This window comes from Stegodyphus dumicola, chromosome 7 (genome assembly GCF_044657685.1).
Source record: "Stegodyphus dumicola isolate Sdum_Otavi_A_Nest chromosome 7, ASM4465768v1".
Lineage (NCBI taxonomy): Eukaryota > Metazoa > Arthropoda > Arachnida > Araneae > Eresidae > Stegodyphus > Stegodyphus dumicola.
This window is the reverse complement of record NC_140774.1, coordinates 172,978,760-173,050,848: the sequence shown is the minus strand read 5'-3', so window position 1 is coordinate 173,050,848 and position 72,089 is coordinate 172,978,760. Positions and strand designations below refer to the sequence as shown.

The 72,089-nt window shown below is 33.2% G+C and overlaps 1 protein-coding gene across 1 annotated transcript; it reads left to right on the top strand.

The window, feature by feature from the left end:
- Positions 1-24,786: 24,786 nt before the first annotated feature.
- LOC118186373 (homeobox protein MSX-2-like) lies at positions 24,787-56,524 on the top strand. Its single transcript, XM_035356453.2, has 2 exons — positions 24,787-25,696; positions 55,468-56,524. The coding sequence occupies exons 1-2, from the start codon at positions 25,153-25,155 to the stop codon at positions 55,932-55,934; spliced, it is 1,011 nt and encodes a 336-aa protein (XP_035212344.1). The 5' UTR covers positions 24,787-25,152; the 3' UTR covers positions 55,935-56,524.
- The last annotated feature ends 15,565 nt before the right edge of the window (positions 56,525-72,089 follow it).

Below are 72,089 nucleotides of genomic sequence, written 5' to 3'. Positions count from 1 at the left end.
TAAAAAAGGAATGCGAAGACGTTGACTGAATTTAATGTATGCTTCACTTTCATAACACTTTCTGAAGTTAAGTAAGAAAAGCCATAATTTTTTCTGAAGTTAAGTAAGGTATAAATGCCGTAACTGGTTTAAGCCTAGGTTCATTGCTAGGTAACCGAACCTTGCTACGTCACAAAAGCTGGTTTAGGGGTTTTGGCATAAAATTCCAAGTTTCCAACTTTATGCCGACGTGGTGTAAGAGTCGACCAATCAGAGCAAACGTGCGAAACCTATTCAGCGGGAAAGTTGTGGATACATCCACGCATGCGCAAATTTAGCTTCCTTAATTGACTAAGGCTTAGACCCTGTCTCGCAGGTGTAAACGGAACTCCCGCATTTAATACCTAATGACTAAGTCTCTATGACATTTATACCACCATCTGAACGGAGCCTTACAGCAAATACACAAATTACTTTACCTTAATTTTCGAAAAGCCAGATGGATGATTTAAAGAACCTTTCTTCTATCTTTACTATAAAAGAAATTACAAATTAGAAAACGGGTATTTAAACAGCAAGATTCATTAAATATCAATTTAAGTATTATATGCTGTCATAATTACCATAAAAAAGACGAAAATGGGAAACGAAAACTATCAACAGCTACAAAAATAAAAGCCACGTAAGAACTTTTATGGACACTCCGCATGTGTGAGTATAAAATAAAAATTTCATTTTAATTTGAAAGTCTCTCTTTTTAGTTGCAGTTGTTTCTATTGCATATCAAGCTCGATTTTATTCCAGCTAGAATTTAAGGCGCCATTCAGCTTCTATTTAAAAATATCTAACTGCAGCATACTTACTAGATAGACTAACATAATAGATAAGAGAGTAACATAATTATTGTATTTTAATAATTATATTGATACAGTTAACCAATAATATAATTCGATAATAACATTCTAGTGAGAAAAATTTAAAATTGTGAATTCACTTGTTAGTTTGCGAGCTGAAACCTCTTTCACTTAACGCTTACTTTCATCGAGAAACATTAAGTCTTCAAGTTTTAACATGTATCTTAACGGACTTACCGTGCATCATTATGTTAAGCGCCATAATGTTAATTGCTAAAAAGAAATATTTACGCCATACTCTATAATCTGCTGTATAGAACTGAAGTAAGATAAAATGGCAAAATAAAATTTATCAAGGAATAAAATTTAAGAAATAATTTTTAATTTATTTAACGAAGCTAAAAATTTATGTATTAGGAACATATTACACGTATATTACTATTTTAACTATTGCCAGTGTACTTTTTTTCACAATTATTTTTGCTGTCCTTGTTGGAATGGCATATATCAAATGATTATTGTAATCTACATTAAATTGTATTTAATCCTTTACAAATGCTTTCATAAGAAACTGATATCTGCTTAGCATGCGTAAGAAAATTGAACTGTAATACAATTAATTTGTGGTGGATATATAGTTTATCTTTGCAATTATTCTATATTGTTATTGGATATGTAATTGACTTTCGGGTTTCGTTTCTGTTTTCAAGTGTATTCTTCTTGTTTTGAATTATATAGCCAAACAATCTTAATTTAAAAATTAAGCTCCTTAAAAATATCAATGTCCACCAGCAGCTGAGAAGTAAAGTCACTGAACACTAATAATTCGAACATGTGTTCAATTCTTTGTGAATGGGCTAGCTACATGGGGCATTTTCGTGGTTTCTCCCATGTGTAACGTTTATGTGATCCAATCTCCCTTAAATGTCCTTCACGAAGGCATCCCTTTCTTTAGGTAGATAGCCCTCGAGTGCTTTGCCATAATTATGTAAACCATTCAACCAGAACGTTTCCCTGTAAAAATTTCACCTGTAACGGGTCAAAACCACCACATTTTTCAAGGGTTAGTTATTTATACAAAACCTCATATATATTAATTCTATTCCTACGCTGAAATATAACCAAATTTTCATATTATAAAAGCACATTTAAAGAAATATCTTGGCAAATACTGTTCTTGTTACTTCTTCATAAATTTAGCCCTATCTTTCTAAAATTAAGATTTTTCAAACTATGATATATGTACTATTAATTGTACATTACATTATTTTTGGTGGTACAATTTTTACACAAAATATTTATAAATGAATGTAAAATAGCATCTCTTTTTAGTACATATATTGGTGCATGATAGTACACATATTTTTAATTCTTATTTACGCAGCATAAAATTTAAAAAGCTTCTGCTTTCGATAATATTAATTCGAGTTGACGTTTCTCACCTCCTGGCGCATGCTTGGCGAGAGATCATCGTTCCATAATCGTTGCAACCCTGTTGCTGACACGACTCGCTCATTGTAAAACGGTGTGAACATCATCAAAAAACGTTGCCGTCGATCTGAAATGCCTTGTCAAACCATCCACTAAATCAGGACCATTGAGAGGGGATCTATTGACTCTCGCTTCGAAGGTTTCCGGAACTCCTCGATGCGTGCACTAAATTATGAACTCCAGCATAAACGAAAGGACCTCTCGTTTCATAATTGACGATGGCGGAGTGGGGCTCCTCGAGTAATAGCATCTGAGCAGCTGTTAGAGCGTTGTTCGAATAAGCGTAGTTATGCTATGTACGCCATGTACCGCAATTGTGCTACTGTGGACATGTGAGTTATTTTCATTTTTCCCTCTTGCTTGGAGTGGTCGAGGATTATAAGGGACATTTATAATGCACGTTAACTGCCTTTCTTTTCCTCAGGTAGGAGAAAGAAATGCGTATAGTGAAAGTCGAAGTATAGTTTTTTAACATTAAAGAAGCTGTGGAAAATAAGCATGTAAGAATTCTATCAATACAGAACTATATAATGAAGGAAATACCTTCCTTCCTTAAGATAATGTTAATTTGAAGTAGGTGAAGTTTTGGTGACAGGAATATTAGTGTATGTATCATTATAAATTTATTTTTTTGAAGATCAGCAAGTTTATTCCTAATATTTGTCTTAATCTATCGACAGCATATGTTCTTTCTTATTCCGGCTGTATCAATAAAAAGGAACAACTGGTTTCTTAAAATTTTATAGTCACCAAGTACTGTACTAGGTAATGGATTTTCCTTTACAGGAGCAAAATAGTATATGAGAGAGAGTAAAAGTCAACTTTGTTCTTTCATCGATTATATAAGAGCATAAAAATGTTTTAAATAAAAGTGTTTTAGCTGGCAGTGAAAGAAAATATCACTTGCTATTATGGATTATTTCACTTTTTAAATATGGTAAAGTACATGAATAATCAAAAGGCGAAATTAAGAGCGCTTGTTTCGTCTATCATGAACTTTAAACGTCTGCAGTGATAGGAGGATGACCTTACTCGGTTTCCACCCAATTTTGATAGATGCATTTAGGCGAATGCATCTCTTCTTCTTCTAACAAACTCTAAAGTACACTTCTGGACAAGGAGTTTCTGACCCACAGACACTATAATCCCCACTTACATGTGTTATAATTTTTCGGCATGGAAAAACTCTCATATGATCTCCATTCTCTTCTCATTATAAAATGACTATAAAATTACAAATATAAATAAATCTGCTAGTTAGATTTCATTATTTGATGAATTTTTTTTTAAAATTTGATATCGCCAAAGCATGAATATTTTCGTCATTTAAAACGCTTCTGCGAATGGACGCATATGACTACGACCAACGATTGCAAAAATGAAGGCCGCGTAAGGATCAAAGTCGCTAAGAGGCTGAGTATGTTTATATATATATATATATATATATATAATTGAAAAAGAAAATGTAAAGCTAGCTGGTAATTAGACGTAAGACCTATTTGGTCTCAAAAACTTTTGCGCATAATGCTGCAAAAAGAACGGTCAGATTAATTAATTTTTTTTTCGTACATTAGCAAGTCTTCCAGCACTAATTTTGGCAGTTTTTTCGAGTGTTTACAGTTTTTTCCAGTTTTCTAGACAAATTTCTTCTTATTTATGTAATACTGCGTTAAAATATTTCGTGGAGCTACAGCTCCTGGAAACTTTTTAGCAAGTTCGCTGCAATGTTTCTACCTACTATATATATATATATATATATATTATTGCAATCGGCAGTACGAAGCATATATATGTGATAAAAATCAAACTTAGAAGTAATAACGAGCAGAATTTTGATGGCGTAGAAGTTTTGATCCAAACATGTTGCGGCCACAAACAAGTCGGACAAGGAGCAGACAGACTGCACAAACAAGGAGCAGACAGACTGCAGACTAGCTAGACCAAAGCGTAGAAAGCAAATGCGTTATGCTCAGGGTAAATCTTAATTCAGACTGAGTGAGTTTCGGTTCTCAATGCATTTTGATTGGATAGTTAATATTGCTATAAAATTACTATTGCCTGCTTGAGTTTTAGTACCATTTAAATCACCAGAATTATGTAAGAGTCATATGACATGGATTAATCTAGAAATGACGCGGTGCAGAGAGAGAGGTTACTATTTTTAGAATTGAGAAGGGAAATTTACATTGCTAATTTAATCTTTTACATATTCTTTATTTTTCTTACATATATATGCTTGGTACTGCCGATTGCAATAAAAAAAGAGCTGCAAATCTAGATGTTATAGCAGTCTCATTTACAAAAATAATCGTTTTTCAGTTTTGCGATACAGATACGTACGAAAGGAAATCCCTTCTGAATACATTTTAAATCCCTTTTTTAAAAATCTGTTTTTGGAAAAAAGTCCATTATTCTGTCCATAAGTACAGACCTCATGGGGCAATTCACACTTTTTAAATCTTAACTCTTTCTTTAGTTCTCAGAGAGGGAAAAAAATGCAGCTATTATTGTCAACGTTTAACGATTATCTGCAGAAAAATAAACCGTACGTCCCACATTAATTTCCGAGCTGTTTAAAGAACTTGTGCTATAAGCAAAACGCAATAAATATCAACTATATAATCATTTCAACTTTTGTTAGTATTATTATTATTTAAAGTAAAACGAGACATATTAGAGGGAGTTTATAATGATCGCTGTTCCCACATCCAGAAGTAAAATTAAAATGAGCTGCACATCTCACTTATAAGAAAAAAATCTGATGTATGCACCACATGACTTCCTTGTATTGGAATATTAAATTGGAATATTAAATTATACGCATTTTTTCTTGCATTTCATTTAAACTTATTGGATTGAATTAAATCTACTTCGCCGACAGCGCATAAACCACAATAGAATAAATGCATTCTTTAAAATTCACTTAAAATTTTAAATTATTTGTTTACCATGGCGACACTCTGGCGCTAGATTCACTCAACAGTATTAATAATTATATAACAGTTAATTTATATAATAATTATATAACGGAAACTAAGTTAACTGTTATATAATCCAATAATTATATAACAGTTAACTTATATATTTCGTTCATATTATAACTCATAATGCACAAAATTTATATCATTTAAAGAATAGAATTATCTAATCGTTGCCACATGTTCTATTCAAATACTATAATAAAGCTAGAACGATGTATAAAAGAAATTAAGCAAACAAAACAAAAAAGAAACAGTTTTTCACAGACGATTGAGTATTTCTCATTTAATTAATTCAGTTCTCACTTCGCGAGAAGGCAAAAATACATAAAAACTCAAAATATCTATATTAAAAATTACGAAATAAATCTCAAACACTTATTTCCACGAATAAATTCCAGAAAGAATTAAGCATGATTTAATTGGCAATAATAAATGAATGCGTTATCTTTGTTGTTGCGAAGCTAAGTTTCTCTAGATTGGCAACAAATCCACTAGTCTCCTGTTTCAAATGTAAACATCAATGGCCGCCATAAAAAAAGGGATTAGCGGCACTTAGACAACTTTAAAATTTTAAAACAGCTTTAAAATTGTTGATAATTCTAAAAATGTTGCATACAGATTTACTAAAGGCATAAAAACCTTAACCGGAAGATAAAAACAACATAATACAATCATTTTTAAAGCAAAAAATGTACAATTTACAAACATATAAGAGTAAAGAAACTGAGATTACTGAGCCAGGTAACAGAGTGGATATATATATAAATATATTTATATACGTTTGGTGCGGCCGATTGCAACCGAAATACGAGGTGCACATCTACATGTTATAGCAGTCCTATATACAAAATTTCAACGTTCTGAGGCTACTCGTTTTTGAGTTATGCGAGACACGTACGTACGTTAGTACAGACGCCACGAAAAATTCTCTTCTGAATTAATTTTAAAGCAGTTTTATAATTTTTTTGAAGGAAAAGAGTATTTTATTCTGTCCTTACTTACAGATATCACGCAAGAACATCGTTAAATTGCATTCGATAGCGGTCAAAATGGATATTTTCGTTGAAATATGCTGCCTGAAACTTTTCGCGATTACAATACTTCCTTTTTACTTCGTACAAGGAAGTAAAAATAGTCGAACTTGACATTAACAAAAACGTATGAAATTAAGTTCAAAATCAATCCTCTGGGAGTGAAATACGCTTGACGTTCATCCACATTCTATTGTAATAAATATGATTAGTTTTATAAAAGAAATTGAAGAAATCTGTACGTTAATGTGGATAAAGGGTAGGAATTTAACTCATTGCGAAATCAAATAAATTAAGAAGAATTCCTTTTTTGATTGATGTACTAATTTTTTAACTTTAAATATTTTATATCGTTTAGTAGCAAAATATTCTGTTATATGTCATATAAAGGGGGCAAAAGGGAATCATGAGACAAAATATAGTTCTGAGGCTTTAAACGGAATTCAGTTAGCTCATAATATGACCATTTTTTTTTAACAATTTTTGCATGAAAGCTTTTTATTCTCGAATTAAAAGGATAATCAAAAGCGAAAAAATTTAAGAAGATTTAAATTATAAGGTTTTAAGATTTTTCCAATTTAATTAATAAATGTTAGATTAATTAAAATTTAAATTAAAAAATTCAATCGTTAATTAAAAAGTGAACCTGCTAATTGTTACTCAGAAAATGTATGCGTTATGTAAGCAAAGGAAAAAATAAATTGGTCAGGATGAGGAGAAAGGATTTTTATCATACACTTTTGACTACAAGCAGTCGACAGCTTACAGGGATTTCTTTTTCCCTCTCAATACGGAAGAAGGAAAATAACGCTCCCTTCGCAATTCTCAGTTGTATCACCTGGCGCCGACAATAACATAGCGTTACAAGCTGGAACTGATCGGGACTCTATGATGTTATTGTGGTCGGAGACATTTTCAGTCCTTTGATATCTGGGGCAAAGGATATCACCACACAAAAAGACATCTAAGCAACGATAGACTTCCTTGAATGGGAAATCATTGAGTCCCCAATTACTTTCGGTTGTAACTTTGAGAAGGAGGGAGGGAACGGCCACTCTACTCCCGCCCTCCTATTGCACTATCGTGAGAGAAGTTTTTATAACGATCGAACAAAAGTGTTTGGAGGATGTATAAATTCGTATGTAGCATAAAAATGCAATTCGGAAGTACGCAATTAATAAATATCTCAGAAGTATGGGCTACGTTACCTAACTTCCTCTGCCAGCAGCTGCTATCGGGAAGGTTAGTAGTAATTAAAAGCGTTTATTCTACTCATGCAAGATAAAAGAGAGATTGCTAAACCATTTGTTTCAAACTGTTAATTAATAAATGAACACTGTTAGTATGTTTTAACTTTGGAGTTGTTTTTAGCGAGCTTATTTCGATTTATGACTTGTTGTGTTGCCGGTGATAATGATATAAAAACTTTATTTTATCTTTAAAATTATAACAGTGCGTTGCTGAATAGAATGATAAAGTGACACATTAATACTTTTTGTTAAATCATATTTGTATTTTTAAATAATGTTATTTTTAGGCAGGAGACGGGAAAAATGTACAGTTCCCTCGCCAGGACTCGAACCCTGCACCTGTCGAATACGCGCCGAGTATGCTTCCAACTATACCACAAAGGCATGGGAAGAGGAAGGGGAAATTACTTTATATATTACCTCATTTAAAGGGCGACTGGAGATTAGGGGACACAGTTGCCAAAACCTGGTGGTTATGAATTATCGTCCGTCTCCTTTTTTAGTTTGGGCACCCCTTGTGCAGTCTTTTACAGTTTGTTGTAGCGAGGTTTGGTTTGGTTTATGTAGTTACGGCAAAGCCTGGAGGACTATTTGCTTAAGGTTTGAGCCACTGAGTGGCTTCCGTCCCGGGTATAACGGGTATACCCATACGGAATCGATGCGAACCCCGCGGATATTTATTGTACTGTATAAAAGATGTACATGGACACGGTTACAGGGCCCTTGATGACTTGGTTACATTCTACTGTCAACAGAGGATAAGGGATTATTAACATAAGAGACACATTGATTATACAATGATTTGAAGCTATTTTCGCGGGATTCGAACCTCGGACCAAACTACCAGTGCTCAGCGACTTTACCTCTCGGCCGCTGCTGAGATTTTTTGCTAGCAAGGAAATAGAAGAAGTCCGCAATGTCCTTGCCGAGATTTGAACTTTGGACCTCGAAATGTGCATCGAGTACGCTTCCAATTACATCACGAAGGCATGCATGTCTGGAGAAAATACCTTATGTTTGGCATTTTTAACTACAACTTCTTATATGAACTTCAGCGAATTTTTTTTTGGGGGGGGGCAGCGTATAAATTTGTAGCGTTTTCTTATAGGTTGTCAATATTGTGTTGGCAAGAATCCGTCGTCCATTATTCCATTGTTATCTCTTATTTTGAAGTTTTGTGGTTGTGAAGACATAGTGTATGCTCATTCTGAGCACATTTTGTCTTAGCTTGCAGGCAAAATAAGGCAGGGAGTCAAGTTTAACATTGCCGGTATATTGCCTGTTTGAATTTAATCCAGGATCAAGCGCAGCAGGAACAGGGCAAACAATTTGTGCTGTGCACCATGTACCATTGATGAACAATTGTAAGAAAAAGGTTCTATTTTTGGAAGACGATTTGACTCATTTTCATTAAAAATGTCTCAGAATAAAAAGAAGAGACAACAAGGGAATTGCGCAATAACGAATCTGACCATTCAACCAACGTGCACCACTTGCAATTGATGGGTAAGATGTAACCCTTAACTAAACGTTACGAAATTATGGCACTGACTCAATATTTGTGCTGTTAATACAATTAACTACAGTTGTTCACCCGTGGACCTTTGATGATCTCGTTGATGCGGTCCATCTAGAGTAGTGGTTATCAGCCGGGGGGGGGGGAGGAATTTTCTCCTAGAGAAACTTTATAGTTCCAGAGAAGAAGAATTTCAGACGTCCTGATAATCTTCTAGAGTGGCTTATCATTGGAATGAATGCTTCAGGTTAGCCGATAAGCCGTATGACGTTTTGCCACATGGGTTGCTCCAACTATACCATTCGAAAGTTCCAACTTCCATGGACATGCGGAGGAACCACACGTGGTGGATCGGCTCAGAAAAGACCAGACAGACCACCAGCAGAGAATGTCGAAGACTCGTTCGCCGGGTACATGTGGATCCAAAGACAGCACAAATTACTCACGTTATACTTAATCTGTATATATATCGTGCTCCGGTGGGGAGGTACTTTGACCAACGGTGCATTTCCAAACCTCCCTATTAAACGGCATGGATCCCAAAAGAAGGTGTTCAGCCCTGGATGATCATACCCTATCATAGTTGAATGGTTCTAGTACTGGTTCGTAGCACTCTGCAGCTCATTGGTACAGGCATGAGATTGTATGACTACATATTATTCCATTCATTGTAGAGAAGCAGATATCTTTGTTCCAGCTGATACTAATTTCTGGCTGCATTCTGTAAATGGTTCTCTAGGACTCCTTTCGGGAAATGCAAAAATTTCCATGGCCAACTCCTGGACCTTATCAAGCATTTCTGGGGGTACACGAAACGTGACTTGCTCTCGTACCGTAGTATCAGTTGTAGCGCGCGTGATGCAAAGTCCTTTTTATGAAGTCATCTGTCTGCTTGGAGACTATGTTTTGAGATCATGTTTATCTTAAGAGTCAATTAAATCTCACTTGCATCCAATGCCTCTTTCCTTATGCCCTTATTTCATTGAACTGGGAATGTAACATAAGATATCTGTGTACACTATTATATATTATGTATACGAATAACGTGTATGTACATAGCGTATGCATATATATGTGCATGTATATAGTATATAACACATAACGTTATGTGTTATGTGTAACATATATAGTAATACATAATGTAATTAAAGATGTAAATGCTGTTGAAGTTGTTAGAAATATTCATTCTGTCCAATATTTCTTCAGCATACATTTCGCCGATATTTTTTCCTGACATCCATACGTACGTACGTATGTACGTGTCTCTGTATGTATGTATGTACGTATGTATGCATGTATAAAATCAAAAACGATTAGCTGTGGAAGGTTAAAATTTTGTATGTTGGACTGGACTGCTATAACATCTAGTTGTGCACCTCCCTTTTTTATTGCAATTGGTAATACCAAAAATATATATGACGTATGCACCAGGCGTATATACAGGGGTTGGACAAAAATATGGAAACACCTTTAAAAAAACATGTTTCTTTGCTTAATATGGTGTAGGAAACCTGTTGGCATTCAAAACAGCTTGCAGTTTTCTCGGAATGGATAAATACAGTTCCTGTACGTTTGCCAAGGGAATATTATACTATTCTTCCTGCAAAACGGTGGCAAGTTCAGATAACGATGTTGGCGGTGGATAACGAGAACGCACTTTCCGTTCCAATGTAGACCACAAAGGTTCGATAATATTCAGGTCTGGTGACTGTGGTGGCCAGGGGAGATGGGACGACTCATCCTCCTGCTCAGAAAAGCAGTTCTGGACAATGTGAGCTGTGTGAACAGGGGCTTTGTCGTCTTGAAAGACACCATCGCCATCGGGGAACAAAGTTTGTACCATGGGATGAACTTGATCGGCCAAAATGTTCACATAAGTCTTGGCAGTCATGTGCCCTGACACAGTTATCATGGGGCTAGCAGAGAACCACGATATGGCTGCCCAAACCATAACAGAACCCCCGCCATGTTTCACTCTTGGTAACAAGCAGTCTGTATTATAGGCTTGAGATGGCGTTCTCCAGACGTAAACTCGGCCAGAAGTGGGAAACAATGTGAAAGAAGACTCGTCAGACCATATTACTCTCTTCCACTGCTCTATAGTCCAGGCTTCATGACTTAAACACCACCTTTTCCTGTTACGGGCATTAGCATCAGTGATGAGTGGCTTCTCAATTGCAGCACGGCCAGCAATTCCCTGTTTATGAAGCTCCCTTCTAATTGTTTTGGTACTCGCAGGGTTCGGTAACACAACATTCATTTCAGCAGTAACTTTTGCAGCTGTGGTCTTCTTATTTTTCGTCACAATTGCCCTTAATGATCGTCTGTCACGATCACTCAGGACACACTTTCGTCCGCGCTGTGATTTAGCATATGATGTTTTTCCGCTTTTCAAATATGCGGAATAAATCTTCGATACAGTACCTCTTGAAACACTAAACATCTCGGCTACCTTGCTTACGGAAGCACCTACCATACGTGCTCCAACAATTTGCCCACGTTCGAAGTCTGTTAACTCTGACATAATGCAATGACAACTTCACATAACAGTACTCCGACAACAGCTGAACTGTTTAGCACATTTACGAAGTTGTATAGGTGGCGTCAGTAGTCAAAAACGCCAGCGCCACCTACATATTTCATTACAATCAATCTTTCTTTTCAAACATGCATTTCACAAGGTGTTTCCATATTTTTGTCCATCCACTGTATATATATATATATGTGCTACATACACATACACACACCCTTATTTGGCTTAATATTCCTTACCTGACCTCTATTTTCACGATTGTTGGTGGTAGTCATAGTCTTTTAATTACAGAAATCTTTTATGTGACGAAATTATTCATGTTTTGGCAATGTCTTTTTTTAAAAAAATCAATCAAATAATGAAATCTTACTTTTAATGCAGTCTTCCAGTTCCTATACTTATACTTAAATGTGATTTCACATCAGTTACTTTTTGCCCTGGTTTTTGATATCAACACTACATAGTATAAAACAAAGTCGCTTTCTCTGTCCCTATATTCCTATGTATGCTTAAATCTCTAAAACTACGCAACGGATTTTGATGCGGTTTTTTTTAATAGATAGAGTGATTGAAGAGGAAGGTTTATATGTATAATAACATCCATTAAATAGTGGAGAAATACTGTTATTTTTGAGGTTTCTAATGTGATGTCGTAAATAATTACATTTTTTCCGCTTACATTGCAAACGCAGGCTGAACCCTACGAGATTTATCAAAATAATGTACTAAGTATTGTACACATTGAAAAGGTCTACAAATTTAAAAATTGCAGGACGTAGCGTTTGCGGCGGTACCGGCCGGCCGGGGCGGTGGGAGCGGGCCTATAAATAGCGCGTCGGAGGCCGCGGTTCAGTGTCAAACCTTCAACGTTGCAGGCTTAGATTTGAGTTTTTCACATGACCAACTGTATGTCGCTTTTTCAAGGGTAACCTCTAGAGAAAACATGTTTGTATTGTCCAATGACGAGAAAGCTGTGAACGTTGTATATAAAGACATTCGGTAATATATTAATTGTTGTAAAAATAAAATAAATAGGTAAAAATGTAAAAAGCAAATAAGAAAAAATGTAGTGTATGAATTTAGATATTCCAAAGATAGCAGGAAATCTTCATGGTATAGGGAAAGGGGAATTGTTTTACTCCGAATTTAACGCGTGCGAGCCACGGGCAGTAATGAGTAAATCAAAACTACTGGATCGATTTTAATCATTTTTTCAGTGAGTGACATAGGCTATATATTTTATACCCGTGCGAAGCCGGAGCGGGTCGCTAGTAAATAATAAATCGTAGAAGATCTAATACCATATTTCTCCATTATAATACTTCTCTTCCCTTTTCTTCTGAATGACCGGTTTTAAAGGTTCGTTGTTGGATTTGTAATCTTTTTGAAGCTTTGTAAATTAGCTCAATGATAATAATCATTGTTAGCTTTTGAAATTCGTAGTGAATAGCAGTGATTTAGACTCTATGAGATCTATGACTCATAAATCAAAATGTCAATATTAATGATAAATAAATGTGATAATTTGAAAAACAAATAGATCATGGAAGGAAATTTGTATTCGTTAAAATATATGGTACCAAGACAAGGAAATTCAATGGCAAGATTTTATGAAAATTTAATATAAACTTAATTAAGTTATAAGTGATAAGTGACGGAGGGCGTGGGCACCATCCCTCTACCATGATGGTCAATTGGTATAGCGCCACGTCCTCCCTTATCTAGAGTCCGGCTTGAGGGGCCACACGCGAGCCCCGCACAGGACGCCCTGTCCCAACGCCCGGACCGTACCGTCAGCAGTCATGCCGACCAAATGTCAACGTCCAAATTGTTCGGGCCCGGCGTATATTGAACTCCAAAATTAAGTTATAAGGTATTTTTCTCTAGTTTCTGCATGCCTTCGTGGTGTAACGGTAGAACATTCGGCACGTATTCGAGAGATCCAGGTTTGAGTCGCGGTGAGGGCATTGCTAATTTGTCGTGCTTCCTACTTAACAAATCTTAATGACTTTACAAAGTCGTCTAAAATCTTTAATTGATTAAAGGCTAAAATTAAATCATTCGAAGCTATTTCAAAGGCTAAAAGATTGTTTTCAGAGAACTTGCAACGAAGAGATTACTTCATGCTTCTTAAAATACTTGAGCTGTCAGCGACTGTACAATTTGTAGTCCTCACATGAAGTAGTAACAGGGAGGATAACCAGAAGTTTTTAGATTTTTCCCTTCTGAAGATATTCATTATATCTCGAAATTAATGAATTAGTTTAAAACGTCGTTAGATTAATTTGGGTCAGCTGAAGAGAATAACTATTAACTTCGCAAAATAAATATCATTTAAAGGAGCGATCCAAATATACGATTTTTTATGTTAAATGAATATTTTTAGCAATTTATGACAGCTTAAAGTCATTTTCGCGAAATATAACCTTCCAGTGAAATTTTTTGGACATAACAGACATTATGTCTTTCTTTTTACTTCCTTGTACGAAGTATAGGAAGTATTGTAATCACGAAAAATTTCGGGTACCATATTTCAACGAAAATATCCATTTTGACAGCTATCGAATGAAATTTAACGATGCTTTTGCGTGGCATCTGTACGTAAGGACAGAAAAATTGATTTAAAATGGATTCAAAAGAGATTTTTACGTGACGTCTGCTCGTGCGTACTCAAACGTGCAGTTTTGAGTTATGAGTCGTGCAGTTTTGTTATGAGTCGTGCAGTTTCGTTACGAGTCGTGCAGTTTTGAGTTATGAGTCGTGCGTTTTAAGTTATGCCACACACTCACGTGCGTGGTATAACTCAAAGACGAGTAGTCTCAGAACGTTGCAATTTTGTATACAGGACTGCTATAACATGCAGTTGTGCACCTCCCTTTTTGATTGCAATCAGCTACACCGAAAGTATATATATATATATACTCACTCTGTTACTCGGCTCAGTGAGCTCAGTTTTTTTATTCTTAAATGTTGGCAAATTGTGTATTTTTTGCTTTAAAAAAATGATTGAATTATGTTGTTCTTATTTTTCGGTTGAGGTTTCTATGCCTTTAGTTAATCTGTATGCAATATTTGTAGAATTATCAACAATTTAAAAGTTGTTTAAGTGTGCTAAGCCTATTTTTTTTTTTTTTTTTTTTTTTTTTTTTTTTTTTTTTTTACCATAGCAGCTTTTTAAGTTTACATTTGAAACTTTGAAACTTAGAAGAATAGTGAATTAGTTCTTTCTGAACCTTCAATGTCTTTTTGCCGACTGGGTCCAAAAGGAAACTTTTAGTTTTATGCACCGAAAAATCTGCCTTCTTGCCTGTGGGCTGAATTGCTTGTTTTTGCATAGAGTCTGTAATTTTAATTGTTTTTAAAATTATTTTTGTTCTATATCTTTCAATTTTTAATGAAATTATTTTGAGTTTTTACGTATTTCTGTCTTTCCGCGAAGTGAGAACTGAATTAATGAATTCAATGAGGAATATATATGTGATGGAAATTCGATGAAATAAGTTTAAATGAAATGCAGGAATAAATGCGTATTGTTTAATATTCCGCATAAGGAAGTCATTGTGGTGTACACATCAATTTTTTTTTAAGAAATGTTTTACGACGCTGCTAGAAGAAATATGCCTATGTAAAAACCTTCACAACAAATAGGGTTCTGGCATAATGATGCTGGCACATTTATGAAACTGAGTTTTTTTTTTTTTTTTTTTACTTAAATCGGAAAGCCTAAAGGTTCCCACTGTTCTGCAAATTCGGTTTTAATTTGTTTTCCTGATGAGCATTAGACACAATAAATTACAGCCTTTTTTTTTTTTTTTCGGAAATCAGATCACTTGCATAATGCTGGCAGCTATACAAACACCTGGGCTTCCACAACCGCATTTGGCCCAGCTATGTCAGAGCATTAAAGACACTGTATTTAATTTTTTTGATGCGTCAGAAATCCGAATTACACCTTTGAGACTGCTGTCGTTCTGTTGTCTTGTACATCTATCCCTGATCTACAGTGATTTAACAAGTTCATCTCCTGCCGTGATTCTTCTGTCTTCCATTAGAGAAAATTAAGTTCCTTTCACTTCAGTTAACATCTGTTTGAAATAAGCATGCAGTTTATTTGCCTACATGCCTTTGGCTTGTGATTTATTTGCCACCCACCTGTGATATCCAAAACTTGGCTTCCGTTTGCAGTCCACGCGAAGTAATTTGACACTAAACTAGTAATGGATTTTCTAATTTAAGGCAATCTTCTTCAAATTAAGAGACCTCGTCATTTGTTAATAGCCTTAATATTGTACTTTGTTTCCGTTTAAAATACAACTTAATCGTTGTCTTCACGAGCAGCATCAGCAAGACAACTTTGTTTGCATTTTGGTTAGGGTTATGTTTTAGGTTTTACAATTGGCTGTTACTTTTGTCGTATCACCTTTTTGCTTCAGTATAAATTTTTTAGTTATTTAGTTCCAGTTTGGCTTTTAGTATGCTTAGTTCAATTTATTTAGTATACCAGTGATATGAAACCAGTTTTTCAAGTTCTTATGATGATCATAAGAATAATAATTTATTTAATTTTATTTTTAAATTTTTTTTTTAAATGTTCATTTATATGTCAAATTTACTGCATGATAGGTCTAGAAAACTTCATACCTTTCTCTTAATTTTCTAGTTTTTAGCTTTACTCAAACTGAAATATTTTAGCAAAATTGAATGTGATTTCCTTCTAAATTAAACTACATATATATGTTTATATCTTACTTTTTTTCGAATGTCCACAGTCTCGTGCTCTGAAGGGGGGGAAATTCGATTAATGTTGCCACAGCTCACTTTCAAATCATTGAGTTTGTTAATTATGAATTCATTAAAATTCAACAAAATATGAATGAGATACCTTCCGCAAGGGAAGAAGAGGAAGAAGGACCTTGCTTGTTTGCATTAGCTGTACAAAAGTCACGTAAACTCTGAGGTCATCTGCATTGTTTGTTTATAAAAGGTTTACATAAGTCACATGATCAGTGAGGTCATCGGAATGTATCTCATTAAGTAATAATACAAACTTGAAATTCAAAATTTGGTCTTCCAGGCTCACATGTTCGCGGGGAGAACAACGGCTAAAATTTAATGGCTTTAGAGACCGTCGTTTTTCACAGTGCATGGAGCATACATTACATCCATGCGTTTTCTTCATTATATAATTTCCTTAAAAATAATGTAAGAAAAGTTTATGAACTACACAAAAAGGACCTGCGAGGTCAAGAATTTTGCGCATTCAGCTGCAAAATTTGAATATTTGAATATTTATAAATTTGTGGTAATATTTGGTGGCAGTAATTTGAAAAATGATATAACGTTTATAGTGAACCAAAGCAAAATCAAATTTCGAGAATAAATAAGCAAAATCAAATTCCCTTTTGGACTAAAAACATCTGAGCGGAATCGACAGGGCTTCTTTTAAGGCCTATTAAATTATACACATTTGTTTGTTGCACTTCATTTAAACTTTTTCCTTGAATTTCATTAGAGATATAATTCTCATTTAATCAGTTCAGTTCTTATTTCTCGGCAAGGGTATCACACCATTTTAATGAATTTGTTTTGAGTACGTAACACTCAAAACAATTTCATTAAAAATTGTAAAATACAGAAACGCATAAAACACCAGATACAATTAAAAACACATAAAAAGCAGTTATTACAATTAAAATTAGAGTTTCTAAGCAAAAACAAGCAATTCGTCCAGCGGGCTAGAAAACAGATTTTTCGGTGCACAAAATTGAAATTTAACTTTTGGTCCCACTAGGCAAAAAGACATTGAAGGTGCAGAAACTGACTTATTCTACTGACTCATATATGGAAAGAAATGCGGTTCATTAGGCTTAACTAGCCACTTTTAAATAGTTGGTAACTCTACAACTATTGCTTGTAAATTAATTAAATAAATTAAAACCTTAACAGGAAGATAAAAAACACATAATTCAAACACTTTTAAAACCAAAAATGCGTAATTTACCAATTTACCAACATATAAGAATAAAAAACTAAGCTCATCGAGTCGGGTAACAGACGGGGAATATGTATGTGCATATATATATATATATAATGTTGTATGATATTAAATTCATTTAGTGCGATATATATATATATATAATCAATTGTAAGGAAAAAGGGAAGTGCACGGCTGCATACAGAATTTCAACGTTTCTACGGCTACTCATTCTTGAGTTATGCGAGATACATACATCTAAAACATCATATACAGTTAAAAACAGTTAATTTTTTTTTTTTTTTTTTTTTTTTTTTTTTTTTTTACAATTTAAATTAAAGTTTCGATGCAAGAAGAACAAGTTGGTAAGTTAATTGACTTAATTCACTATTCTACTGAGTGTTTCAAAAGTAAACAAGTGGCGGCCTCGTTAGGCTGTTGCCACTTAAACTTTTAAATTGTTAATAATTCTGAACTACTGCACTCAGATTAACTAAAGGCATAAAAACCTTAACGGAAACATAAGAACAACATAATTCAATCACTTTTAAAGCAAAAAAATGCACAATTGGCCAACATATAAGAATGAAAATCCTGAGCTCACCAAGCCGAGCATATATACATATAAACAGGAGGGATGAATTTTTTGGTTTTTTTGGTTTTTCATATTTCAATTTACATTACTTATTATTAATTTTTCACTGCTACTAGTTATGGTTAATTTTAATTTTAATTTTAATTTTAAAGGTTACACTATTTTTCGGACAATCAAATTCGCGTACAAAACATTTTGTCAACTTTTTAAATTTTAGAAATTTAATATTTATCCTACACTTTTTTGTCAGATAGGATAATCAGGATTTGGTTGGTTGGTATTGTGTCCTTTGAGAAGTCATATGGATCCATATATGGAAATCACAGCTTTTGCCAGTTCCACAATCTTTTCACTGTATAGCTCTCCCTAGAAAGAGAAAAAATAATAATAATAATAATAATAATAATAATAAAAACAAATAAATATTATTATAATCTTCGTTAAATTTATATAAACGCTAAAATTAAATAAATAATCTCAGTTAATTTCATATTCACAAGCTTTTCCAAGCAGTAGCTTATCGCTTTCTAGACAGTTTTTTTTTTTAAATAATTATGCAATTTTTTTCTATATATGTTAAGACTTTCAAAGCCAATGGAAATTTAAGTACTATATGATCAATTCCTCTTTGAAATTTAATTCCTTTTTGAAGGAACGGTAAGAAAAAATGAAATAAAAATTTACTGAATTAATCTTTAATTTGTCTTTTATTGATCGAAAAGATATTTGCTTTAGTTATTAAATAATGTTTTGAGTAGCGGAAAATTTCAAAACTGTTTAAGAGGTTTTATGTTACATAATTTCGAAAAGAGAGGCAACTTTTATGGAATGATTATATGATATATCGAAATTTTTATACTATTTTGTCACAACAGGATATTATTCAAGTTTTATATTTGTATTTAAGTGGAGCATTTATTAAGCCACGTTCAATGAATTCTTTGAAAGCGCTTTGTTTCCAATAGAAATGCTATATCTTTTAAAGGCAAAACTTTTAGTTCTTTTGAATTTCTTCGTATGTAGCACTCAAATAGTATATTCTGCCATCATTCGCACCTGACTGGGAATCTCATTCTTAAAGAAATTAACCACCCTTTTTAGAAAGACATGATAGTCCTCATTATAGCCATCCCATTCTTCAACAGCCAGGGGGCGAAACAAAGATTGAGCGTTGAGGCGAAACAGCAAGGAAAGATATCGGGGGTTCACTTTACCAAAAGCGAGAGGGGGTCAGAAATACTCCTTCATTGTCGCTTTCGTGATAAACGATACCACTGTCAGCTCCTTGCAATCTGAACATCGGAATCAGCATGCGTTTTAGTGTCCGACAATGAGCCATTTCTGCACCAGGAGTCCTAAGTGGGCCCTCAAGGGATCGCTCCGGGCATGGGAAACACCTCTACCGGACCCTCCCCTACATCTTTTTATTGCTTTTAGAACTGTAATGAAGGAAAATGCTATCTCTTTCGAGCTACTGTTGCTTCCTAAATGACCTCTGTCAACTATGTCATACTTTAAGCGTGCCTTCTCAAATGAGGTTCCCCATCTATATCAAGACATAAAGAAGTTAGTTAGGATCTCAAAGAAAGACAAGAAACGTTTCTCTTGTGGTGGAAGGCTGGACTTGAAAAGAATGTAAATCCCTTTGACAGTTAACTGGCGCCATAAAATGGGCATCAGCAATAATTAAATCGTTACATACTAGTTAACGAGCGTTTTGTTGTGCATATTGCCTTTTATCAGATGTGGAATCTCGCCTGAAGGCAAATTCATGAAAACTTCTCTCGTAGTTACGCCCCACTTTAGCGTATTTTTAGAGATTGATGGAATTTAATGTGAAGCTAACCATAAAAGCACATTTTTATCTTATTTATAGGCGTAGTTTGAAATGACGATATTTTTTTTTAGCCCAAAGGGCGTTAGCCCGGAAGGGTTATTACTTTCGTTTTGGAATTTTGCGTCGAAAATCTTAATACCCGTTTCACTTTTCAGATTGTTGCCACCAAATATTATCGCCCTGCGTTATATTAAAAAAAATTAAATAATGAAGAATCTGCACAAATGTATGTATGTTTCTAGCATTGTGATAAAACAACGGTACCTAGAGCCATCAAATTTTGAATAACGTAATCTTCCACCGAATATAGGTATCTGGAAGCCTAATTTGGAATTTGGAACTTATTTTATAACCGATTTCATATAACACTTTAAACGAATTTTTTATTAACAAATTCAACCGATTTCAAAGCGAGAAATGGCAACACTGTATTAAAAAGAAATATCTCCAACGCGCGAGACTGTGTATCGGAAATTATAAAGATATGCTCATTTTAAAACTATTTTGGGATATTACTTTTGAATTGAATTTTATAGTTTAAGTGCGAAGAACATGATATTTAATAAACAAAGGTAGCATACAAAACGTTAAAAAAAGTCCCCTTGGACGTAATGTAAAATCTGAAGGCTTTCAGATTTTTGTATTTTTTCCCCTTTTTTAATTACCGTTATTTAAAGTTGTCTGATTTTATCACAGATAACTTACTAAAGTGAAAATAATCTTCACAGAGGATAAGCATGTTACAAAATCTTCCTTTTTATGTTCAGTTTTGAAAAAAAATTCACAAATTATCATTGCATTAATTCATGACATTATGTTTTTTAAAGAATAAAGGGAATTCCAGATCCAGATGCATTTGGGGAAAATTCTTTGTCATTACTAACATATAAACTTCTCTTTAAAAATATTCATTTTTTAATATAATAACGATTAAAAGCCAAGGTCCGGTCAAAGTAATCTGGGACTTTGAGCTTTGTCTTCTTTCATGGAACTCCCAATGACTACTTCCCAAGTTTTTAGGAAGGAAAACAGCATAATGAGGAACCATATGTTGAATTTAGAGTTCTAGCTTTAGCTCTAGCCATCAATAATAATCAGGCCATGACTAAGATTAGGTGAAAGTTAAATTTATGGTGGATCAGCGTACATATTAATTAAAAAAATTTAGTACTACTAAAAAATAATAAAAAGGAATTACCGAGGGCCGTTTTCGCAAAATAAAATCTGCATGTAAAAAGCTATGAAAAATTATTAAACATGATTACAATTTTGAACTGTTTATTTACTAAGCCAAAGAGTAATGGTGAGATAGCGAGTTTCGAGAACAGACTATATATACCCCCTGTTTTGAAGCAACGATTTTCGATATGCTGAATGCAGTAATATTTCAGTAAATGTAATCACACTGACCCATATACTAATGTATATGCAGCTATTTTATCCCATTCCTCTTGAACAGCTTTCCAAAGTGCAAAGAAGGTTGTAGGTCGACGTCTGCACAACACTGCGACCACCCATATTTCTTTGCTCCTGATGAAGAAGGACCTATACCTTTTTGCCCTCGAAATTCATTCTTGACTAAATCTACGCCAAATACAAGATTGTTGCTTTGCATTTTATGTACCTAAATGTTCAGCATTAAAAGAAAGGAAAATCTTAAAATATATATATTTTTAAATAGCTTCATCTTTGTGTTTTCAAAAGTGTAACTCTAATGTTGACCATTTAAGTTTTGAACATGAAACCATACCATGCAGTAATCTAATAACATAAATATTTCTCAGGGAAAAAAAAAAAAAATCAGGCTTAGGAAAATACATAAACGCGATTATTCTAAATTCCATCACTACTTATTCAAATTTTTATTTTAAAATTTGCAAATTATAATAAATCTCTCAGGCGATGATTTAAATTATTTCATATATCTATATATATCTATCAAATATAGATATAAGAGTTTATGAAATAATTATATAATGATAGTAAAGATATATTAAATATAAGCAAAAGTTAATTGACTGTTCAATTTGTTAACAATACTTGCATATGAATATCTTGTAGAGACGTTAGGTATATCGAACCACGGAAATCTCGAATATGCGCCGAGTGTGCTGACCACTACACCACGAAGGCATGCTAAGAAGGTGGGAGAAATATCTTATACCCTACATTTCTTTAAAATTACTGAATAACCTTTAGTCGAGGATGAAAATGAATAAAATCAATCTTACTTCAAAATCATAAGACATTTTTTTCATCGTAAAACATTAAAAAAAACATTTATGCAGAAAGCCAAATAGCTCTTATACGAATATTTTGTCTTCAATTTTCATAACGTTTCTGATTTAAATCAAGTGGAATTCGAAATACCCGTTTCGCGGTTTACAAAAAATTTTAATTTAATTTCATCTAAAAAATGAGCATCTGTTTCAGGAAAAAACACTTTACTAACGGTATTTTGCAACTGATTTAGTTTTTGAAAATGGTATTTACTCTTCCCAAATGAAGTATGCAATTTTCAGGAGATAGCGGGAGCAGTTTCTGAATCAAAAAGGAAGGAAACGAATGTCCTTATTTAATATTTATAGTTATATAATATGCCTCGAAGGAAAAGACTTAAAAAAAGAATATGAAAGCGTTCAGATTTCATATTATGCCCAAGGAAAATGTTTACTAATGTTTTGTGTGTTCCCTTTATTTATTAAATATCATGTTCTTCGCACTCAAAACACATTAAATTCAATTCAACAGCAATATAAAAAAATATTTGAAAGCAGCATATCTTCAGAATTTCCGACAGACAGTTTCGCACTTTTTTTTTTTTTTTTTTTTTCCCCCGTACAGTGTTGAGATTTCTCGCTTTGAAATCGTTGAGTTGGCCAGTTAAAAATTCGTTAAAGTTTTGGAAAATATGAAATACACAACAAAACAAATTCCAAATTCGAGCTTTCAGGTGTTCATATTCGGGTGGAGGTTCATATTCGGGTTCAGAATTGGATGGCACCAGGTACCGTCGTTTTTTCACAGTGCGAAAACACGCATACATTCATGCAAATGTAACTAGGTATGTCAAAACAAATTTGCCCAACTATATACTTCTTTAAAATCTTAAAATACGACTTTTTTTTTTTTTTGTAATTACTAGATCTACTAATACAAATCAATGACACCATCGAGAATTTTAAGTTGCTAGAGGTCTGACTTAACCAATATTTGAGTGAATTCGATAAGTATCTTTCATTTAATCAAAACTATAGGACACTTTCTAAATTTATAAGATAACTTAAATAAAAATGAAAAATAAATTATTTATGCTGGTGTATTGAGAATACGGCAAAGCACACTACGGCTATCTGCCTAAGGGGAGGGATGCTTTTCTAAGGGAAACTGGCTCGTAAACACGTTACACATGGGAAAAACCACGAAAACGCCCATGCAGCCAGCCCGTTTGCGGGATTCGAACCTCGGACCGAACTACCAGTGTTCAGCGATTTTACCGCTCGGCCGCTGGTGGGCCAATTATTTATGCTGTTGTATTTTTCTATGGAGAAGCAAGTACTAGAAAAACATGCTGTTTGTTTTAATAATGATTAAATATTGTCTAAATCTTTCAGTTTTTCTTCGATATCATTCTGAACTCTTTAATGAAACAAGCATTGAAAAATAAAACTATGCATTGAAAGCCCAAGAAATAAGCATTGAATCCAGAAATGTTATGCATGAAGGGGCTGCCTGCATGGACTTTTTTTTGATTTCCATACGTGTAATGTGTGTACGGGTCAATTTTTCTTAGAAAGTCTTCCACGATCTTTAGGCAGATAGTCGTCGAGTGCTTTGCCATAATCAAATAAACCAAACCAAACCAAATCAGAAACGTTACGTAACATGCCATATAAATGTAGGATTCTAATGAAAGATTAATATTTTTCAGCCTGTAAGTGAATTAATTACATATTAACCCTTAATTAGTTACTTAGTTAGAAGTGAATTAATTACTTCTTGTAAGATCGCGAAGGAATGGTACTCTAATATAAAGAAAAACTCTTTTCTCTTTAGCAAAGTTTGAAGCTGTCATAAGACTTAATTGCAAATATATATAGCAAAAGAAATCTGTAATTCATGATAATTTATTTATTTATTGTATTATACTGATATAATGGAACTGCCGAATAAATAATCATAGCAGTAAAGGCAAAGTTATTAAATTTCAAGCATTTAAATTAGCTCCTTCATGTAGAACTGGACAAACAAATCGCTCATTTATTCAACTCGTTTAGGGCAACAGGAAAATTACACTTAATCAAAACGGATGGAGCTCCCTTCTCCCGGAGAAATTGTTCAACTTTGCATTCCGAGAGGGTAGAATTGTTCATGAAAGAGAGAAAGAAGCAGGAGTGAAAGAGAGAAAGAAGCAGGAGTGAAAGAGAGCGAGCGATAGAGGGAAAATTCTAGCACCCCGCACCATTAAACGAAGCCGGGAGGCCCAGAAGTGATTACGATTATCCCGCAGTCAGGCTGACAAATCGCCATCGATAAAGGAGATGCGGACAGCTGTTGGATGCTACGGAAAAGACACTCCACTCTTTATTCCCCCTCACTCTATCCTCTTCCCGTCGTCATGACAACGAGGGCGTGGCCCCTGCGCCTCCGCGCCTTCCATTGGCCGCGTCCGGATACGCCTATCCTCCATCCAACGTGCCTCAGGAAGGCTTTTGCTTGCATTTAGTCAAAAGAATGGACCGGGGCTGTTTAAGAAGTTGATAACGTGTTATCCATTTCCCAGTTAGAAGAGTGAAGGATTGCCAATCGTTCACCCACCCCGAGACTCGCCTTACTGAGAACACGGCAGTCCGATCGTCAGCTCGTTCGGCGCTAATTAACTTCTCGGTAATTATCGGAAGTGCACGGAGATTGCTGATTTCCCCAACGCTATCGGCTCTTTTATTTTGCTTCTCATTCGGAATTTTAGCGGTGTTCGTGGATTGTTTGACTGCGATGATGTCAATGAGGTGCTGCAGCTCCTGAATGGTATCCTTGTAGTTTCTGATAATATAACGTACAGCAAGCATCCGACCTTTTTCACATTTCGTCTGCTGAGTTTTGCAAGGACAATGCAGCTTAGTTCACCAAACGGCATTGACATTCCCGTTAATCAAGACACTCAGACACATAACGGATCGGAGTACCAAAGACTGTCTCCAGTGATACTTGGTTCAAGAATGGCCATGTCTTCAAGGCATCCAAACAGTTCGAGGTCTCCATCTAAAAGCCCAGATGTGGTTGCCACAAAGACTATATCAAAATCGTCCAAAACATTTTCTTTTTCTGTTGACTCTTTATTATCCAACGACAATGGACGAAGGTCCTCGTGTAGTCCGGAACAAAGGACTGAAACCAAAGCTTTAAATGGTTCCTCTAGTCGCCAAGTCGTTTCTGATATATTAAGTAGGCGGTTCAGCATGGAAAGAATCCTCGATCATGGCCTGAAAACGTCCGGACTGGCGCCCGGATATCTGCCGCCTACTTCGGCGGCAAAAACTGCCGGACTGGGTCATCCGGAAACGAACATGGGATCCCCCACCGCACCGTGGAATCATCCGCTCAGCGTTGCTCTTCCTTGGTTCCAAGTGACAAGGTCACTGTCTCCGGTTCATAGTAAGTCTTTTTAACTATTACATTCAGCAAACGGATCTTAAATATTTCGAAATATTATGAAGCTTTCCATATAAATTTAATTTTTGAAACGAGGTAGTAATTAATATAAATTTATTATATAATTAGTTTTGTTTATATCAGGAAGGTTTTATAAGTAATTATGCAGAATATTTGTGAATTTCATCTCAATTAATATTGCTTTCGTACAAGATAAAGAAATTGTGGCTGCTGAGGAAATGAAAACAAAACGAAAGAACAACAGCAGTAGAAAAAAAGGAGGAGGGTGGGTTTGAAACTGGAGGGAGGAGAGAGAGATGAAATCAAATTTATTCATAAAACATTGAGTAATGTTCAAAAAATATAAGCGATATTTAAATCCTTCGTTAAATAGTGGCTAAAGGTTATATTTCGTATTTTAATTCATATAATTTATTAGCATTTAATTATAAGTAAAAACATTTCGGAATTACGTAGATCTGGTTGTGTTACATGCTTGAAATATTTCAGGATTTATATATGATTTATATATAATATATAAGTATGAAAAATATCCCAGAATTTCAGTAGTACAAGCGTTACATTGAACTAGAGATGATCTTAAAAAATTTTTTTAATGTAATAATTTACTGATTTCTAAAGCTAATATAACATCTTAATTATATTGTGAATATGATTTCCCATTTCTCCATAATGTTATGAAACCATATCGATAAAAAGTTACGTTTTAATTTAAGGGGACTCGTACACCTTAAAACCCATAAGATGTTCGAATAGGTGACTGTTGCAAGAATTGAGATAACATATTTATTTTAAAAGCAATTACTATCAACTTTTTACAGATGACAACATAATATAGCTGCTTTTTGAAATAGTTATCAGAAAGTTTGTGTTGCCAGAAATATTTTTATAATTTAATCCGCTTTGTGACAACATTTTTCGTCATGTTTCCACCTTGCGCGCACAGTTTAAAATATTCTGTTGCATAATTTAATTCCATATTTAATACATAGCTTTTATAACGTCTGGAAACTACTGTGAACCTAAAATTCTAAAAATTTCATGTTAAATTTTTATTTTATTTTGAGTTGAGTTTATAAAATGTATTTTATTAAAAAAAATGTGTAATGTTTTCGTCCATAAAATTTTTCAACAGTACAATATTCATCAGATTGTTGTTTCAGTTAGAAAATAGTGCCCATATAAAGAATTCCATCCAATGTCAAGTATGTACCATTAGCCATTTTTAAAATATCATGCGCGCAAGGTGGAAATATGGCAAAATATTTTGTCACAAAGAGGATTAAATTACAAAAATATTTGTGGCAACACAAACTTTCTGGTTACTAGTTTCCAAAGCAGCTATATCATGAAGTCAGCTGTAAAAAGTTGGAAGTAATTGCTTTTAAAATAAACAAAATATCCCAATTCTTGCAATAGTCACATATTCGAAGATCATGAGGGGTTTAAGATGTATGAGTCCCCTTAAGTATGCTTCGACATGTTTGACATAGGCGTCGAGTCGAATGACATATTCAAGACTCATTTGAAATGTATGTGATGAAGTAATTTATTAAGATCAACCTATTACTATGACTATTAAGATTTAATAAAGACATCTCTTTACATCTGAATTACAAATAGTGTATATCATTCCATTTAAAATTCGTAACTAATATGCTTTTGATAAAAATGAATTTATAATTAAAACAGCTTAAAATAGCTTTATAGTCGTTTCCGAATGGCCGTTATGTAAACTGTCATAATATATCGTAATTAAAAGAGCTTGGAATCAATTTTGAATGACCATTATGTAACCTGTCTTAATATACTATAATTAAAATATCTTGAAATCGATTCCGAATGGACGTTATGTAAACTGTCATAATATATCGTAATTAAAAGAGCTTGGAATCGATTTTGAATGACCATTATGTAACCTGTCTTAATATACTATAATTAAAATATCTTGAAATCGATTCCGAATGGACGTTATGTAAACTGTCATAATATATCGTAATTAAAAGAGCTTGGAATCGATTTTGAATGACCATTATGTAACCTGTCTTAATATACTATAATTAAAATATCTTGAAATCGATTCCGAATGGACGTTATGTAAACTGTCATAATATATCGTAATTAAAAGAGCTTGGAATCGATTTTGAATGACCATTATGTAACCTGTCTTAATATACTATAATTAAAATATCTTGAAATCGATTCCGAATGGACGTTATGTAAACTGTCATAATATATCGTAATTAAAAGAGCTTGGAATCGATTTTGAATGACCATTATGTAACCTGTCTTAATATACTATAATTAAAATATCTTGAAATCGATTCCGAATGGACGTTATGTAAACTGTCATAATATATCGTAATTAAAAGAGCTTGGAATCGATTTTGAATGACCATTATGTAACCTGTCTTAATATACTATAATTAAAATATCTTGAAATCGATTCCGAATGGACGTTATGTAAACTGTCATAATATATCGTAATTAAAAGAGCTTGGAATCGATTTTGAATGACCATTATGTAACCTGTCTTAATATACTATAATTAAAATATCTTGAAATCGATTCCGAATGGACGTTATGTAAACTGTCATAATATATCGTAATTAAAAGAGCTTGGAATCGATTTTGAATGACCATTATGTAACCTGTCTTAATATACTATAATTAAAATATCTTGAAATCGATTCCGAATGGACGTTATGTAAACTGTCATAATATATCGTAATTAAAAGAGCTTGGAATCGATTTTGAATGACCATTATGTAACCTGTCTTAATATACTATAATTAAAATATCTTGAAATCGATTCCGAATGGACGTTATGTAAACTGTCATAATATATCGTAATTAAAAGAGCTTGGAATCGATTTTGAATGACCATTATGTAACCTGTCTTAATATACTATAATTAAAATATCTTGAAATCGATTCCGAATGGACGTTATGTAAACTGTCATAATATATCGTAATTAAAAGAGCTTGGAATCGATTTTGAATGACCATTATGTAACCTGTCTTAATATACTATAATTAAAATATCTTGAAATCGATTCCGAATGGACGTTATGTAAACTGTCATAATATATCGTAATTAAAAGAGCTTGGAATCGATTTTGAATGACCATTATGTAACCTGTCTTAATATACTATAATTAAAATATCTTGAAATCGATTCCGAATGGACGTTATGTAAACTGTCATAATATATCGTAATTAAAAGAGCTTGGAATCGATTTTGAATGACCATTATGTAACCTGTCTTAATATACTATAATTAAAATATCTTGAAATCGATTCCGAATGGACGTTATGTAAACTGTCATAATATATCGTAATTAAAAGAGCTTGGAATCGATTTTGAATGACCATTATGTAACCTGTCTTAATATACTATAATTAAAATATCTTGAAATCGATTCCGAATGGACGTTATGTAAACTGTCATAATATATCGTAATTAAAAGAGCTTGGAATCGATTTTGAATGACCATTATGTAACCTGTCTTAATATACTATAATTAAAATATCTTGAAATCGATTCCGAATGGACGTTATGTAAACTGTCATAATATATCGTAATTAAAAGAGCTTGGAATCGATTTTGAATGACCATTATGTAACCTGTCTTAATATACTATAATTAAAATATCTTGAAATCGATTCCGAATGGACGTTATGTAAACTGTCATAATATACTAACGTATGGTGATGCTGCTTTGCACAATGTTATCATATAGTGAGATGAAAGATATATTATCATATAGACTGTATATGTATATGTTTTGAGATAAAAGTGAGAAAGCTAAATTAGAACATAATTTATTAATAATGTAAATGAAATTTAAATGTGTATGTCCAATTCAGAAGCCTCAAGTTCAATTCCTGTTGAAGATAATGTTTTAAACGTAAACTGTCTTCTCTAGTTCCTATTGACATAAACATAAACTTTATATTTAAATGTTTTCCTTTTTTTAAATAAATATTAGGAAATATGGGGCATGTTTTTACTCAATTCATACTGATTATGTAATTTTTCTTTAGGATTCCAATATAAGGCTTGCGACTGCCTTGTTAGCTAACAGGCTCGCTGTAAAATGTCGCAAATGTAAAGCGTCGCAAAAAATCAGAAAACATATTTAACAGCAACAGAAATTTTAAAACTTGGTTATTTGTAGTCGATTATATTTTAAAAAACATGATACGTAGATAGCACATAAAATTTTTATTACTTTTCAAAGTATTTGTGAAAGGTAATTGAAAATACACGTAGGAGAGGATGAGAAATTGTTCATGTGATTTTACATACTCACAAGTTTAATTTTTTTCAAATACGTACTTACTAATTACGGATTAAAGGGTTTTATTGACATATTAAAGTATCTAATAACAGTACGAGTACAGTTAAATCAGAAGTCGAATATCATCATTAGCCAAATTTAGGCTTTCTTTGAAAATTTTTTTTTCTTTGAAAAATAGAGATTTGGCATTATTTTGCAGTGTGTTAATTATGACATTTATTACAAAATCCATGAATATTTGTAAATATGAAAAACAAACAAATGGTTTAAATGATTATACATGTCTCTTAGTCATTCTAAAATATGCATTTGTTTTAAGATGCTGAAAATTCCTGTCACGAATTCCTTCTGAGATTTTTCATATCCCCCACTCCCCCAAAAAATTAACATATTTTTCTTATAAGAACTCAATATGCATCATTTTTGTAATCAATGACCAGGCATTTTACTATAGTAAAATTATCTGTGACAATTTTAAATAATAATAATCTGTGATAATAATAATATTTTAAATAATAATAATCTGTGATAATAATAATATTTTAAGTAATAATAATCTGTGATAATAATGATATTTTAAATAATAATAATCTGTGATAATAATAATATTTTAAATAATAATAATCTGTGATAATAATAATATTTTAAATAATAATAATCTGTGAAAATAGTAAAATCATCTGTGATAATTTTACAACAGAAATATTTGTAAGAGTAAACGAACTGCTAAATACATACAGAAAAGACAGAGAGATTGTTAGATTAATTTTTAGAGCATTCGATAGTGTCATAAACGAAGTGTTTTGTTATAGTTAGAAAGGAGGTAAAAGTATTTTCATAAAAATGCATGTGAAAGATAAACAAAAGCCTATAATTTATATTACAACAAGTAACTTCAATATGTGTTTTGTTGAAACTGAAGCTTTCGATGGTTTTTTAATAGATTCCCAAATATTAAGTTAGCAAACATGTACGTTTTCCTACTTTTCAACGTTCAGTTGAAATGCTTAGTTATCACAAATGTGCATTTGTTTTAAAGTGCAATACTGTGAATATTTGAAGCTCTAACTGCACAGTGTTTATTCAGGTAAGATACCTAGATCCATATTCTTCTGGAGTTCCTTGCTGTTATTTTAACTCGGGAGGTGAGAGGAAATCTAATCTGCAAACTAACGGATTAGTCTAACACCAAGAAGAAAAATTTATCATTAAAAACATCAAAGAATTAAAAAGATAAAACTATGAAAAATCATACTAATATTTTTCTTTCTTTCTTAAACAAAAATAAGATGTACTGTTGCCAACTCATAAAACAAAATCTTTACTAATGACCAAAATCAAAAGTCATTTTAATAGAATTTCAATTTTAAAAACTGCGACATTTTTTCTTCCATTTACTTTAGAATGTAAAGTAATATAAACAGAAAAATATCAAATTATTTAAAACTTATGTTACCATTTGAATAAAATTAAAGAAACTAAATATCTGTATGTAGAAGCTTAAAGAACCTTTAACGGATCTTTCAAACTGCAACAGCATGTATTTTATGAATGGTATTAAAATAATTAACAATATTTTAATGGCATTTCGATATTGTTAAATGGAAATAAATTTACAAGTAAAATATTTCAAGTAAAATACTTCATGGAGCAGTTTCATTGTTATATATGTATATATGAATACTGTAATTATTTATATTTCTCAAATGTCTTCGTGTAAAATAAAACAAACAAGCAAGCAAAATGGCAAACCGTACGCTTGCATAGTGATATTTAAAAAAAAAAAACGACTTTCAGTTTATTATGTTCATTTCATTATACTTTGCTTACTAAATAATCAATCATTCTGAATATAATTAAGAAATCAAAATTAGTGTACAATTTGCGCATAGTAATTTTTATAATATTTAAATATTAAAGCTCGTTTGCAGCTCATTGAATCATCAGCTGGTGACCTAAATTTAAAAAGTCACCATTTTGCCTACGGTTTGTAAATGCTATATTACGAGGTTTCCTTACAGAAACCTATTCAAAATAATATAACACGTTCTTTTGTAATATAAATATATTTGCACGAAAAGCAAATTCTTATATGCAGATTTCTTCAAAAGTAATAAGACAGACTTAATCTAGATAGACTCTTCTTAATATAGACTCTTTCTTACAGACTCTAGTTCTGTTTACATTCTTCCATTTATGTTAAAAATTGCACTATTGTGGAATACGAAACGCACTTTTAAAATCTCGTACAAAGGACCGCTTTCATAATGGTACCCCTTTATGAAGGGACTGACCCAATTATACTAGTGGACCGCTGCTCAGAAATACAGAAACTTGCATAAGGGTGCCGCGGTATAAAGATGCCGGCACTTTCATGTAAGATCAATTTCTAAATTAAAAAAAAATCTGATGTGTACACCACATGAGTTCATTCTACGGCATATTAAATTATACAGATTTTTTGCTGCTCTTCATATAAACTTATTTTCTCGAATCTCGAATTATGAACTTGAATTACAGGCTCCTAAAGGTAATTTGAAAATCACATAAAAGTTTCAAATGTTGAAATGAAATATCCCGGGCGATTGTTGCTCTATGGAAGTCAAACTTTTTATAATTTTAGTTTTCATAACCAGTTTTAAACCTTTCCATATATAAGTACAGAAACCGGGAGACAGCATTAAAAGTTAGATTTCGTTACTTGCCGAAAATTAAATTTTTAAATTTGACATGGCCAAAACATGAATCATTTCTTCATTTAAATCCCTTCTATAATTTGTAAAGAAAAACTTTAAAATTAATGAATTTTAAAATGTATTATTATCATATTTATATGTATGCCTGATTCTGCATCTTTGAATGTAAAAAAGGAGGTGCACAACTAGGTGTTATAGCAGTCCGGTGCATAAACAAATTTCAACATTGTACGGCTAATCGTTTTTAAGTTGTGCGACATATATACATACAAACATGCATAAGTATATACGTCACGAAAATCCATTTTAAAGTTCGTTTTGGAAAAAAGAGCCTTTTGTTCGGTCCGTGCGTACAGACGTCACGCAAAATATCGTCCAAACTGATTCGGGAACGGTCAAAATCGATATTTCTATTGAAAAATTTTACCCGAAATCTTTCGGGTTATAATAGTTCCTTTAATTAATACAAGGAAGCAAAAAGCTAACTTTTCTTGGTTTCGTAAAAGTGCGGGACCGTTATGTCGGGGCCCATTAAAGGAGGTTGTGAGACCCTCGGACCCCCGTTATCTTCGGTTTGCTCTCTGTCAAAGTTGGGGGCAGAACTGAGCAAAGTCGTACTGTCATCTATATAGTGCTCAAGACTTTTGCCAACGACCGGATTAATCTTGACCTCCTTGTTGCGATACATTTCGTGGGCTTGTTTTGAAGTTACTGTCAAACAAGTTAGATAAGTCACAATAACAATGGCAAAGCATGCTGGGGTTATCTGTCTAGGGAAGGTATGGCTTAGTGGTAAGCTTCTTTAAGAAAGCTAACTTGCATTTCCCTTACACATGGGAAATTCTACACAAACTTTCAGGACTCTCTCTCTCAAATTTGATCTAAATTATATTTACTTTATTATGGTTGTGAATCACTGATTTCATGTGTTTGACAACGGTCATAATATCAAAATGTATTCAAATTTTAAAAATGACTGAAATAAAAAAATACCTCAAGTAATTTCAATAATTAGACTGAAAAAAAAAAAATCTGAAAGGTTTCAGATTTTAAATTACACTCAAAGGGGCGTTTTTTTTAACGTTTTGTGTATTACCTTTATTTATTAAATATCATAATTCCTTGTACTTAAACCATAAAATTCAGTTCAATAGCAATGTCGCAAAATAATTTTAAAATGAGCCTATCTTTAGAATTTCCGATACACAGTTCCGCAAGCTGGAGTTAAAAAGGTTTTTTTTTCTGTAGAGTGTTGCCATTGCTCGCTTTTAAATCGTTGAGTTTGTTACTCAAAAATTCGTTAAAATTTTACAAAATATGAAATCGATCATAAAACAAATTCCAAGTTTCAAATTTGGTCTTCCACATGATCATATTCGTAGCAGGATTACGTTATTCAAAATATGATGGCTCTATGTACCATTGTTTTATCCCAATGCGAGAAATAGATATGCATTTATGCAGATTTTTCATTATTTAATTTTTTTCAAATATAATGCAGGACTCTAACATTTCGTGGCAACAGTTTGAAAAGTGAAACGAACATTTATAATGATTCAACGCAAAATCGCAAAACGAAAACAATAGTCCTTCAGGGACAAAAAAAAAAAAAAAAAAAAAAAAAAAAAAAAAAAAAAAGCAGAAATTTCAAAAACATATTTTGCTTTTTTTCCCCATTTTTCTTGAATACAATGAATTTAACGAATGGCCATTAATAAATTTCATATTAATCATATACTACATTTCCTACAGGATTAATCTATCCGTAATAAAAGTACTGTTGTTCCTCGGATTAATTTATCCATCATAAAGGTACTGCTGTATAATAAAGATACTGTTATGGTCTATAATACCTATTGAAAGCGATGATGTAAAACAGAGTACATGTGCTTGAAAAAAATAATTTTGCACAGTTTAACAGTAAAAGAATGGAGACGTTCAACATAAAAACTAGTTCAATTAAGAAAAATTAAAAAAAAAAATAATAATAAAGTTATCGCTAATAGCAATTGCCAACTTTATGAAAGTAGAAGTTGGAAGTGCTTGGTGGAAAGAAAAGAGCTAGGACTCAGTCTAGGTTATCCTCATTCGTTAGAAACGAAGTGCAAAGTCATTAGCGAGATTGCTATGCATTAAAATTTGGAAAGCTTTAGAAAGTCATTTATTTATTGAAGTAAATATACTACCGTTCAATTTATTATCAAAGGTTTCATTTCTTATCCCGCTCTCAAGTTACAATCCTGCTCTATGAAATGATTTCTGAAGATTTTCTGAGACTCAGAGAGAGGATTTAGATGCTTCGATTCAAAATGATTGGTACAAGATGACTGATGTTAGCGAGGATTTATTCCCCAAATCAAATCGCATTTGGTACAGCAGAATTCCTCCTTTGAATTTAACCACTAGTCACATTATCAGGATTTCTCTCATTGCATTAAATCCTTGTTACTTTCAAAGCGGAGTACTGGAATCTAGTATCTTTCCTGGCATTCCACCAAACAAACGATTTGTATCGCTACAAGGACTGTCCAGCCTCCATCGATTAGCCATCATCACAAGATCCGCCTATCAATTGCGCACATTTGATAGAAACTATGTGAACTACCACCCTCTAATTTACTAGCCCATTCTATTAACAGTCATCCATAGAAATATGCTCTCTCTCTCTCTCATTCTCGTATTTATTTCATTCAGCATGACTCATTTGGTGCAAATGTAATTTGTCACGGAAATCGGAAGCGTGAGGCGTGAGTCGGGGGGTCACGCGAAAGGCGACAAGAGACCCTAATAGCCTTGATTAGAGCCAATCACGCGACCAGCTTGATGTCTTTATTTAAAGGTTTAATTTTCTAGATAGGTTAAGAAGGGGTGAGGTGGGGGATAGGTTACTTTCAAATCATTGTGGCTTAGCGAGGATCAGGAAGTCTTATAGCAGTTTTTTTCCCTCCTAAAGATCACTTTTAATGAGGTTACTTTATTCGAAAAATTGTACATTTTTGAAAATATCTATTCGCTTAAAATCTTCGGTAGGGGACTGAGAGGTGATAAAGCATTGTATGTGCGGATATGGAATTTTAAACGTGTTACTTATTTTTTGAATAATGCACACAATTCCTTTTTTTTTTTTTACACAGAAAGCTTTTTTACATGATTTTGATTTACAAAGAAATCCAGCTTTCTTTTTACATAATTAACTTTTATCCAGGCTAATCATATTCGATCAAAATAAATCACACAAAACAGCAGCCATTTTATGAAGATCTCCCTTCGAATTTTATTCTTCAGAGGACAAAATGCTTGATTAAGAAAAATATTTTCGGAATTTAAATGTAAAATAAAGATACTGCTTTTAATGACATATTTTTCAACTTAATTATAAACGCAAAAACGCAAAGTGGCAAAAAGAAATTTCAGATCTCTTTCCGACTGCACTGAATTCCGTGGATTTCCTTTCAAGCTTATCTTTGGTTCCTGAGTTAGCTTTGACCTTTCATGTCGTGCTTATACTGCATTAAATTCTGCTGATAAATAATTCACAGGTTTGTCATCTGACTTATTAAATGTAATTCAAATATTTTATGTAAGGCAGAAAAAGGAAAGCTAATTAAATCCTTGGATTTCGATGATAACAGTCACTCATTTTCAAACACAGTAACTGTGGTAAATTTGTGATAGTTTGTCCCAAGTTTATATTAATCAAATTACTAATACCTAAAATAAAAATTATTAAAATCATAATTTGTATAGATGCTAAGGTATTTTAGAATTAATTTTGATTTTATATGTAGAAAAATTCTTTAAGATCTATTTCTCACGCCTCGATTTAAAAAATTCAGAATATTTTGAAAAATCCGCTCTGTAATTTACATTTCCTTTCATCTAGTTCCGAAAATAAAAACTAAACTGTAAATTCATCTATAGATGCTTGAATTCACCTGAAGTAAATTTATGAGAATTTGCATACTGTTTTATCACTACAAACTTAGACAGAAGCTCGTTCCCTCCAGAGTATTATGCAGATTTTCAGAAGAGCGTAGGATTTATGCAGTTAACTGGAATCGGTAGTCAATCAGTCGGTCAGTAACGTACAGTTGACTTATGTCGCATGTCTGATCCCGCCTGAGTTGGGTTCTACCTGAAGAATAGCAGCCGAGAGTGATCATAGGCATAGTAGATCATATGTGTGGAACCACTGAAAATCAATAGCCGTTGATTATTCCGGTTACAGCACGTGGTGACGAGAAAAATCTCTTTCCAAATCGGTAAGTTAGAGATTTTATGGTTGGGTTGGAAAAAAAAATGGAGTGCCTTGTAGTGCCCAGTAGGATTTTCTTTGAAACGTGAATTTTAGTTTAGTCAAGTAGATGTTATCTTTAAATTTTTGTTCGTAATACTCAAGAAGAGACTCATTTTAAATACTTATAAGGTATTTCTCCAGCCTTATTGGCATGCCTTCGTAGTGCGGTGGTCTGCACGCTGGGCGCGTATTCCAGAGGTCTGTGGTTCGATTCCCGGGGAAGTCGTTGCTCATTTTTCATAACTCCTGCTTACAAAAAATACCTTATTTCTTCCGCCTTCCTAGCGTGCCTTCGTGTTGTGGTGGTCTGCACGCTGGGCCGGTATTCCAGAGGTCCTCGGCTCGATTCCCGGCGAAGGCGTTGTTAATTTTTCATCTTTCCTGCTTCCTAAATATCTAATGTCTCTACAATGGCGTCTGAACTAAAAGGGTGTTAGATGATGGTTCTCCACACCCCAGGATTTGACGATTGGATTCCCTAAAAACCCCAGTCGCCCTTTAAAACGGAGATTGTATAATTTATTTCTCTTGACTTCCTAGCGTGCCTTCGTGGTGTGGTGGTCTGCAAGCTGGGCCGGTATTCCAGAGGTCCGTGGTTCGAATCCCGGCCAAGGTGTTGCTAATTTTTCATCTTTCATGCTTCCAAAATACCTAATGTCTCTAGAACCTAATGCCTCTACATGCTATCTAAGTCCTGGTCTTCATGAAGGTACCCTTCTATCTCGATAGCTGGCAAAGGAAGTTACTGGCACCTTGTATAATTGGATATCATAGAGCTAGATGAACTAGTTTCATTAATCCAAGCATCTTAAAGCAAATCCAAAGCTCTTGCTGTTGTTGCCAATCTCACTTTTCTGACAAAGGTCGTCTCAAGATGACGGCATTCAATGTGACAAGGAGTCAAATGCACCTGCCGTTGACAAGATCCTTGAGCACCACATAGGTGACAGTCTAACTTTAGCTCAATTCCTCTCCAGTTTTGAGAGAGAGCACCTCGGAGAAACAGGTCTGGGGTCTTACACTCTTTTTCCCCTACCACCAACCTGTCATAGGTTCCTAACATTTCATAATTTTTTTCATTCGCTGTTATGTCTACTGAGTGATATTACTCCCCATAAATATGTTAAATGCTTCGAAACAAGGAGTGGAAAGTTGAATCAAATTGGAGTGGAAGGTTGATGGAGACTGAAATGGAATACAGGGGAAAATCCAATACTAAAATACATTAAGATTCGAAACATCCTGAATCTTCGAAAATCAAAGCTTATGCGCTTTTTATCCAACGCTTATTCTTCCTACTCATTGGGAAGGGGGGGGGAGGGAAGAAGAAAAGAAATGTTTCAGATTTCTTAACATCTTATGATCTTAAGGGCTTACAAATGGCGGAGTTGAAAGACCATTAACATAGTGGCAGTTCGTTTCAGATTCATTTCTCGGGATATATTTTTTTTCGTTCTTTAGGAAATGGTGTTGGTTACAAAATGTTGCTGTCTACCTCAAACTTCAACGGTTGAGAGAAAGCTCGAAGAGTGAAAAGAATGGATCTAGCATTCCTCCTTGAATAAATAATTATATTTATTTCAACCGCGTGTGTTTCATTACATTATTTTGGTAATATTACGGCGCTTCAGAATAAACTCGATAGACTTCCAGAAGTGAACGGGCTGGCTGCATGGTTAATGTTCTAGGAATGCATTCTTTCTAAGGTTTACAATTCTAATTTACTTTACCATAGACAAAAAAAAAAAAAAAAAAAAAAAAAAAAAAAAAAAAAGAACCAAACCACCAGTCTAACGAATTTTATTGAAAATTATGATATATATTAAATTTGAAACAGTTTTCATCATTTAAGATACAATTTTGAAACACAAATAGCTTTTTATTGTTTTTTCTTAACATGCATTGCTGTTTAAAACAAACTTAAAAACTTAACAAACTTGTAGGGTTTATATTTATTTTAACTAACATTTATTTTAAGTTTAAACTATCTTTCCTGTCAAGCCTTACTTTTCCATGGAACTGCCAATGCCAGAGTATGTAAATTTTAGTAGAACGCGCAAGGATTCAAATTATCAGCGGAAGTATTCTGAGTTAAATAGAAAGGAAACGAGTTCGAGGTGTGCTGTTCTTACTTCACGAGCGCGGAGGTAGTTAGCCAGAAATTGAAGAACCCCGCGTTTCGGCCTGTGTGCTTGCCTGGAAGAATTGTTAATCGTTCAAGTGATCTTCAAGTTTGCTGAATTAGCAGCGGTATTGTAAAACGCGGTGAGGTTAGTTACTTTTAGAGAGCCTCGTAGTTAGAGTCTTGTCTTTAGTTTCTTTTCAGGTTATTATTTTTATTTTACCGCCGAGTTGGCGTAGTTTGTGAGCGTCAAGAGCACGCACTTGTAATTTATTACGTTGAATAAAAAGGGACTTAAACCCTTAACAAGACTCTGTCATTTATCCAGTTTCAACAGTCACCTCTTGGTTGCGTGCAAGTTGGAGGCGCGCAACGTTACAAACTTAACAAACTTAACAAACTTAAAACAAACTTAACAAACTTAAAACAAACTTAACTTGTATTGCTGTTTTTTTTTCTTAACTTGTATTGCTGTTTTAACAAAACAAAATTTTCCTTTTAATTGGTTTTAGAAGAAAAGTATACCTGAAAAAAGTGAAAGAGAAGCCCGAAAATGCTCTTCTAGCAGCAGCAGGTGTGAAATTCTAATTATAGCTTTTTTACCTGAATAGTGGAAACGCCTCCTACTTCTGACATAAATCTTTCTTTTCACGAAAGGAAAGGAGAACTTTCTCTTTTTGTGGCAATGAAAGCGTTTCAGAGAGCCGTTTTTTTCCTAATGAATTTCCTTTTCTTAGATTTTGTAAAGCCTAGATGCCATCATAATTTACCACTTTTGCTTAAAACTTCATATGTACTGCAGTATTACAAATTTTATATCTGTTTTTGGCTTGCTCTTGCAACCTTTCAAGGGTATGGCTTTAAAAATCCTTACTGGATTAGCTTTATCTAACGAACTTAAAAGGGAAAAACAATTAGTATTTGAATTAGTACAATAAGCTTTTGCTTATTAAAACATAGGTAAAGTTGATGATGCTTAAGATAAAGTTGTTGATGAAACGTAGATAAAGTAGATAAAGTTTATGAGTACTTCCAATTAAAAATTTTCTCTAAATAAGATACAGAGCTTTATGAAAACAGTTTGAGTTTTTTTTTATCTTCTGTGCATATATGTATTGGAAGGGTTTTAAATATAAAAATAAGTTTTTGTATGGATCTCATAGAATAAAATTTTCGGATAGGAAAATATTCAATTTTCTTTCATAAATTAAGTGCGAAATGTTCCAAATTTTTTACATGCAGAACTCATCGAGATATTCTAGAATGAATTTAGCCCTTCGAGTAATTTTTAAGTGTGTATTTCCGATCAAATTTTGGACGCAGCTATAGAAGGAGATTTTCGAAGATTAATTGTTCTATTTTCGTAAATAAACTGGCAGCTTATAATGTATTTTCTCCTTCCTTTCTGCATGCCTTCGTGCTGTACCGGCAGCACACTCGGCACATATTCGAGACGTCCAGGTTCGAGTCCCGGACATTTTCGACACTGCACATTTTTTATATCCCGCTTCAAAATAACCTAACGAGTCTACGGTGGCGCCCGAACTAAAAGGTGATGGATGATGATTCTTCACCACCAGGATATGGCGAATGGGTTCCATAATCCCCAGTCGCTATAAGGTACATTCTCCCTCCTTTCTGCGGCCCACCAGCGGCCGAGCGGTAAAGTCGCTGGACACTGGTAGTTCGGAATGAGGTTCGAATCCCGCGAACGGGCTGGTTACGTGGGTGTTTTCGTGGTTTTCCCCATGTGTAACGTGTATACAAGCCAGTTTTCTTTAGAAAGTCCTCCACGAAGGCATCCCTCACCTTAGGCAGATAGCCCTAGTGTGCTTTGCCATAATTAAATACATCAACAATATTACCCTCCTTTCTGCCTGACTTTGTGGTGTAACGTAGCACAATCGGCGCATATTCGAGAGATCCAGGTTCGAGTGCCGGCGAGGACATTGCTCATTTTCCACGCCTCCAGTATCAAAATAACCTAATGACTCTTCAAACTGGTCTCCAGTTATACATAATAATTACTTATTTCTTTACGACTTGTGGACATAAATGTGTAGAATTTATAAAAGGTAACGAATATATTACTATCATAATTTCTTTTGTCTACGAAGACCATTTAAAATGCTTGGCTTTATATTTACTTAATGTTTGGCTTTACATTGGCTTCTGCCCATAGTGTTGAAACTGCTTTATAAAATTCTTTACCAAATTTTAGTAATGTAACTAGAGTTACAAGTTTAGAATCATGATTAATGGAGCTAAAAGTTTACTGAGTTTCTGAGTAAGAGCTAATTTAATCAACTGTGTTAGAGTTAACTTCATTGCCTTTCCAAGAGTTATCTTATTTACTGCTGCCCCCTTTTTTTAACTCAAGAGTTTACTTGTCTTTAGTTTCGAGCATTAATATTTAGAGATGGTTAATCTAAGTAATGATTAGCGACAATTTATTCACAAATTTTTTTGCTTTACTTAAATTTTATCTTAATTATTGATACAGATTTGAACAAGCTAAACTTATTTCTGCCTTTTTAAATCGACTGCATACTGAAGAAATTTCAGTTACTTATTTTTATGATATTAAAATAAAAATATTAAAAATCTGCAAAATTTTAAATTAATCAGAAATTCTACAGGAATTATCTTTCACTTGCGTTTTTTTTTGATTTTTATAGCTACCAAAAATGTCAAATCGTTAGAAAGCCGAAAAGCGCAAACATTTTATAGACACTTGCTCATTAAAATACTTGATTTTATTATTTTTTGAAAAGTTACTACTATGAAAAGTTACTACTTAAATGCACAGATATATGACACTAACAGCTCAAGAATTTTAGGAATCTTTGATGATTGTTTTACAAAGCATTATTTAAGTAATTCTTTTTTAAAAAAACTATGGGAAATCTATACTGCACTTGACTGAACTTTTATTATGAATATCGCATATTCCAATGCATAATTTTTTAAGATGCTAATTTATAGATTTACGAGGGGAAAAAGGGCAAAAACTCTGAGTAAATAATTAAGGCAAAAAATACCGTAATGGGGAGTTGAGGTTATTAAGCTAGCTCAAATACCTAAAAAAAAAGGACATTAAAAATGAATTCATTAATGTCCCACGAAAGTTAGTATTTATCCATTTCGTGGCAACACTAAGTCTTACATATAATGGTTGTTAAGAAATTTTAATTTCTACTTAATGTGCTTATTATGAGATTGATTTACTTTGCGGATGGGCAATTTTAGAAATAGTGAACTTCATTTTATGTTAGCCTCTTATTCGTAATTGCTAATTAACTTGAATTGCTGAGAGAACAAACTGCAGTAACAAATTAGCCATTTTCGAATGAAATGTTTTAGTGCATTACTTAAAAGGAATTTCAAAGAGCAAGTTGTTTTCTTTTATCTTCTAGAATATTCTAGAATAATTAGTGCTTCCTAATTATTTATTTTTTTGTTATAAAAGAACTTTTTCTAAATGAAATAATTATATTTGATTCCTTCAGATAATTCCGTTTATTATTTCGATTTTTGATTGTTTCACAGTAGAGGAAAGAAAATAGTAGAAGAAAAAAAAAAAAAAAAAAGAGAAAGTTTTCAGATTTTGTTACAGCCCAAACGAGCGTTTTTAACCCAAAGGAACGTTTCCCCAGAACGGTTGTTAGTCTCGAAACGGCATTTTGCGTCAATTTCACTATAAACGGCTTATCACTTTCTAAATTGTTGCCACCAAATATTCTCTCCCTGTCATATATTTAAAGAAATTAAATAATGAAGAATCTGCATGAATGTATACATGTTTTTCGCATTGTGAAAAAACAATGGTACCTAGAGCCAGCCAGTTTTTAATAAAGCAGTCACCCACCCGAATATGGACACCTAAAAGCCCGAAATTTTGAATTCGTTTTATTGTGTATTTCATATTTTGTAAAACCTTAACGAATTTTTGATTAACAAACTCAACAATTTCAAAGCGAGCAATGGCAACACTGTACGGAAAAAAACATTTTTAACTCCAGCGTGGGAGACTTTATGGGAAATTCTAAACATATGCTGTTTTTAAATGTTTTTAGCTCAAAGGGACATTTGCCGAAATGTATATGTAAACGAAACGTGTATGTATATGTAAATAAGACAGTTTCGCTCGTTGGAGATAGAAATATTTTATTCCCTGCAGTGTTGTGACTGCTCGCTTTGAAATTTTTGAGCTTTTTAAATCAAAAATTCGTTAAAGTTAGGTATTAAATAGACTATAAAGTGAATTCCAAATTTGGGTCCCATTTTCGGGTAGAGGACTATGTTATTCAAAATTTGATGGCTTAGGTACCGTTGTTTTCTCAGAGTGCGAGAAGTATACATACGTTCATGCAGATTTTTCATTATCTAGTTTCTTTAAATATAACACAGGTAATAATACTTGGTGGCAACAGTTTGAAAAGTGATACGTCGCATTTAAGTGATTCAACACGAAATGCCGTTTCGCGACTAATAATCTTTCTAGTCTAATGCCCCTTTGGGCTAAAAAACATATGTATATGTTCTGCAACGACATCGTTCTTGCGGCCGGCGAAGTCAGCAAAAAGGATAAAGTGCATTATAATTACGACTATTTTCTTTTTCGGGTAACTAATTAAACAGATTAACTACTTAGTAGATCAAGATAAATGTTAAATCAGTTGTCATGAATTTTACTCATAACTACGGGGAGAAGACGTTCCAGATTAGGAAGACAATTCCATATTTAAATGCACTGGCCTCCTTTTGTGTAAGTGAATGGATTATATGAATAGTCAAATATTTTTTTTTTTAATATTTGACTCGAATTTTGTGAGTAATGGTCCACAAAAGCAGAAATAATTTTGTGGAATCAAAATAAAAATGTTTTTCAATGATTAAATAGTCGGCTATCGGCTTATTGCAGATCTCACCCAGCTCACAGGACGCACTGCTTGCGAAATAAATTTTGAATTTCTATTCAAACTTCTTATTTGAAAAAAAAAAAAAACTGAAGTCGGTTAACTAATAAATTTTAAATGGACCACGCGGAAAATATACGTTGGGAGGGTATAGAGGAGAGAATGTTTGCAAGAAAACATTTTAACTTTTAATAGTTACCCGATAACCAATTACTGCACTTCGAAAGATTTAACACTAATTAAAAAATAAACAGCAATTAAAAGATATAACTGACTTTCACTGAAAAAGAACGCAATCTATTATCTACTTCCAGAGTAATCACTTTTATTTTATAATCTAGAAATCTAACGTCTCAAATTACTGAGATTCACGAATGATATAAAGCGGGGAGTCCATCTCTGGTGTTCTAATTACTGGGAAGAAACTCGGAATCAAAGCGAGTTTAATATTTTAAAAATAAATAGATAGCTATAATAATCAGGAAATTTAATTCATTTAATTGTGCGGAAATTTGAATCAACCCTGTTGCTTGATTGATCAAAGCAACGTATATAAGGGCTACCTAACTAGGAAATTGGTACCTTTGTTCAGTTATTTCTAAGGACAACTCAGTCTTATTTACATTATATACATAGACCAAACTTCGAAAATGCTCAAACAGTTAATCTCTATGACAGAATTTGAGGTCGTATCGAAATACTAGTGCTCAGTTGTTTAATCCACCCAGCCATTCATAGGCCCAGTTATCCCTAATTAGGGAAAAAATAATTCTTTTCTTTCTCTAGTTTTTCTTTGTAAGCATGAGTAAATATTACGCTCTTCGCAGCGGAGAAATATTGATAGCATTTTACAGAAAACGACATTCTTAAATTCCAAACTATTTTATTTATTATTACCTATTTTGCTTACTCTTCCTGACTATTTTGCTTGCTATTCCTGACTATTTTGCTTGCTATTCCTAACTATTTTGCATTACTAGGATTTGATGAAATAAGAATTAATGACGACGTGAACTATAGATTTTGCTGACTCTGAAACTTTAATAATGTGATTCTTTTCTTTTGCATATATATGCGATGTACCAGCTTTTGTCAGGAATAAATAGATTGTTGAAGAATCATAAATGTAGTCGTAGCTTAAACTATCAGACGATAAGTTTAAAAAAACAGGATCCATTTATTATTGGTCAGGAGAAATAGCAGTTAAAAAATCAGATATCCGGAGTAAATAAAAAAGAATTACTAATAACTTTTCGTATGAAGTTTACTGCATCGTTGCATTAAAGAAAAAGCCCCGATATTCTTTTGCGAGTCTTTTTATAGCCTCTGAAAAGGCGGAGCTTCCAAGAAATGACGTCAGCCAATCCAGCTCGCTTTAAATATTTCCAGAACATTCTATAACTGTACGTGTAGAAAAGGCGGGAAAAACAACTTGACTACGGGGTTGTGGATTTTTAATTTCATGTACTTTCAAATAAGAGAACGTCGTCATTAAAAATGAAAAGAACATACAGTTAGAATTTTAAGTGTATTCTTGACTATGGGATTTTATTATTACACACACACACACACACACACACACACACACATATATATATATTATACATTCGAATTTCAAAGTCACATTGCTTCAATATCCTCAGTTTTTATATCCCCTTTCTTTTTGTTTTACGTAATATTTAGGATTGAAACATTTCAATAAATTTAATGCTAAATACTATCCAAAGAAATTCTTTGAAATTAGGAAGTCACTTCATTTTCGAAAGTCAGCTACGTGAAGCATATCTTTCAACGTGACAAAACTGTCTCCCTTCTTCGTGGGAGTTTCGGATTTTGTTTAGCTTCATTATTCTTTGGAAAAGTTCCCCAATTTTGCAAACGCGATCCATACCCTGCAGGGTCACCATTTAAATGGCTCTTAACCCCCTACGAATTCTCAGCTCTTAAATTGGCCGTAAAAGCCAAACAATGCAACAATATCACCACTTAAGCGACCACACCTCAGTCATTTTGCAAGCTAAACGCTAGTGCACCCAGCTGATGGGCTGCATGCGGTGCAGCCGTATTCTCTTTGTCATTCATCACGATGACGGGAAGCTATCTAGTTTAATATATTACACCAGTGCTGCCTCTGGGTATTTGAAAGTGTCCCTTGATAGTTACTGCGGAATGTGACAATCTTAACCTATTGAATTAAACAGTATAAGTTCACTTTTTATAAATGAAATTCTTTCCCAATGGGCAGTTATGTGTTTTTTACCTGTGAAAGTTTTGTATCTGTGAAGACTTTAAATTACTCCTTTCACAATGAAAGTGGTACGGCAGAATCATTCTCAGCGTAAAGTTTGAAAGTAGCTTTTGTTGCCCCATTTGCAGATGAAAACTGAAATACTGACTTCAAATGAGATAAATCTTCTAGCAGTGAGCTTCAGACCGGACTTTTTGGAAGATATCGAGTCAACCTCAGCTTAATGTGTTATCAGCTTAATGATGCATATAGCTAGTTATCATCGTGTTACTCAAACTGATTATTATTAATGATTTTATCAGAAAATTATTCTATGAACGTAAAATGGTTAAGTTTGTTCCCTGACTTCCATCCTTTATTTATTTGCTTTGTAAAATAGAATATGTGCATAGGATAAGAAGGAGGGAGAAGTCAGTCTGTAAAGTAAAAAAATGCTTCTCAATAAGAATAATGAATATGAAATAATTTTTTTTAGAAATGTTATTTCAATAGTTCTAGAGAAGTCTAGGAAATCTACTGAAAAAAATTATTTCAACGTTATTTCACTTGACAAATAAAGAGTGAGAAGTATTATTGGTTTATTATTAGCCCAAAGGGCGTTAGCCCAGAAGGGTTATTAATTTCGTTTTGGCATTTTGCGTCGAAAACTTTAAAAGTCTGAATCACTTTTCAAATTGCTGCCACCAAATATTATCGCCCTGTATTATGTTTAAAGAAATTAAATAATGAAGAATCTTCATGAATGCATGTATATTTCTCGCACGGTACCTAGAGACGTCAAATTCGAAATAACGTACGTCTCCATCCGAATATGGGCATTTGGAAGCCAAAATTTGGAATCTGGAATTTGTATTACTATCTCTTTCATATTTTGTAAAGCATTTATGAGATTTTGATTAAGAAACTCAACAATTTCAAAGTTAGCAATGGCAACACTACGAAAAAAATTTTTTATCTCCAGCGCGCGAGACTGTGTATCTGAAATTCTAAAGATTTACTCTTTTAAAATTATTTTGCGATGCTGCTGTTGAATTAAATTTCACAGTTTAAGTGCGAAGAACATGATATTTAATAAATAAAGGTAACACACAAAACGTTAACAAACGCTCCTTTGGTCGAAATATAAAATCTGAAAGCTTTTAGAATTTTTTTTAGTTTATTTTTTTTTAATATAATTGATTCAGTCTTTTTAATGAAGTAAAGGGATTCGATGCCAGCACTAAATGAATTTCAACTTATACTGACAACCCCTTCTTCGAAAACATCCGTAGTTTCAAGGTAATAATATCGTGTTTACTTGCGTAATGGTCGCACTATTTTTGCCGATTTTTGATTATGAAAATATAGGTGCGACTATTATGCGGGGAAATCTACTACACAATATTGTATATTTTTGATGGATTTTTCTTTTTCTGCACCAAAACGGGGGGGGGGGCTACTATTACCCGAGTAAACACGGTATTATAATTATTTTCCTTCTTAGGAATGGGAAAACCATTCTCATTATTTACTAACTAGTTAACTAATAAAGTATAAAATAATCATTCATCATGAGTTATTACTTTTAATACTGATTTGTTCGCCAGTCTGTGTATATGACTTATAATATTTGTTCTAACTTCACCGCAGATCAAGTAGTATTTTACAGCAGACTAAATTACTAAATATTATATGTTATAGAATGATTTTAAAGAGTCTAGTATTTCCAGCTGTTTTTATTATTTTATCAATTTTCCAATATTCGAGTTTTTAATTTTGTGTTGAAATCTTAAGGTTTTCGCAAATTCAGAATGTAAATAAACTTTATAAAAAATCGGCTTGCCTAAAAGTTTAATATCTCTATATATGAACTCTAAAATAAACATGCGCATTAATATTTCTGTTAAATTAATATATGTGTGCCGAGAAGTAGTTCGGAAATTAACATTATATCATATTTTCATGTGCGGAAATTTCTTGCTTTTCATACCTCAGCTAGCATTCATACCAGCAACAATATTCTTTTTCTGTGACCTTTAATACGATATTTTAATGTAATTTATTTTATTTTTCAATTTACATTAAATTAAATAAATTTTTTGCCTATCACTAATTTTAGTTCAGTCAGAGTTTTTAACTTTTGATTACATCTTTAGATTTTAACCTCTACATTGAAGGACCTTTAATTACTCATTTTAAGACAGCAACATTGCCATTCAAATGAACAGCTGATTTATTTTAGGTTTACTCACTTATGCTTAAACTTTTTAGTCTAAAGGGGTTTTGTCCCTGAAGGACTATTGTTTTCGTTTTTCGATTTTACGTCGGTTCACTATAAATGTCCGTTTCACTTTTCAGACTGTTGCCACCAAATGTTGAAGTCCTGCAATATATTTGAAGAAATTTAATAATGAAAAATCTGCACAAATGTATGTATATTTCTCGCGCTGTGATAAAACAACGGTACATAGAGCTATCCAATTTTGAATGACGTAATCCTCCTACGAATATGGGCATGTGGAAGACCAAATTTGAAATTTGGAATTTTTTTATGATCGATTTCATATTTTGTAAAACTTTAACGAATTTTTGATTAACAAACTCAAGAATTTCAAAGCGAGCAATGGCAACGTTGTACAGAAAAAAACATTTTTACATCCACCGCGCGAGTCTCTGTATCGGAAATTCTAAAGACATGCTCCTTTTTAAACTATTTTGTGATATTGCTGTTGAATTCAATTTTATGGTTTAAGTGCAAAGGACATGATATTTAATAAATAAAGGTAATACACAAAAAGTTAAATAATCGCCCCTTTGGACATAATTTAAAATCTGAAACTTTTCAGATTTTTTTTTCATTTCAATTAATTTCTCTTTATATTTCGGTAAAACTTAACATCAAATTAACTTTGCTTTCACTGAAGAGTTTTGTGTATTTCTTTCTGAAGAAGAGGGAAAGCATGTCTTCCTTCCTTAAAATGCATATTCTATGAAGCGTTAATCTAAGCCTGAATTTGGCCAATGTTTAAATATCATATTTGTGCGCTGCTTGACGCTCTAATGATCTACTCTTTTGTGTTGCCTTTGAGACTAGTCATTGTTGCCCATTTCTAAAGGCAAGAACTTTATGCTTTTCTTCTCTTGGTGGAGGCGTGTATGATAGTCGTAAATCGGAGCATTTTCGACATTTGTCAAATGGAATGTTAACGGATCCGGTTTCTTCATTAGCGTGACAGCTACTTCGTTATTCCTGACTTCCGGAAATTTCGGGGGAAGACCACTTCATTCTGAACGTAAGGGGTCATAAAAGAATGGTGGAAAGGGAATTTTCTTTGTATCCTGGATTCCTGTCGAAACGAGACTTCGTTTTATTTCTATACCTATGTTTTTGATTTATTAAGGAATTCGAGTTCCCGCTGCGAAGCATAATTAAGAACTGTCTAATAACTTGTCTCTCCTTCAGCAAATATTAATTCATTCCGGCTATTTAATAAGCATTTGGCTAATTTTATTTTGTGAAAATATTTGCAGTATATTCTCGCAATTATCAAAGACGAGGTTTAAATAAAAATTTTTGGGCTTTTACTTAAGTTTCTATGTTTAATAGGAATAAGTTCTTTGAATATCAGCATTGGTTCATAATCCCTTCTATTCACGGAAATATTTGGCCTGACTTGAATCGCCGGTTTGGCTTCACCTTATTGCTCGAGTAAAGACGAAACACCTTCGTATTTATTTATTAATTATTGTTCATTGATCGGGAGTTGGTTTGTTCTCCTGAAAAGTCAACTAATTTCCGATCAATGACAATGATTACATGCATTTAATTTAATTCTTGCCTTTAATTTATTCCTTTTACAATTGAAATTTTGTTATTCATGATTTAATTCCAGTCCCCGTTTTAACATTTTACTTTCAAGTTACTTCAAAACATCTTTCAAAATAAAACTTACTAGTATGGATTCACTCTTTTAAGATAATCCTACTATAATTAAACTTAGGAGATAATATAATCAATTAATCGATATTATTTAGTAAATAAATTATATATATATATATATATATATATATATATAGCATGACAGCTATGAAGTGAATTATACAGGGTGTTTCAGCAATTCGGTTACAGATTTCCAGGAGAGATACAGTACATCTGGACAGTTGAAAATCACACAACAGTGCATGGACGGAAACTCTTTTCTGGTGCGGTAGTCATGACAAACCACAACTGCATTTTTTCTGCCGATAATTAACTATTAAACAGGCAAAAAGTTTTACAGATATGTTCGCTTCGTGCGTAGACACATTAGGTATTTTTTGAAAGCAGGAGGAGATGAAAAATGAGCAATGCCTTCGCCGGGACTCGAACCACGGACCTCCCGAATATGCGCCGAGTGTGGTGACCACTACACCTCAAAAGCATCTAAAAAGGCGGAAAAAATACCTTATAGGTGTACTGAAAAGTCCCTCAAGTATTGTTTTAAAACTCCAGCAGTGTTTAAAGTGCTCAATATAAGGTAATAAAAAGCACACTCGGAGCGTATTCGAAAGGTTTTAGGTTCGAGTCCCGGCGAAGGCATTGCTCATTTCTACTTCAAAAATCCTCCTAACTCTACAACTATCTTTTTAAAAGTATAAATTATTGTCTGCTACTTAACGGGTTTGTTTTCATGCGAAATGGCGCTTTTAAAGAAGCAGTGATGGAAGGCTATCTTTGTGCTCTGTCCGAAAAAAAATAATCGTATCTAGGTATTAGAAAACGCAGTGAAAGCCTAAATGTGCTGATGTACGACACATGGACTTTTGTGCTCTTGGACTTTTAAAATGCGGATTGTCCAAATGTCGAACTGCGACCCTTCGTGGACTTTGGAAAGTTGTTTAAGAGGAATGTAATAAAATACCTTTTTTGATATTAGAAAAAGCTTAGCTGTCTTGGAAATTACGGTGTAGAAAGATATTGCAGAATAAGGATTATCGAACGGAACATGTAAAGCTTAAAAATTTTAGGTAAAATATTTCTGTAAATACAATGAAAATTAGCTAAAAAATATGAGAACAACCTCTGTGGAATGAATAATGAATATAGCCGCCACCTCTCCTGTCCTTGTTCTTTTCACTTTGCTACTAATCTAAAGCTCAAGAAGAAAATTCAAGTTCAATATTCGAGAATTTTTTAAGGGGTATCAGAAACCCCTATGCCGACAATGTTAAATTGGCCATTTTCGATGTACCTTTTCTCAAAACCTGCTGTAGATACAAGCTTGAAATTTTTTCTGTAATTAAAGTATATCTATCTGATTATACTGAAATGAGCTTTTGAAATATTTTGAATTTTAGAGTAAATTACAGGATATTTTGTTAGGCATAGTAAAATTTAGCACTTTTCTCACACAAAAAAAAATTTCTAAGTTTATTACAAAAAGCTCATTTCAATAAGAATCAGGGAACCTAATAAATAAGCCATAAAAATTTTAGATACCTGTAGTTCCTGTAAAATGGTACATCAAGTATAAAAAAATCACGTTTGCAGAAAAAAGCGTTTTTATGTAAAAATCCTCATTGATCAAAGCAGTAGATGACAAATTAAAACTAGATTTTTTTTTACACTTCTAATTTTCATAGAGATTAAAGAATGGCATTTTCAGAAAGATAAAAGTGTAGAGAATTTGAAAATGTAAAAATCCGAAATCACAATTTTTTGAAGATTTTGGGGTTCTAACTCCCCTTAAATTGAGGTGTTACACGTGCAACAGCAAACTCTTACGTTTCCGCATACAAAGTGAATGTTGCTTCAGAAACCAAATACCTCTACTTTTATTGCCGTGCGCCATTTTCAGAGATAAGTAACGTCCAGCTCGTAAAAGTGTCACATACATCACCCTTTAATTGACTAAATAAGAGACAGGCAAGACTCAATGCTTTCTTGTGAAAACTACATTCACTCTAAAGAGGGAAAATGGAGAGAGATAGAACGAAAGCGAGATAAAGTGAGTATTCAGCCCCCCTTTGCTGGGTTGCAAGTCAATCGCGCACTAACCGAGGTTAAGATGTATGGGTTCTTGCTACTGATTAGCTGCCAATTTTTAAAAGTACTTTTTTTAAAGCATGGGCCAGATTATATCAGAAGAGTAGAATATACTCGTTGTGCTTCTGTTTAATTATCTGCTGCTAAATTTACGAGTCCTTTTCCTCATTTTTTTTACAAGCATCTAGACCATTAAGATTTGAATCTCGAGATTGTCTTAATAGCATCAATATTTACCTAATAAAGTCCTTTTTTTTTCAGCTTGGAAAAACTATTGGGCAACGTCGAAAAATACATTAATGGTATTAATTTCACAAGAATGCAACGGAGATACTGGTATCGTTATTGTACTTGGAAAATGTAGTACTAATCATTTACAGCTTGAAAAACGAGGAATAGCAGCAGGGCATACGGTCGGATAATATTTCGTAATTTATTTCCTGTCATTGCATTCAATAAGCGTTTTATATGCATTCTAAAGATAAATTTGGTAAATTTATAAATCTTATCCATTTTTAAAAGCATTAAAACTTACTTCAGAAGAAAATGTTGAAAATAAGGATTTTTTATTACGATGATTTCTTCTTGTATGCTTGAATTAGTCCCAGCTGAAGAGATTTGGGTTGAGAAATGCGTAAGTTATAACATTCTTAAACGTATATCTAAATCTTACAGTAGAACATTAAACTAAAATTTGAAATAGAGTTTTAAGCAAGTTGCTTATTTAAACCACTGCCTTATTTTTAAGTAAACAAAACATATATTTAGCAATTAATTACAAATTTATTGTTGAGAATCACAGTTGTACAATGTTACGCTTTTCTCATGTAAGCAAATTATCTAATGCATAAAATTATACTTTACATACAAAATATTCTTAGATTTCTATAAATTTAAAGGTGTTAGGTTAGGTTATTTGAATATGGCTAAGCATAGGAGGGTTTTCTGTATAAGGTGTGTGTGTGTGTTATTATGGCAAAGCCTCGAGGGCTATCTGCCAAAGGGGAGGGATGCCTTCGTGGAGGACTTTCTAAGGGTGTATTGTGTATTTAATTATGGCAAAGCACACTAGGGCTATCTGCCTAAGGGGAGGGATGCCTTCGTGGAGGACTTTCTAAGGGAAACTGGCTCGTATACACGTTACACATGGGGAAAAACACAAAAACGCCCATGCAGCCAGCCCGTTTGCGGGATTCGAACCTCGGACCGAACTACCAGTGTTCAGCGGCTTTACCGCTCGGCCGCTGGTGGGCCGACTTTCTAAGGGAAACTGGCTCGTATACACGCTACACATGGGGAAAACCACGAAAACACCCATGCAGCCAGCCCGTTCGCGGGATTCGAACCTCGGACCGAACTACCAGTGTTCAGCGACTTTACCGCTCGGCCGCTGGTGGGCTTTCTGTATAAGGAGAAAAATCTTCGTGAAGGACTTTCTGAGGGAAAGTGGCTTGTATCTACGGTTATACATAACTTTAAATATATACCTAAACGGTTATGCTACAGAGGATAAATTCAAGGTAGTTTTCTTTTAGAATATATTAATAAGTAATTCTTTCTATTTATTTTTTATATACGGATAACTAAAATAATATACCCTATATTATCCTATATTATCCCTATATTATTATTATTATTATATCTAATTATATCCTATATTATCAAAGATTACATATTTTTTAATTTTTACGAATGTAAATACTCATAAAAATGATAAATATGTGTTTCTCATTGGCTTTGGAAAGCATTTACTATTTTAGGGAAGGGTTAAATATTCTAAAGTGTACCTCCCTCCTTCCAGCATGCCTTTATAGTGTAACAGTAGCACACTCGGCGCGTGTTTGAGAGATCCAGGTTCGAGTCCCGGTGAGGGCATTGCACATTTTTCACATCTTTACTTAAAAACACCTAATGTCTGTACAGTGGCGCCTGAACTAAAAGGTGGTGGACGATAATTCGCCACCACCGGGATTTCACGATTGGGTTCCATAATCACCAGTCGCCCTTTGAGTTCTCCGACCTCTCAACTTGCCTTCGGGGTGTAACGGTAGCACACACGGTGCGTATTCGAAAGGTCCAGGTTCGAGTCCCGGCGAGGATATTGCACATTTTTTCGTCTTCCATTCCTACTTAAAATAATATAATGTCTCTACAAGACGACATTACATTAGAAATTTCATTTAAATAATTTTAATTATAAAACTGCCTACTCTTACATTAGTCAGACTCAATGGCACGCAAAAAGGACACATAAATGTAAAAGGGAGTAAAAAGAATTCTGCTAAACTGCAGAATTGCTCCTGAAGAAGAGAGACTTATGTCTGATGGCCCTCGAAATGAATTTCTCTCCTAATTTGAAATACGATTTGTTATCTTTTGTTTATCTAGTCAGCATAGCAACTTCTATTTTTAAAAAGTAAAAAAAAATATGCAAATATTTATAAATTACGTTAAAAATTTAACATGGTTTGCCAATCAACCTTTAGTTTGAATTTATCCTTCATATGAAGGTAAAAGTAGCGTAATTTATTAATTCTTATTGTTATTTTCGCTTGTTTTACTGAAGTGCAATCATCAATGAAATAAGATAAATGTTAAGCTTACAATTCCGCACAAAAGCAATTTAAGGAAGCTAATCCTATCTAACATGCCGCCCAGTCGGTATAGTGGTCAAGGAAGCTGACTGCGATGCCAAAGAACCTGGGTTCGAATCCCGGAGAAGGCATGGTTGTAACTGTCCGTCCCTTCATAGGAAAGGCGATAGTGGCCCACCTATTAGGCGCCTCCATAATAAAGAGATCACCACATCCGGCCTTGTATAAATTAATGGACTGGGTTACATTTGTAATTGTTTACAATGAGCCATTGGGGCGGGTGGAAATCTTATCTTACATTATTAGCATGCAACAAAATAATTTTCACTGTAAGTTGTTAAGAGCTTACTTTCAAACCTAAGTAACAAAGTTAGCGCCAAACTTATCAATTAAATTATCTAATCAATTTCTACATTTATTTAATAAACAATTTAACAACACTTGTAATGACAAGAAATCATAATGACTCTGCAAATAAAGTAATAAAACTGTAATAAAATACTGTGATTGTAATAAAGTGTAAAAAAAGTCAATGTTTTCCGTTTATTAATTCATTTATTTTATTTCAGAACCCGGCGAACTACCAAAGTTACCTCCCATGAAATGCCAACTACGGAAACACAAGAGTAATCGTAAGCCTAGAACACCCTTCACTACTCAGCAGCTACTGGCTCTGGAGCGAAAGTTTCGTTCCAAACAGTACCTTTCCATTGCCGAAAGAGCCGAATTTTCTTCTTCTCTCAACCTCACCGAAACTCAAGTGAAGATTTGGTTCCAGAATCGCAGAGCGAAAGAGAAACGCCTCAAAGAAGCAGAAATAGAGAAATTAAGGATGGCAACGAGGCCCCTCATTCCGTCATTTGGTTTTGGCGCGCCCGGATTTTTGACTGGAATTCCCCCACCGGCGCACTTGGGGACAAATGGGATTCAAGTGTCCAGACCTTTTCTCGGCCCACTTATGTCACCGTATCCTTTCTATACATCTTCGCCTTCTGGTAATGTGTCCTCACCCATTGCAACCGCGTGTCATCAGTGATATCCTGCCAAAGATTTAGAAGCAGTCCAACGAAGTATAAAGACTGAAGAGATATGAATGTATATAGAAAGAACTTGAAGTGTCTAATGATGACACATCTGGAATGGTGCAGGAAATGCATAGCGTACCAGTTGCTGGAGCTTAAACGTAATGCCACTGATTTCTTTTCTTTTGTGTAAATATGTAAAATAATGAAGAGTAGATCAAGTAATAACATTTATTCATTGGAGAATATCAGCATAACTGAAACACTAACGTTTCCTAATTGAATTTTATTAGAAAGTTTCAACTATTTCAGCTTTGCCAGCATCGTAAGATACAAATATCTGATGTGGACACAACATGACTTCCTTGTACGGCCTGTTAAATTATACACATTTTTTTGCTGCATTTCATTTAAATTCATTTCCTCGGATTTCATTAGAGATATATATCTCATTCAATTAATCCAGTTCTACCTTCGCGGCAAGGCTAAAATATATAAAAGCTAAAAGTATCTTGATTAAAAATTGTAAAATACAGGAAAAGAATAAAACATCAAATAAAGTTAAAAACAGTAAAAAAAAAAAAAAAAAAAAAAAAAAAAAAAACCTTTTTTTGTTTGTAATTAAAATTTGCTGTTCTACACAAAAACAAGCAATTCGGCCAGTGGGCAGGAAGACATATTTTTCAGTGCACAAAATTGAAAGTTTACTTTTTGTCCCCCACAGTAAAAAGATACTGAATTCGGTATACAAACTGACTTAAATTATTATTCTACTAAGAATTTCAAATATCAGCAAATAGTAGCCTCATTAGCCTTAGCACAGCTTAAACTTTTGAATTGTTGATAATTCTATAACTATTGCATGCAGATTAACTAAAGGCATAAAAACCTTAGCCGGAACGTAAAAAACACATAATTCAATCAATATAAAGCAAAAAATGCACAATTTACCAACGTATAATAAGGGGAAAAAAAAATCGGAGCTCACCGAGCTGAGTAACAGAGTGGATATATATATATTTGTGTACATTTATATATGTTTGTTGCTGCCGGTTGCAACCAGAAAGGGAAGTGCACAACTACATGTTATAGCAATTTCATAATACAAAATTTCAACGTTTTAAGTCGACTACTCATTTTTTAATTATGCGAGATAGATACATATGTACTTACGCACATACTACAAAAAAAAAAAAAAAAATCTTCTGAACCCATTTAAAAATTCGTTTTACAAAACACAGTTCTTTACTCTGTCGTACGTACAGATGTCACACAAAACATCCGTCAAATGGAATCGAGAGCGGTCAAAATAGATATTTCCTATGAAATCTGATACCCGAAATTTTTCGCGATTACAATACTTTACTTCGTACAAGTAAAAATAACTTTTCTGTTATCGAAGGATTCTGTAGCTACCTTAGTTTCAATTCTCTAGCTACCGTAGTTAAAAAAAAAAAAAAAAATTGAATTAGAGTAAATTTAAAGAATTGTGTTGTATGCATAATTTTCTAATTTAAGAACTAACACAAAATGACGTTTTTGAAAATCACTTATGCTTCTCTTTGGGTGAAAATTGACCAACTAGCAGCTAAACATCAAGCCTCTTAAAATAAACCAACTTATGAATAACCCACAATTAAAAGTTTATTGCAACTAATTAGTTATTAAATTCCCCTTAAAAATGTACGTCAATTAACATTGTTTTCCTAAAAATGCGTTAGTTCCACTATCGACAACATTTGAAGTAATCCAGATTATTCCTAATCAAGTTATTTGTATCTCTTCCAATCTTAAATGCAAAACTTTTTTTATTAAAAAATGCAGAAAAGAGGCTAAGTTTCCATCTAACTCTGAGATAATATTCTAATTAAGTTTTTATGAGCATTTTGATATAAGAGTAAAGAATGCTTTATACAGAAAATTTATTTTCAATATTTCCAGATTATCTATTAAATTTAACCATTCGTGTTAAGAAGAGAATGAAAAGTAATCTCATCTCTTCGTAAAAGTCAAATCTAATTTTAAAATGAAATAATTTTTTAAATAATAGCTTCGTATTTTGCTAGCAATAGTACTTAGGTATTTCAAATTCATATTTCCTAAGGAAACTAATTTCTCACTGAGAAGCATTTATTCATCTTCACGTAAGGGAAGGGAAAGAAAGGAAATTAGAATCCTATCTTTCTTTAACAGGAAATTAAATATTTTCGTATTTTGTGTGATTCAATTATTGGGAAGGAATTTATCCATTTCGAATTTCATTTCCTACGCTGAAAAGAAAAAGAGAATGATAACATTTATTTTACTTGTATCTTATACAAAAAAATGATTTAAAAAAAAATCAATGTTTTACATCAATACAAAAATCAGTATCACTTGTATCTTATACAAAACAATGATTTAAAAAAATCAATGTTTTACATCAATATAAAAATCAGTATCACTTGCATCTTCTACTACAAAACAATGATTAAAAAAATCAATGTTTTACATCAATATAAAGATCAGTAACATAGAAATATCATTAAAAAAGCATTTCAAAATGCTCTTTATTTAAAGAATTTTTAGTAAATATTTGTTTGATTAGTAGTCGTAAGATTAATAAGCTAGGAAACTTTAAAAATTTTTTTTAAAAAATTAGCACAAAAACTGTGCACCAATTACAATCATTTTAAAGTGTAGATTCAGTTATGCAGGAGAAACATGAATTTTAAATACAGGTGATAATTTCTTTTAAACTCTTTTTATTTAATTTCTTTTAAATGTTCAGGAGTTCAAAATTTTAAATGAAATTTGTTACATTGCTTTTATTTGTTGATACATTTTAATGGTACATACTCTCTGCAATGCTCCAGCTCTGGTACACTGAAGATGAATTAGATGTGCTTATGTGTACCAGAAACTGTCTTCTCGAAGGATGGCTCATTCCCAGTTCCTGAAAATATAAGAGAACTCATCTTGAACTCACGAAACAAGAGAAAAATATTTGTAATCTATAGATAAAATTCTCATATGCATTTCGTGTGAAAATGAGTGTTACTTATTTGTGTTACATCTGAACCTATATAACTTAAGTGAATTTTTTTAAAAGTAGCTATTACTATCCCGTTTATTTAAAGTGAACAGATGTTATTTATTTCGTGTTTCGAAATTCCTTTTATAATGTACTTGATTTTATATTGCTTGATTTTGCAATACTATTATCACATTCCTTGGTACTTAACTTCTACTTTTATTGAATTACTTAGCAGCTGGAGAATTTCGTAACACATACGTTTTGTTGCCAAATATGTTATACTCGTTATCATATGTCTTTTCGTACGAAGTCGAAGTAGCATATGTTATTTATAGCTGTATAATAAAAATGTAAATAAAAAATTGTTTATAACGATAATTTTTTCCGTTTTTTCTATAAACATTTTGATCAGATGTGGATTACCTTACATACACAAAATATTAATATACGAAACATTTTTTGATTTAATTTCATTAGCAGGACCACAGTTTACTGAAGTACAAGATTTTAAATTTATAAGAACATAGAGTTTACTAGAGCATTAAAACTCAGGGAGAGATATGGACATATTATATAAAAAAATCTGATGTAAACACTACATGACTTCCTTGTACGGCCTATTAAATTATATATATACACTTTTTGTGCTGCATTTCATTTAAAACTTATTTCTTCGAATTTCATTAGAACTATATTTCTCATTCAATTAATTTAATTCTCACTTCACGACAAGGCAAAAATAGATAAAACCTCAAAACATCTTCATTAAAAATTAAAAAATATAAAAAAGCATAAAACAACAAATACAGTTAAAAAAGTTAAAAAAAAAATACAATTAAAAATTAGAGTTTATACAGGAAATTTGGTCAGCGAGTGAAAAGGCAGATTTTTTGGCGCGCAAAAGCTTACTTTTGGATTCACTCGGAAAAAGGCACTAAAGGTGGTAAGGATTATGTTAATTTTATTAACAGTTAAATTTTAAGTTAAATTCCTTTCCTGTCAAATTCTTAACTTCAACTTACTGCTTCCGGCCAGAACGTAGTTTTAGAATCACGTCTGAATACATAATGAGGAAGAGCGGTATTTAACCTCGAAGTTCTTTAGTCTTAGCGAGAGAGATTCAGAGTTTCTGATTTACGCGCGTCCGCATTTCGGCCACTCTCTCTCTCAAAGCTGTTATTACGCTCGGCCGTACTCAGGCCCTTGATAGCTCCGCAGTACTCTGGTGTTTAACAGGCCAACTGCATTGGAAACTTGATAGCTTCGGCTATATTTAGTTAATTTTAGTTTTAGTTTAATTCTTAGTCTCTTAAGTTCAAGCTCAAGTGTCGGCTTTGATTGTACACTCCAAGACGGAGTTTTCTTAAATCTTATTGGAATAATAAAGGATTAGTTACCCTTCCCATCTTGTTGTTTCTTGTCACACGAACTTAAGCGATTATTCGCTAAATAGTTCTTAAGATTCGTCATTTTCTACAGTAACTGAGAGTTGCACTAGTGAAAATCTTACAAGGTGCATAAACTGACTTAATTCAATATTCTGGTAAGTTTCAAAAGTAAACAAAGAGCTGCTCCGTTAGGCTTAATCGTACTTAAACAACTTTTAAATTGTGGATAATTCTACAACTATTGCATGAAGATTAACTAAAGGCATAAAAACCTTAACCGCACTATAATTCAATAAAGCAAAAAATGCCCAATTTACCAACCTATAAGAATAAGAGAGCCGAACTCAACGAGTCGAGTAACAGAGTGGGTATATATATGTATACTTTTGGTGCTGCCGATTGCAGCCAAAATGGGAGATGCACATTTACATGTTATAGTAGTCTTATATACAAAAGTTCAGCCTTCTGAGGCTACTCGTTTTTGAGTTTTGCGAGATACATACATACATACGTACGTTCGTACAGACGCCATGAAAAATCTCTTCTGAATCTATTTTTTAATCCGTTTTGGGAAAAAGAGATCTTTATTCTATTCGTACATACAGGTGTCACGCAAAAACATTGTCCAGATGGGTTGGGGAGCAGTCAAAATGGATGTTTTCGTTGAAATATGATACCCGAAATTTGGGCGATCACAGTACTTCCTTTACTTCGTAAAAGGAAGTAAAATAGGTGCCAGTTTAGAAGCTCAGGGTAAATTATATCCCCGAAAGAGCTGACAGAGGAGCAGTTTTGCAGAACACATATTCGTGTCATCCAAGTAATAAAGTAAAATAAAGGAGCAAAGATTAGAGCAAATTGGGCATTTCAATACACTTGATTTGTCGAACAAAAATTAATCAATTTTAAAATTTATTAGAAACACATTTATTTGAAGTTCAGATTTTGAGCGTGAAGGTGCATTTGCCCCTCGCTCCCTATTTTAACTTCGCTAATTTTCCTTGTCCTTTATGCTTGATCAGATAGCCTGGCTCAGTAAAAGTAGGCGGCCAGTGCAACTCTGATTAAAAATCCAGCTATAACCACGTGCAGTGCTGATAAGGACCACGTGTTTCTGAGACTCCTTCTCCTTTATTTTCTTCTTTCTAGATATTTCTTTCTCCTGATGAGGAGGGACCTTTAGCTGCCCTCGAAATCGATTGTTTCATTATACTTACGCTAAATACAAGGTTGTTTTTACGATTTTGACTATTTAATGTTTTAAATATGTAAGTAGAATTAGAAGTGCTAGGAACAGGAATACATATAATTAGTTAATCAATTTTTTAAATTTATTATAAACACTATTTAATATTTTAAATATGTAAGTAGAATCGAGAGTGCTAGGAACAGGAATACATATAAGCAGTAGTGCAATTAAGCCAGAAGCAAACCTTACCCCTTGAAATATTTTCTATAGATAAGCAATGAAATGCGAATTACTCTTGGGAGAATGATTTCTTGGGTATTTTTTTTTTTTTTTTTTTTCTCAAGGCAGTAGCACTTTTACTTGGAAATAATACTAGAATAGATAATCATTTTACCTCTGACAAACAGAGAATTTGTATTTTTCCAGTGTTAATTTATGCCAAAATTTTGTACGAGTTTTTGAAATTAAATTAACAGTCTTAGACAGGATACATTTGGTTTCTTCAGGCGCATATAAAGACGAAGGAGAAAATGAACAAAATTCGAATTCAAATCATTAAAAACCATACAGTAGGCCCCGCTGAATTGTGATCGCGTTTGTCCACAAATATTTTGATAACGTTAAACAATGAAAAAATATTGTCCTTCGAGATAGCAGTTGAATTTAAACTAATTTAATACAAATATAACCATAAATTAAAATTAGAAAAGAGAACAGTTTATTTGTTTATGAATTATTTCTTATGTTTTCTAATACAAAAGCTCATTTATGAGCTGTTGAAAATGCTTTTGGAAATTATTTGACCATTTCTGAACACTTATCTTCATACCTGGAGGGATATCTCTCATTGATAAAGACATGTCAATTTAAAATTAAAAATTAAGCAAAAAAAAAAAAAAAAAAAAAAAAAAAGGATCTTGATAGATGTTTTTGTGATTTTTTTTCTTAAGGAAAGGTAACAAAATTATGCAATTTTTTTTTCCGTTCTGAAGAAGAGGAACCTGTGTCTGACCGCCCTCAAAATCTACATCAAACCAAAGCTGCATTTTTTATTTAATTTTAAAAGGTTGATTAAAATTTAAATAAATCTATGTGGCAACTTATTGCCTTACTTAGCGACATTTCTCTGTCACTCGGCAATTTTTATAATGTATTTTAATCTTATTTTGCGACTTTAATTCAGTTTAAAAAAAATTCTATAGTACTTTTAATCATATTAACCGAACTGTAGGTCACCACAAACGAAGTATTTTCGATATTTCTGTGTACAAACGGACGGAACTTCGACAGTTCGAAAACAGTATCCGAATGATAACATTAACCGTATTCACATTAAACGCTGTTTAATATAACAGTAATTATTTTAAGAAATTTATCTGATAATTGAAAGATATATTTCTTTTCGGGTATTAGGATTCAGGTATTTAGGCATGTTATTAACAGGGATTAGTTTCTAAAATGAAAAAGTTCATGTTCTTATGAGATAATTAATAAAATGAAAAAAAAATAATAATTCAACAAAAATAATATGATAAATATGAAAGATAAATTAATAAGGTAATAAGCTAAAGTAAACTAAAAAGTAATAATATAACCCACTCAAGAAAATATCAATATATTTTTTATACAAATTAAGCGTTTTAGAAAATATACATAATTGATTTTTATTCAGGAATTTCAGTTGAACTCCTTATATTTAATTTTTTTAATGATCAAAAAGTCACTCAAAATTATCGGTCAGTAGTCAAAAGTATAGGGTGTAAGGGACTGAGTAGCCTAGTCATAATAAATTTACATTCATAATCTTTGCAATTTTCGCTCTACTCTTTATAATTTGAGATTCTCTTTTACAGCTTCCGTTTCCATTACAATTGCCTATATTATAGCGAAAATAATAATTTCAGTTTGAGTACAATAAATACGTAGCGTATTCGGAAACTAAGTACCGTTTCATTCTAGCGCCGTCGCATGCGCACTAGTCTTTCTTGTTCACTGACTTTCAATTGTCGCCATTTTAGTTGCTCTATATTGTGTTCTCAGTTTGCTGTGCACATTCAAAATGTTTAAGACAATAAGTTCTCCCGCTGACTGTGAGATTCGTGCCGTGATTAAATTTTTGAACGCGAGGAATGTTTAACCGGCCGAAATTTATCGTCAAGTGACAGAAGTTTACGGTGAATACGCGATAAGTGATGGAATGGTGAGAAAGTGGGTAAGAATGTTTAATGCAGGTCGAACAAATGTCCACGCCGAGGCTCGGAGTGGTCGGCCTTCTGTTGTCACCGACGATTTGGTAAGGAAAGTTGATGAAGCAATTCATGAGAACAGACGCTTCACAATGACAACTCTTTCAGAGGCATTTCCACAAATTTCACGTACTGTTTTGTTCGAAATTGTGTCTGACCGCTTGAATTATCGCAAACTGTGTTCCCGATGGGTTCCAAAAATGCTCACTGATGTTCACAAAACAAAGCGACTTGGTAGTGTCCTGACATTTCTCACGCGGTACAGTGATGAGGGAGAAAACGTTTTAAACCAAATTGTGACAGGTGATGAAACTTGGGTGTGTCATTTCACACCAGAATCGAAACAACAATTGATGGAGTGGAGACACACTCATTCTCCGAAAAAACAAAAGTTCAAAGTGACAATGTCATCACAAAAAATCATGTGCACTGTCTTCTGGGATAGGAAAGGCGTTTTCCTTACTGAATTTCTTCCCAGATGTGAAACCATTAATGCGGCACGATATTGTGAGACTAACAAAACTAAGGCGTGCCATTCAAAACAAACGAAGAGAAATGCTCAGTAAAGGAATTGTGTGGCTCCATGACAATGCTCGGCCCCATACTGCTGGTGTCACTCAATCGTTAATTCGACAGTTTCATTGGCAGCAGCTCGATCACCCGCCGTACAGCCCGGACTTGGCGCCGTCCGACTATCACTTGTTCCTGCACATGAAGCGCGAGCTTGCTGGCAAGCGTTTTCGATCTGACGATGACACGAAAAATGCTGTGGAGTCGTGGTTATCGAAACTGGCTGGAAGTTTCTTTGTCGATGGTATACAAAAACTGGTCACCCGCTACGACAAGTGTTTGATCATTGGCGGAAACTATGTTGAAAAATAGTTTAAGACATGTATTTTCATGTAAAAATAAAATTGGATTCGAAAAAATTGTTTTACTATTTTTTTTTTTTTTTTCAGAACGGTACTTAGTTTTCGAATACGCCTCGTATATTTACATTTTCTTGATAAATTTACTTCTTTTTTTCGAATTCTATATTAAAAGTTTAGAAGAGTTTCCCGATTTTAACACATCTTAAAAAGTCTTTAAATTTTTCACGTCACCAAGTGATTCAATTAACATTAACTAACAATATTTAGTATATAAATGTGGGATGGCAACTTTTATTATAATCGGATGACGCGACAAGCTGTGAGAATAAATCGTTTACTTTTCCGATGATGGAAGTTAGACGATTCCGCCATTAAGACGATGATGCGACTGAAAGATGTTTGCATGTAAAAGACGGTCGATTCTCTTCATCTGTAAATATCATCTATTTCCTTCTACACATGCAATCATTTTGTAGGTTATAGCAACTATTCATATTTCATTAAATTGAGTTTTCCATAAATCGAACTAGTTTATTAGCTCCTGGACAGCCACCTAAGAAGTAAGTTTACAGACATTATATTCCTAGACAGTAAGTACCGATCCTACATAAATAATAATAGCCACTAAGCCATAACGGTTAATCTTCGGATTATGGTAACTTGGCGATTTTTTGGCGAAAATTTGGCGACCAATCCTGCTACAGCAACCTACTAGTTTTTTTTGGACGCCATTTTGTTTTCACGAAGTAAAGGCATTTTTTTTAACTCAACATTTTTTTCAAACAATCTGCTAGCCGAATTACGCTTATGGTAAGCGCTTTTGTTTCACAAAAGTTCTAAATAATGACGAAATAGGTGCGAAATTGGGAGAAAGTGCAGAATCGCCCACTGATTGCCGCGTTTTTAAGAATTGTACATACACGGTATCATCCATGTACACGTCGACCTATTTTCACTTAAAAAAAATCCCAGAATTGCACAAAAATGGCATTGCGCCCACTCTTGACTTAACCATGTACAATGTTAAAGTCCTAGCTAGTAACCTTTATTGCCTTACCAAAATGTCGCCAAACTATCTGTTACCATATTCCAAAGATTAGCCTCCATAACTGTGTTGTTGATGACAAATTATTCTTTACGTAAGCTTTTGAGCTTATCCATTCGAGAAACTATAAATTCTGAAATCCAGGAACCCTATGAAAGGGCATCAGGAAATAGGAACCAAAATAAATAAATAAAAGAATTAATAAAACATCAAAAAATAATTAGAAGTAAAATTCAATAAAATGTAATGAAATAAATAAGAATTTGAAAAGAAGAACGCCAGGGTAAAATTCAAAATTATTCAAGACAGTAAACCTATTTTTGGACAAGATTTTTAAGCAAAATTCTATCTATTTCTAGGGCGATCATACACAGGACCCTTTTCATACGGAGGAAAAATAATTCTGCTGTTGTAATCTGCTAAAAGCTGCTGTTTTACCAAATTTTGTAAATAAAACTTTAATAAATTATTAAATTAATCATAAAAGCATTACATCATAAAATAAAGTATTGAACTTCATTTTATTTTGGGCTCCGACTAGAATTATAATTTCACTCAAAAACTAAGAAACAGTGGACAAGGCATTGGCTGAAATATAGCCCTGAATATACTACAGTATAATGTGCTAATTCAAGGACGATATAAACAAAGATCATTCTTTTTCCAGAATACCAGTCTGAAATCGGTTAAAGCATTATTAATGAGTATACAGAGAATGCTTTAAGTAGTAATAAAATGTGGAAGAAATTTAAACAGAAGATGTGTAGTTATGAAAACAAAGAGCGAAGAGTCCCACATTTTCTGACTATCATCCTCTTCCGATATAATTCTAGCTGTCAAGCAAAATGTGACAAAAGGGAAAAAAATCAAAACTCCCGAATTCCACGGTTAGCACAAAGAATAAAGGTCAGTTTTCTTCCTTTTTATTTGTTTACATCGTTCCAAAAAGTTTGTCTTTCGTGGAAAGTCTCTGGCATTAAACGTGTTCGATCAAGTTGATCATTTTTAATGTTTTCAGTGTTTTCGAATTATTGATCCGCTCTGACAAATTCATTGCGCTGTCTGTAGAATAAGACTTTTGACAGGCAGGTGAGGGCTTTTCTTTTCTTAAAAGTCTCAACCTCCGTCCAAGTTTTGTGTCCTAAGGAAAGACAAGCGAGAAATCAGATGTTGGAATGTGTTTTTAAGGCCTACTTATTATTAAAATAAAAATTTCGAGATAAAAAAATTCCGTTGAAATTATGGTTCAGTTGCACAAACGAAGTGCCAAAGTTCTTTTATTTAGGGCTCCTGTGCGTTTCAGCTAAAAATCACAATTGATTTAAAAAAATTGAAAAATACCGGAATCAGGCTCTGGCGCAATTTGAAAACTGAACTGTAAGCTAATTTTTCCTTCTTGCATTTGCTGCTGTGTAGTCTCTTTTACGAAACACGCGCAACTTGTCATCCACCGAAGAATACCAAATTCACAGCTTTATTGCCAAAGCATATTTTTTAAAAATTTATAATTATTTAACTGAAAATGTACTTAATTATATAATATTCTTTTAAATAAACATCTTATTTGTTAAGATAACTCTTATTTATCATCTTATTTGTTAAGATAAACATCTTATTTGTTAAGATAAATATCATTTATCATCTTATTTGTTAAGATAAACATCTTATTTGTTAAGATAAATCTTATTTATCATCTTATTTGTTAAGATAAATCTTATTTATCATCTTATTTGTTAAGATAAACATCTTATTTGTTAAGATAAATCTTATTTATCATCTTATTTGTTAAGATAAACATCTTATTTGTTAAGATAAACATCTTATTTGTTAAGATAAATCTTATTTATCATCTTATTTGTTAAGATAAAAATCTTGTTTGTTATTAGATAAAAATTCGCCATACTTTCCTCTCCCTAAAACTCATTTCTTTGACTAAAATTTTTATTTTTTCATTGACTTTTAAAATATTCTCCTTTTCTTTTATAGCACAACGAATTTCTCTTGAAAGATCTCATTTTGTGCCATGGTTTTTAACTACAGCAAGCGGGTGACCTGTCATATACTTTATATCAGATCTTTGAGCGTATCTAACTCAAGATTTTCCTTTTCTCCTGTTACTAGCAGCATTTCATGCACAGAAGTACATTCTTCTCTTACATGTTCAGTTGTTGGATAGTAACGGGAAAGATGTTTAATTCTAAGAAATAAACGACGGAAAGAACGTTATTAAATTAGTTGGAGTGTGGAAGATGACTTGACACTGTTCAGATGACCACCAAGGTTTTATGATTTTGCCCTGAGTAATTTCTGTGCATTGAAATTATGTTAAAGATAGTGATTAAGTACCTGCACTTCTAGCAACATTAGAAGTGTTACAGATAGCATTACAACTGCACTGGTCGCCAACAACGAAGAAATGTTTCAAGGCGTGTGACAAAAACGGGAACACTGGTTGAACATATATCGAGGAGCACATAACGAGCATTTATAACTTTATGAGCAGAATATGGAGGATTTTTGAGTCATTTCCAGTATCACTTACTTAATTTTTGCCATAATTTACGAAATAGAACTTTCTGAAATACGGTGAATCACTTGAATTAACACTGTATAGGGAAAGGAAGAAAAAAAAAATTTCTTAACTCTTTACCTATTTTTATCAAAAATTCATTTATACCTTAATTTTACGAAATGCGAAAGATAAGAAATAAGGTTGAAGTATATCGTCCAGTGCTCTAGTGTATCGTCCAGTGCATCGCGTGTTGTAGCGTGGAGAGTCTCGAGAGTACGTAGAGTTCCGAGGACGACCGAGAAGAGTCGGGAGCTTCACTCTGGTGCTTTGCTATGAAGCTGTTTCCACCGTTATAGCCTGATATCCTGGAGGCTGTGTCGCTGATTGCTTCAGCGTGCTTATAGTAGTTCTTCGACGACTGTAAACGTGTTTTTGGAGCTGTCTTGAATAATACTGGCTAATAAACTGTGTTTCGATACTTCATCAAGTGTCGTCAATATTTACCCCAAATCCACGAACCCGTGCCGTACGTTCGTAAGCGAAAAAAAGTAACGCAATATACTTTACTCACTATCTATGCATAGGAAATTTTTATTTTATTGGCAATTTCGAACTATGCTTTATCTTTGACGAAACAGAGCGAAATAGGGCACCAAATAGCGCGATTTTTAGCACATGAAGTATAAAAATAAAAAATAAAAAGGCTCAAATTATGGTACCATGTTTTTAGAGAGAAAAGCTATCAAGAAATCGATACTGTTGCGACTAAATTGTTGCATGCATAAAGGTAGTCAGAAAACGAATTTACTTCAATTACCTGTGTTTACATTTAAAACGGCAGGAGCGAAAACAAACTAGAGGATATTAGTCACTATTAGCTTTTTACACGCCATCTTGATATTTCACAACTAGAGTCACCTGCTATTTTGCATCATACCCTCATAGTAATAATACGAAATAGTTTTATATAATGCCTGATATTCAGATTTAAGGAAACTGTATACGCGTTTTTAGAGATTTTATAATTAATATTTTTTACTGCTTTAAACATATTAAAATTATTTTTACACAATATATAAACAGTATCTGATTATCAGTGTTACAGATTCTCAAGAGTAATAGTTAGGGAAACTGTATATTAATTTTTTTTCAAATGTAACTCCATGACAGACTAGTGATATTATATAAACTATAAACCGGTTCCCCGGAAAATAGAAAAACACAGCTTAAAATTTTACCTGTGAATTTGCACTGTACTGCTGATCATTCTGTAAATGATGCATATCAGATTGATCCCTACATGCGTTATTAATTCCGTATGCTAGACTCTCATATATTCGAAACTTAATATAGATTTACATGTTTTGTGATTACATGAATATCTAATACAATATTAGTTCTACAGCTGATAAAATCTGATAATGAAACATTTTGTTTAAAAATACAAATTTATATATCACTGACATTACGCAAAAATTCATCCTCACGAAATAACAAATCAAAACACAATTTTAAGCAATATAATTAAGATAGCTTTGAAACATCATGCGAAAGAAAGTTGAACAGTTGAAAGTTATTCTGATGTTCTACAATATTTTTTGATCCTGACATCAAAACTTGTAATGCTAAAGATTATGGAATTTTTAATAAATACAGTACAACTACAGTTATGAAGAAAATCGTGGAATTTATTGAACGCATATATAAGTATATAAGAATAAAACAAATGTGACTGAATTACGAGATATTCAGCATATGATCACAATTCTGACAATTTCTAGACCGAATTCATTCAACATTTCTATGATCAATCAAGGAAATATTTTCGGGAATCAAGGACATTTTCGGTGCACGAAACTGAAAGTTTACTTTTGGTCCCATTCTGCAAAAAGACAGAAATGGCGCAGAAGTTTGGTGCGAAAATTGACTTAATTCTCTTTTCTACTAAGAACTTCAAATATAAATATATGACGGCTTCGTTAAGCTTAGTATGTAGCGTATTCGGAAACTAAGTACCGTTTCATTCTAGCGCCGTCGCAGCGCTGTGGTAGGCGTCCCGCGCATGCGCACTAGTCTTTCTTGTTCACTGACTTTCAATAGTCGCCATTTTGGTTGCTCTATGTTATGTTTTCAGTTTGCTGTGCACATTCAAAATGTTTAAGACAATTAGTTCTCCCGCTGACTGTGAGATTCGTGTCGTGATTAAATTTTTGAACTCGAGGAATGTTAAACCGGCCGAAATTTATCGTCAAGTGACAGAAGTTTACGGTGAATACGCGATAAGTGATGGAATGATGAGAAAGTGGGTAAGAATGTTTAATGTAGGTCGAACAAATGTCCACGCCGAGGCTCGGAGTGGTCGGCCTTCTGTTGTCACCGATGATTTGGTAAGGAAAGTTGATGAAGCAATTCATGAGAACAGACTCTTCACAATGACAACTCTTTCAGAGGCATTTCCACAAATTTCACGTACTGTTTTGTTCGAAATTGTGTCTGACCGCTTGAATTATCGCAAACTGTGTTCCCGATGGGTTCCAAAAATGCTCACTGATGTTCACAAAACAAAGCGACTTGGTAGTGCCCTGACATTTCTCACGCGGCACAGTGATGAGGGAGAAAACTTTTTAAACCAAATTGTGACAGGTGATGAAACTTGGGTGTGTCATTTCACACCAGAATCGAAACAACAATCGATGGAGTGGAGACACACTCATTCTCCGAAAAAACAGAAGTTCAAAGTGACAATGTCATCACAAAAAATCATGTGCACTGTCTTCTGGGATAGGAAAGGCGTTTTGCTTACTGAATTTCTTCCCAGAGGTGAAACCTTTAATGCGGCATGATATTGTGAGACTTTAACAAAACTAAGGAGTGCCATTCAAAACAAACGAAGAGGAATGTTCAGTAAAGGAATTGTGTTACTTCATGGCAATGCTCGGCCCCATACTGTCACTCAATCGTTAATTCGATAGTTTCATTGGGAACAGTTCGATCACCCGCCGTACAGCCCGGACTTGGCGCCGTCCGAGGGACTGTGCCCGTGCCCCCCGTTACCTATACCTATCACTTGTTTCTGCACATGAAGCGCGAGCTTGGTGGCAAGCGCTTTGGATCTGATGATGACACGAAAAATGCTGTGGAGTCGTGGTTATCGAAACTGGCGGGAAGTTTCTTTGACGATGTTATACAAAAACTGGTCAGCCTCTATGACAAGTGTTTGATCATAGGCGGAAACTATGCTGAAAAATAGTTTAAGACATGTATTTTCATGTAAAAATAAAATTGGAATCGAAAAAATTGTTTTACTATTTTTTTTTTCAAAACGGTACTTAGTTTCCGAATACGCCTCGTAGCACTTAAGCAACTTTTAAATTGTTGATATTCTACAGCTATTGCATGCAGATTAACTAAAGGCATAAAATCCTTAAACGGAATATAAGAACAACATAATTCAGTCAAAACAAAAAATGGACAGTTTACCAACATATAAGAGTAAAAATCTGAGCTTACCGAGCCTCGTAACAGAGTGGGTATATATACTTTTGGTGCAGTCGATTGCAAACAAAAAGGGAGGTGAACAACTACACATTATAAGATTTTCATATATAAAACTTAAATTTTCTGATGTTACTCGTTTTTACGTTATGTGAGATACATACATACTACGTATGTACTCTCATACTATGTAAATAAATCTCTTCTGAATAAATTTAAAATCCATTTTTAAATCTGTTTTGGTAAAAAGAGTCCTTTATTCTGTCCTTACATACAGATGTTGCACAAAAACATCATTGAAATAGTAGATTCGAGAACGGTCAAAATGGATATTTTTGTTGAAATATGATACCCGAAATTCTGCGTGATTACGTTACTTCCTTTACTTCGTACAAGGAAGTAAATA

What these genes read in the sequence shown, in the direction of transcription:
- LOC118186373 (XM_035356453.2), top strand. Translation starts at nt 25,153, where the DNA reads ATGCAGCTTAGTTCACCAAACGGCATTGACATTCCCGTTAATCAAGAC. An exon ending in GTCACTGTCTCCGGTTCATA is followed by an intron (nt 25,697 to 55,467) that starts GTAAGTCTTTTT and finishes ATTTTATTTCAG; the next exon opens with AACCCGGCGAACTACCAAAG.